Below are 54,771 nucleotides of genomic sequence, written 5' to 3'. Positions count from 1 at the left end.
AATGTAAAGAATTTTAGTTAAAAATCTACCACCAAGTAGTAGTATTTCAGGCAAAGAGAGATACCGTGGAGAGACCCCAGTGATGTCTTTCTGTCCTGAGGAATTATTCCTTGACAGAAGCAGGAATAGCTCATATGCTTCAGTCCAAAACACTGGGTTTTTTTCCTTCTAGCTGTATTGATTTTTATTTGGTTGGTTTGTTTCAGCAGTGATTGACATGATGATGTGTGCAAGGCAGTGGTCATGGCTGGGTTTTGGGAGACCGCTAATGCTGCCAGCTATGCAATATTAAAATGAGTCTAAAAAAATAAAAGTTTGATTAATTTTATCCTCAGGATGTAACTGTAATAACAGAACACCCCTGTAGCTGTGAACAGTTCAGATGCAGCCTCAAGACAAGAATTACAAATGGTAAGGCAATAGGGATAAGTAAAGAAATTATATTGTTAACTCAGAATTAACAGCAGCACTCTACCCCAAACAAAAGCCATTTTGAAGCCGAGCAAATTTACTCCAAATTTTTAAGGACTTCACCATGACCACAGGAATTAGTTTTCATCATGATCTAGCAAGACTAGGATAAGCACACACTTTCAGTTTAACCACATTTATTGAGGAAGTAGCACTTCTGTTTACATTAGTTTTAAGAACTTAAGTTATGTTCTTTAGAAACAGATTTATTTACATATTTATTGTTCCATCATCTGGTATACAACACCTGATGGTTTGTTTTTTGTTTTTTTTTTTTTTAACCAGCAGCAATTTAATAGGCTTCAAGTTTAATGAAAAGGCTTTTAGTTTTGGACATTTTATCTGATAAACAGACAAGAAAACAGTAATAACAGGACAAACAAAACATTTTATTGTGAGCTAAAGCTATGTGACTGCTCATCATGCTTTTTTACATTGCTTATTAGTAAAATGGTGTTTAACATTTCAGAAAACATTCTTAAAAGAACAATGAAACAAAAGTGCTTCTAAACAACAAAATACAAAAATTAGTCCCATCCCAGACTGGAGTTGTCCAATATATTTTATGGGGGTGGGGTATGGTGTTTTGTCTCCACCTTTGGTTTTGATCACTTTAATACAGATTTCTGAAAAATACTGACTAGCCCTTCACATGACTACAAATTGGAATCATGTGGCAAAAACAGTTTCTGTATTTCCAGTCCCTTTGAGAGGTGTGCGACTATTAGACAAAGTACTTTCTTCCCCACGTCTAATGGGAGGAAACCCTGCATAGCTGAGAGGCCACACCTCAGCATCTTCGACGACCACGCCTGTATTAACCAACTACAAAGAACGCTGACCTTTTATCCTCAAAGCCACTTCTCTGAAGAAAGGATTTTTAAAGAAGTGTATCTTATGAAGGCAAGGAAAGTCTTACAGCAAAGCAAGGCTCATCACCATAGAAGTCAAGCACTTTCAAATCAAAACATCAGAGTCTGAAGAATCTGCAGTGTTGAGCCAGTATACTGAAACCACCGGAAGAGTGAATACCTTGCCAATTATTGCTGAACTCAGGAGGTAGTTATTGGCAAGGTAAGACGTTTCCACTCTAAGACAGTTAATGATTTACATAAGAAGCAGGAAAAACAGAATACACATTTCCCTGTGTTTTAAAAGATGATTTTGTGTTTGCAGGAAGTGACAGCTTAACTTCCTCATCCTGTGGAATTACAATTACCATAATTAAAATAAAAGATACTGAAAATTATAACTAAAAGAGAAATTCTAAAAGAAAACAGCCGATCAATTGGTCATCTCTTAGGATGTCTGCAGATCATCCTAAGCATGAAAATTCACATAGATCAGTAAAACAACATTCTTCAACATTAAATAGCAGCTCAAGAGAAACTAATAATAAAACTGCCTCTGATTAGCACAATGACTGAGATAACTAGTTGCATTCACCACCTGCTTGCTACTCTTCATTCCATTTTTGATATCTGATAGAAACTCCAGCAACTTAAAGCATCACAAAAGCTCGAGGCCACCACAGAAAATGAATGAAAATCTGGTCAGGTACAGTAGCACTGGCCACCTCCCAAAGCTGCCACATGCAGAAGCATCACTAAAGCGCTGGAGAAGCTAGAGAAGCACATCCTAGGCACAACTATGCATCACCCATGTCTTGGGTAGGAAAGCACTGTGGAAATCTAGGGCACAAAGTCTCACCGTGGGTGATTAAGGAAACCCTAAGGAGAACGCTGCTTTCCAGTGGCAGAACAGATGTCCCAGTTCTATTTACCAGCATATCTGACTTCAGTATTTCCAGTACAAAGTACTTAAATTTCACAAGAGGGACCTAACGGCATTGCCAAGCAGTGCTAAACCCCACTTGTTTAGAATAGAAAAAATACTATTTATTCTACACCAGAAGGTAAAGTTAATTGAGTTATTTGTATAAAAACTGTCATTTTAAAAACATTTGAGAGAATGAACAGTAAAACCAGCAACAGCCTCTAATTAGTGCAGTGACAACATACCTTCTCAGTTTAGAGATCCCATTCTTACTATTTTTTAAGTGTTATTAACACCTTTGTTAGCTACATAAAGTTGCAGGGCCATATTCAACAGAACTGCATTAGTGACTGGCTTTGAGTCAGTAAGACGTCTCTGGGGCACAATGCCTACTTCTGATACACTGAACACTGTAAAATCTAAGAAACTAACAGGACAGAGAAACTTATTTGTGCATAAATATCCTAGTTTAAGGCTTATCTTTAATATTCTGTGTTGGTTTTGTCTTAGCATGTGCACAGAACCTGTACAGGTTTGCTGTACTCCACAGAAAAGTCAACATTAGTAAAGGGAGCATCATAACACACAACCAATTCTCTTTTTAAGGATAAAGAACATCTACATACTATTCTTCCAGTATGTTGAAAGACAAAAAGTGTGGCTCTCCTGCTTAATAAAAAGCAGGATCCTGCTTAATAAAAGCAGAAGGATATATGAAGAAGGTTGTTATAAAAACCACAAGGGATTTGAGTTGGTTTTATTTTCTCCCTCGAGTAACTGCTACATTTGAAAGTCAGTAAAACACACTTGCAGAGAGCCAGACAAGCTGCTTACTAAGCATGTCAAAAAAGTGGGTCAAGCCACTCATTCACTAGCAGTGGGCAGATTCACAGAAAAAAAAAGTGGGGGAAAACAAGAAAAGAAAAAAGAAGGGAAAAAACGGGTTCAGAGAGCTAATGGAATAGTAGTCTTTACAAAGGTTAAAAGCACCTGAGCTGCTATCCTGTTTATCCTGATTCAAGACATTGTATTTAAACACAATCTGATTTTATGGAAAATATAGTAGTAAAGTTCTGTGTGAGTACCACAGACTTGTGAAATATGGGTAAATTGGAGGTTTGCTTTTTTTTTGGGGGGGGGGGGCAAGATTTGGTGTTTTTTTCTCATTGTTGTGGTTGTTTTTCCCCACATCTGCTCTTATACACAGTTAATCCAACATACAGATGGAATCACTGTGGTGGGACTTAGTACATGTAAAAAGAGGAGTAAGATGCAAGATAATGCCTTAAGTGGAACAGAATTATTCTTAAAAGACAGTATTCAGAAAATAGCGTAAGACAAGATATTCAAAGGAGATTTATGACCCAAATGGTACCTGGCCACAGGCTGAGTCCAACAGCTGTGAGGCAAACTGATGTTGCAGAACAGAATTTTCTTTTTACTGTGTTCCAGCACTAATTTATATGGCTGTAGTTCATCCACTAAGCAGAAAACAATCAGGCTTAAGAGAAGACCAAAAAGCATCTGTACCAGTCACACAGATTCTTTTGACCTGAACTGGTTGAACAAACTAGTGTAAGGGCTGGTCCCTTTTCTTTTTATGTAGCAGCTGGTGATTCTGACTCTGCTGCATACTGGTGCTACTTTAGGAGATGGGGACTTCTATCCCAACATTTCAGGTACCTATCCCATGCCAATTGAGTATGCATTTGAAATAAATAACCAGCATATTCCTCAAAATTAAGTGGACAAAACCAAGAGTTTTATAACAATAATTTAGGAACATTTAAAACCAGAAGCATTATTTACAAAGTCCTCATTTGCAAAGGATCTCATGGAATCTTTACCAAAGCCTTATGAATAAAACCAAGGCCCTTTCTTAGTTGTAGCTATTTGGCAGATGCTCATACAACAGTAATAATCATGCTTAGCATTACCAAGAATATTAAAGATATGGATCAAGTCAGCCAGGAATCTCCAACAACAGAGATGGTCTACTGAAGGCAGAACTAAGGCAAAGCAAGACGTGAGATTAAACAATCTGAAATCTTTTAGCATTTCTCCAGAAAAGTGAATCAGGGGAACCAAAGTCATGTTTCATTTACGTAAGATGTACATTTGAGAGAGTCCTATCCTTAGAAGGCTAAAAGTGGTTTGGTTAGACTATTTCAAAAGGCAGAGTAGTGGAACACAATCTTCTCTTATTTGATTGCTTTTAATTTTAAGATCAGTTAAAAGCATCTCTGGTTGAAAAAAAAAAACCAAAACAAACCAAACCCAAACATATTGCATATGTGCATCTCAAATGTTTGACAGAGTTTCTGCTATTTAGTACTCAATACCACACAGTGAGCACAGTCCTCTCAGAGTATTACTATACCTGCAGCTTCATCTATCAGCTAGGGTTGTTGTTTCTTTCATATATACATATATTATTTATAGTCAACTTTCAGCTAAGTAGTTCCAAAAAATAAGTTAAATGAAAAATTAAAAACAAGTTTTCTGTTAAGACCAAAAGCAAACAACAGTTACAACTCATTTTCATTAAAATCGCAGTAAACAATACACATTTTTGCAGTATCACTAAGTTGGGAGAGGTGTAAAAAAAACCCCAAACCAACAACAACAAAAACAAAATAAAAAACCAACAACCCACAAACCTGCTTTAACAAGGAACTAGTGTTCTGCCTTGCAAACATCTGTGTTTAATCTGTGTAGAGTTTGTAAACAAGATGTTGGGCCTTTAGAAGTAAAGGCAAGAATGCTTTCCTTTATTATGGTATTTAAAGGCTATCATTTAAGAGGTTTTTTTTTAATAGCTTGTCATTTATATAATAAAAACAAGTATTTGTACAAAGATGCAGTTTCTTTTTAAAAAAGCAGATCAGTTGAGTGCTTCATACTTTAATATATAAACCAAAACATATGAAAGCTATAAAAACATTAATGTGTGCCATGTATTAAACATGTAGCCTTCTATTTTAATGCCTACATGTGAAGATTAAAAAAATTATCACAATGGAAATTTTACTTTCAGTTATCATAAACAGACCAAAATACAGAGTAGAAACACATAATTTCTGGGACTCAACAATTAGCATCACTTACTCTCTCAAACATCAGTTGGGCTCAAGTTGTACACTGTAAGCATAAGCTAACATTCTACCAATGAAAGCATTACAAAATGCATTAAGAGAAAATACTGCCAGTAAATGAATATCTCAATCTATCCTTTTATTAATTTTTCTTTTAAAAGGCAGTTTGAACTGGTTTTACAAGGTTGGGTTTTTTTGCTGCTCTGCTATCAAAGGTCTTCTTTAATCCTGTCCTGTGAACAATTCAGTCAAATTACAACAAAACAAAACAGACCAGCTACTTTTAACGTTTTAATAATCTTAATTCCCCAATGCTGTTCTTCCAGTCTGCACAGGGAAATAGTTTTATTTGGCACATTAAGGATAAAAAAGTCAAAAAAATGAACTAAGTTTACAAACCTCCAACTGAACATCATTGTTCCAAGTTCATTGTTCATCAATGTCAGGGCAAAATTAAAAACAAAAAAACCACACACAACATAGGGAAAGGTCCTCCAATGATCAATATCATCAGGGCCTCACAGCAGAAACAATATACATATATTAATGTTCAAACCAGAATTGGATTGCTAGGAATCTTATCTCAAGTCCTGTTGTGCTCTTACATACAGTGTGCAAATCCTCACTAAATGGCAAAGGAGGCTTTGATGAACACATTTCACACTGTATAACTTTCTTTTAATCTCAAGTTTTAATGCAGATACTTAAATATCTGTAAAGTCCTGTAAACTCTGGCTGCTTCCCAGTCGTCTGCACCAACTGCTCCCCAGGCAGCACTGTTTCAGTTCAAGTAGTGTCTCACACTGTGGTATCTCCAAAGTCCTTGTTCCAGCGAATGTATGCTTCCAGGGTCTGAGGGCTCAGACTGCGCTTGATCTTCTTCAAAGATTCTGTGAAATCTGACAGTTTGATATTTCTCATCTAAACAGAAAATGAAAGACATCAGGGTCACAGGTGGTTTATGTGCTTCAGTTTATTCAGGAAGTACTTGAGTATTCACTTTTAACAAAACACATTCTGCAAGTGCTGCAACTTGATACAAGAACAATTTTTTTTTACAGTGAGAGCAGTCATTCACCGCAACAATCCCTCAAGAATGCAGTAGCCTCTGTTCCTGGAGGTTTTGAAGATATGACTGGGCAGGGTGCTAAATAATCTCATCTAAGCTCTCTTTGCCACAAAATGGTGGACAAGGTGATCTTTCAAGGTCCCTTCCAAACCAGGGTATTCTATTGTTCTAGGACCTGATGCAAGAGTCTGGTAATTTAAGATGTACCATTTTTAATAAACTATCACTTGCTAATATAAGACCTGCTTTGTTACTTAATAGCTCATTAGACTGGGTCATTACTTCCTGATTCAGTAGGTGGTGTGAGCTGATGTATATGAGGACATCAAAAGAAAATAACACAGATGCTGTTATCCTCCTGCAACAAATCCTTCCAGCTTACAGCTTTACCAAACCTCAGGCTAAAGACAAAAAGCAACTGAGAATTTAAGTTTCGCTTCATTTCCCCCTGTAACTGTGGTTTGCACACACACCTGAACAGAAACTTTTGTAGACAGGACCAATTGCGCCTTTTTTTTTTTTTTAATTTTGACAGCTGCAGTTTGTGGTCAGGAGCTTAATATTTTTCTTTATCATGATCCGTGTGAATGAATGCAAGTATTACACAAACATGCACAAATCTGTTTTAGGTTCTCCCTAAGTTAACCTGCTATATGTAAAGATGGGGTGGAGAGGATAGAAGTAATTTCACTTAACACTTCTGGGAATGTTCTTGGGAAGTAACACTGTGAGAAAATAAAAGCCAGGCCTCTGACATCAGCAGCTAGGTAACAAATACTGCAGTTCAGTGTGAAGGAAAAGACAGGACTGTCAGCTGAAATAAAGAACAACAGACTTACTAACAGAAAAAGAAGTGCTCTGAAACCTGAAAACCAACAAAATACCCATTGAAAATTTTCTTTAATGAAGAAGTGATTAAAAAGGATAATACCCCCAAAAGTTATCCTATTTTATATGATACTACAGATAAAAAAAGGGACCTTAAAAGTTTCTAGTGCGAAAACATTCTATTCAAAAGGGAAAATACAGCTGCTAGAACAGCTTACCTCACTGGCAGACATGTTCTTCACCTGTTCTGGTTTTAATTCTGTAAAAAATAACGACAGAAGGGTGAATTTCTTAAGAAAACTTTCATCACTTTTGACAACTACAACATGTTAAAAGCACTTCTATTCTGGATAAAAAGCCCTGCAGCTAAAAATTATACCTTTCAGCATCAACACAGTCTCCTGTGCAGAAAGGTACATGGTGTTTTTGTCATCTCCTTCTTCCCCATTTATCAGCTCCTCAACCAGGCTGCTCCCACACTCAGTTACTGCAGATGCAGCACAGAGTGGCAGCAGAATTATTCCATCTTCCTAAAGTACAGAAAACAGCACACTAGCCAACAGAGCTACCTTCCCCCATATTACTTGTAGTATCCACAACCTCCCTACTGAATTTCAGGAGACAGAAGGTACAGTCAGCCAAGAATACTGAAATAAAATTAGGCAGGGCACATCAAAGTGCTTCTTGCCCTATGCTGCACTCACGGGATCTAAACATTCTTGTATCAATCACGTTTTTTTTTTTATTTTACTTGCAATGCTCTCATGGTATCAACATGTAACAGCAAACATTTTGGTACCAGGGTACAAGAAAAAGAATCTAGGCAGGATTGGCAAGGACAGTATCACAAAACATTTTCAAAAATATATTGTTTTATATGGAATACAGGACCAAGTTAAAGAAATGTGTTGCACAATGTCACACAGTGTTTTCTTGAAATGGACTTGTGTGTGAAGTGAGTTGTCAGCAAAGTAAAGCCTGCATACCTAAATGCATACATAATTAATTCCACCACTCTAAATAAATATATTCAAATTCTTAGGAGACCTGATGTCTCTTATGAGAGCCATTTAATGTAGTTCTGTTTCCCAGTTACTATACAGGATTGTGAAAGATGTGCTTTACAAATTCAGCAGCTGGAAGTGGTAAAAAACATTGCATTTTAACATCTACTTTCGAGAGCGATCGTAAACTGGCAAAAATGCATGCTACAGGATTGAAAAAAATAACACAAACACACCCACAAAACAAGAACAGACCTCTCCTCCCCATAAATAATTTAAGAGTTGCAACAATTTTTATTTACGCATAATAGGCTGGTGTTACAGAACACTTCTGCTCTGACTGCCTTTAGTACCTTTCTGTCAAGTAGGAAAATTCATCTACAAACAGAAAACTAACACCAAATCTTCACAATCTTTTCTACACAAAAATCCCACTACTGATCTCCACTAAACAAGATCAGTTCCCTTGGATGTGGCTACTGGACACATAACTAGCTACTTAAACAGCACAAAGAGGGGAGGTGTTGGAAAAAAGTATTCACATTAAAACTGGGTTTTTCCTAGTTGGACATGTCAGAGAAAGAACAAATGTAAGTAAAACTCTAGTTCATTCACACTTGTCATCTGGATCACAATTCAACATTAAGAGTTAAAGATGTAAAAAGCTATGCCATTCAAACTGCATCTAGAAAAACCCCAAAAAATTCCTTGTTTCAGTTTTCCTTCCCTTAGACTTGGAAGAGATTTGACCCATTTATAAAGACAAGTAATGCAATCAGCAGTTGTTATTCTAGTAATAATTTAGCTACAACTGAACTGACAATAGCCTCAGAAAGCCACTATTTAAAAACCCTACAATTCAGTGAGAAACACCTCATACTGCTTTTCTCCTATGACACAAAAATTTTCTCTTTCACATGGTGAGGATGCTGAAGGGTTTTGTGTAAGTAAATCTTACAAAGATGCTATTATGAGTAACAGACTAAAATCCAATGTAAAAAGTTACATTTCAGAGGTTTGAGAATTATAAAAACATAAGAAAATATATCTCCAATGTCAAAACATCAATAAAAATCTCTGCAGCTTACCTCGAATGGGGCCTAGGGCTGCATCCTTTGCTAATGCAGTTAGGTCACTTCCAGAGTACCCATCTGTCATTCTTTGTCAAAGTAGGGTCAAGGAGGAAAGAAAAAAAACAAAAAATCTGCTTCAAACCACATCAATTTAATTGCAGATAATCAAAATGTTACTTAATCAGGAGAAGTATTACTTTGATGTTATTTTGCAAGTTTAATAAATCAGAAGTGCATTCACTATAAATTATCTATATTTCACTGTAAGTGATCTTTCACAGATTAAATTTGAAGTACAGATATTTGAAAGTTCCAAATAACATTCTAGGAAAAAAAAAAAAGGTAGCAACTAGGATTTGTAGATGAAAACTGATCCCAAGCACATTTACGATTGCTGTTAGGACAATTCTGTACCTGTAGTTTATAACATTTGTCAATTACCATAAAACCCAAACCTCAACTGTCCTGCACTCTTTCAATCCAATCGGTAAAGTAAGAGAAACCAATACCACGTGTTTAATATGATACAAAGTGAACTGAAAGTAAGTTCTGCTACCCACTAGGGTTGGTTGGTTTGTTTGTTTTATAAATCTGGTAGATCATCCAAATCCTCAGAACTATGCATAGGAAGTTTAAAAAAAAAAAAAAAAGGAAAGAAAAAAAGTCAAACCCAGGCACCAAACTCTATGGAAGCTGTGCCAGAACTAGACTTAATATCCAGGTTAACCAATGAAATACTTTAGAGAATAAAGGCCTCCACTAAACCAGGAAGCCACTAACACAAAATGCCAACATAAGTGAAAATGAGTAGTACAGGTTACCTAAAGGAAAGTTTAAAAATGAAAACACTGTTCTTATAGAGCAGTAGCTAGCTGCAGCAACAAGAGCTTAGTCTTCTGGAGATCATAAAGTCTGTTACAGTTCAAAGAAGTTGCAGAGGAGCAAAGGAACACAGAATCACAATGGAGGTTAAATACTTCTCTCAAAACAAAGAAAGATGGAAAAAGAGGCAGGCAGGATGCTCAACTTTTATACTTTCTCTATTTTTTTTTAAAAAAAGGTATATTCAAGTTGCATTTGTAATTTGGTTCTCATATTTGCAGTTAGAAAACAGGACTGTTTTTCCTCCAGTTAGCTATTACTGCAGCCTACATGTGGCTTGAGCTAACAACTTCAAGCACAGAGGGATATATTCAGTTGGATTACACATCAACTTCTGCAACATTACTAAGAGGTTAAGAAATGCTACATCCAAGACTGTACTAACCTCTAGTGTACTACCACAAAGAGAAACAGACTGAAGTACATCCACCTGCCCATCTTTGCTATCTCATGGTCTGTTTTCACTCCTTCCTGCCCTACCTGATTTTTAGTCTAATCTCCTTCACACCCATTATTAAATTTAGGTGACTAACAGCAGTACTGTGTCAATCTCAATGTGTAAAAACATTGCTCTGCTATGTTGGTAATACATTCAACAAGCCTAGTGAGGCACCAGGACAGAACCTGCCTTTTATTTTAAATGAATGCCAAGTGCAAAACTGGTGCTATCTTTTTGCATCAGGGAGGAGAGCTGGACTCCTTGAGGGACGGGGTGGAAAGAAGCATTCTCCTCCCTCCTCCTCAAAGGAAAGAGCTGATGGGCATGTTTCAACAACAGAAACCTGACTGGGTGTATCCTATATATGTATATATAAACACTTTCACACAGCCTGACAGGGAACTATCTTCCCCCAAATGCATGCAATTCATATTGTCACTGTCAGATGATTTACATTAATTATATTTTGAATGAATTAAACAGTCTGAATGAATGCAGTAGAGGAACATATTTATTTAGTATGGTTACAAAATACTTACCTAGCTAGTTGAGCCAACTCTTTTTGGGTTAATGGACTTCCTTGCTTGCTTAGAAGATTTTTTAGCAAAATCAATCTTGTCTGAAAAGAAGATAAAATTATCAGATGTAAAACTCATTTTCACAGAACACTTAAAATTGTGTTGCAAGAACAGAACTACGCTTTTGTCAGTTTTGCTTTTGTGCTTCACCAGTTCAAACTTGCCCATAGTGCTTGTGCAATTAGACTGTACAATATCATCTCTTCAGGAGCAGAGATAAGGACTGGGTAAAAACAAGATCAAGAGCTTAATTACTAGTATAAAAAATAAATTATTGGAATCTTCATCAAAAGTCCTGATCTTGTGTTGAACTGAAAAACATTAGAAAAATTACTTCTATCTTTTTCAATAAAATACTCTCCTTCAGCCAAACAAACATGCTCTTGTAAGTCCTACTTCAGACTTGCCTATGGCTGCCAGTCTGTAAGCAACACCTCACAAAAAATACTGAGTAGCCACCAGATTTGCTACTAGTATGAGTTGGAAAATAAAGGCAAAAACTTAAAATAGTTCCCAGAATTAATGCACATTGTATATAGTCAAGGTGAGCCAGAAGTTAGTTCATGGAATTGTAATCATCCACAAGGGCAAGTTAAGAATTGTACTTACTTCTTCGTTTGGTAAAGACACATATACCCGTTTGGTGAATCGTCTGAAAAAACCCAAACATATAAACATTGTTCACACTATTCTATAACTATTTAGCACATACAAATCTAACATTTGGTTTAGTTAAGTGACAAAATTTCACTTCCATCATCAAATTCTAGGAAGCAGAACTGGAGATTTTGAAAAAAACCACCAACAACCAAACAAAAAATTATGTACAAGCCACTGATGCCACCTTACTCTTATCTGAATTTGTAAGACTCCCCCCAGAGGGGAAACACTCTAAAGGTAGAAATACCACTGACAACCAGCAATGAAATGAAGCATCTCTTAATTTTTGCACAAAAAAGTCTTCAGAATAATTTCTTCAGGCAGTGCTGACATATCTATTTTCCTCAATCAAGAATGAAAAGAGAATAAAGTATGAATACTTTTAACAAAAAAAAGTCCTAAGGCACATCTACAGCAAAATCTGTAATTGCATGGGATGTCAGAAGACAATATTCACAGAGAAGAAATACTAAATTTCTGGTCAATCTGCAATACTAAAATTAAATTTTCTCCTTTATTCTGCCATTTAAGATACAAATAGCAAAAAAGCAATATATTAAATTCAATAAATTTAAAAAACACTGACTTGAAATCAACAGGTACTACTGTTTCAGACAATTCCAAGACCATCATGATTGTGCAGATGCCTCAAAAAAAAAGAGTAAAGCTTTTCTTTGAGAGGTTAAATAATTTAGTCTTGCTGAACAGCTTTTACTTATTACAAAACTTCAAGACACTAGGCAAAACCTGTTCTTCATAATGAATATCATCTTACTGTATATTGAGAAAGAGACATTTTGATACCTGAGAACAGCATCATCAAGCTCCTGAGGCCTGTTGGTTGCTCCCATCACAAGTATTCTGTCCTCTCCAGAAGACTGCACCTATATAATGTAGGAAGGCAAGACAGCTTTCAGTTTACACAGTCTACATCCCAATTAAGCAGAAATACAACAAAACCAGTTAGAGACTTGCTGTGTATTCAGCACACTGATGAGATCTTAATATATGTGTGGTTTGGGAGTTTTTTCCATTGAGGTAGGTTTAAAATATTCCTCACATAAATGTAAAGTCAAACAGGAAAAAGTAAAAAAAAAAAAAAACCAAAAAAAGTGTTTCTGGAAAAAAACTGAGACTATAAAACTATAAAAGGCACTCATAAGTTTAGTCACCAGGAGAGAATTATGTTGCAAAAGCCAGAGACTTTCTGCTGTTCTGGGTTTTTAACATCAAACACTGTTGTGAAACTAAACTTTTAACTCAAGTATACCCAGAACCACAAAATCAGAGCAGAGATCCATCTAACACAGGCCTCACACAGTAATCAAAATAGACTATAAAATAATTGTAAAAGCACAAAACCACAGCAATTTCCTTCCTAATTCACTCATTTTATACCAAAGAATATGGAGACTTAGAGCTTCCAAGCTTCAGAGAAAACACTGGGCTATCTGAGACATTATTATTTGTGTTCAATTCTTCATAGATTTAGGCTCACTGCTACCATACCATGTTTAAAAGGTTCCTCGAAAATGCTGTATGACACAGCCATACCTTAAGTATTAAATCAGCAAACTTTGCATTATGCTTATTTTTCCCCTTTCATTTTAAGGGAAAACTCTGCATGTGTGTGTAATAATTTCCGCATATCACAGTTACATTGCATTATTTGTCCTGATTTATCCATTTTGGAGTTTTTCCCAACCTTGCTGTCTCTCTATGTTCTTATCTGCTCCTCCTGTACCTCATTACTGTTTCTTCACCACTGCAATATTCTGTTGTGCTAACAGAACAAAAACTAAAATTATTCAGTACAAGAACAGTGCTGTGACAGAAAAATAATCTGATACTCGTTTGTGCGTGTGTTCCACTATGAAATCCAGTTCCTCTTCCTGGGTACTGCATTCATGCCATTACAGTAATTTCACGACTATAAGGCGCACCCTTTTGACTAAAATTTTCACCCGAACCCGGAAGTGCGCCTTATAGTCTTGTGCGCCTTATATAATGGACAAAGTTGCGAAATTTGCCAACCCGGAAGTGCAAACCCTCAACAGTCCCGAGCCGAGCAGAGCCTGCCCAGCGGCAGCATCGGGGCAGCGCCGGTGCAGGGGGAAAGCTGGCGGCAGTGGCGCAGCCCGGGCAGTGGGGGGGAAAGCCGGCGGTATGGGAGTAGCAGCGGCGTGGCGTGAGCCCACTGGCATCGGGACAGCGGTGGCGCGAGGGAAAAGCAGGGGGGTGTGCGGGGCTCCCGGAGCTGCACGGGGTTGCCGGAGCGGCATGGGGAGGGAGGGAGCGGGTTGCCACAGAAACCGCGAGCCCCGGCCGCTCCGAGCCGCACCCGCTCCGCCTCGGCAGCCGGCGTGAGTGCTGGGCCCCACACACGGGGAGGGCGCTAGGGACTGTGTTTAAAGGTTACACCAATCTGTGAAAAATGTTTGCAAATTGAGCACCTGCCAGTAAACCCCATGATCGTGGGATTCCGTTACTAATTAGTTACTTTGTTGTGCGTGGCACGGATCTTCGCAGCAAATAAAAAGTGCGCCTTATAGTCCGGTGTGCCTTTATATAATGTACAAAGTTGCGAAATTTGTCGACTCCCGGAGGTGCACCTTATAGTCCGGTGCGCATTATGGTAGTGAAATTACTGTAAATACTTCTTACTGGATTCTGTATTCTCTAGCTCATGATGCCAAGAAAAAAAGTTATAGTTCAATAAAAGGTGTACTAACACAAAAATGAATCTTCCTGATGTGTCAGAGCTGTATATACATGAGATACATATATATTTTATATATATATATGTATGTATGTATCTAATCTGAAGTAGTCTGTTTGAAATCCTCATCCCTCAGGTTTCACCCCTTCACAGTCCGTTCTTGTGACACATATTCCTTTGAAACAAAAAATTATTTAAAAGCCATTTAATTTTGTTTTGCTTTGCCAGAATAAAGAGAAGTGACTCATCAAGCTATGTAATTGCAAACATGGATGCAACTGTGACCCTCAAATGTCCCTCTTGCCCTGTAAGAACAGTTGTCCTCACAGCTCCTTTATTAATGCCATCTGTTAACCTGTCCATAATCTTCCAACACATTATTACAGCTCATCTCCAGATCACCATTTTTGAGTTCAGAGTGCGTCTACCAGAATGCCACAGTAAGCAGGTAGAAAATTAAGAACCAAAAAAAGTTGTTTGCCAATTATGGTGAGGTGGGAGAGAGGCTGAGCTAAGCCCCAGCACCAAACCCTTTGTAATTCACCTATAGGTTGTACTGGCACCCAGAACATTAGCCAACTTAGCTAAATCAAACAATACCAAGACTAAATACTCACACCATCAAATTCTATTAAAAATTCTGTTTTTAGACGCCTGCTAGCATCATGTTCACCTTCTCGTCTTTCACACAAAAGGCTATCAACTTCATCTAAAAAACAAAGAAATACATCTTAATTAGGCATACACCAAAGTCTTTGCATTTGCCTAAGATCTTTTCCTAATATAGGATCCATTAAGAAAGACCAGACCTTTATTCTTTAGGAGACTGACAGATCTTAGGAAAGTTTAAAAACTTGCGTGATGTGTTGGCCTTTGAATAGGTAATGCCAAGCACACGAAAGGAAAAAAACCCAAATCTTTCTGATTATAAGCTCCTACTTAGGACAAGCAAAACACATTTTCATGTTTGAAGTTAAATCACCTTAACTCCATAAAGGCAGTACAGTATTTTTCCTTTTAAGAGTACCTCTTCCCACTATTACCACCAACTAAATAACATAACAGTAATCTGACATGCTTTATGTGAACTACTGATTGGCCAGCAGGTCATATCTGAGACAGTTGTCCTGAGATGCAGAATTATCCAAAAGAAATTTACCCAAGTATTCCCATAGTTAATTACTTACTAATCTTCGGTAAGTAAGATTATTTAAGAAAGTAAATAAAAGTTAACATCTAAGGTCTTACCAATAAAAATTATTGAAGGTTGAAGTTCTCTGGCTACTGCAAATAGAGCACGCACCAGTTTCTCTCCTTCACCCACCTAAAATAACAATAAACTGATTTTGTAGGGGATTAAAAATTTTTACTACAAGACAGCCAACAGAAGGACCTACAGAAAATCTTGCTTAACTAACCACACTCAGTCCATTTATACATATTCAGATTATCACTGGTTCCGTACATAAGGTATTGTTTACATCTTAAAAAAACTACTGCAACTTCTCTTATGATCACAACTGAGCTAACTGTCAAGAGATTTTGGTGCCTAAAATACCAGAGTGAAAGAGCTAGGATCCAACTAATTCACTTTTTAAAGATGAAAAATCCCACAACCACCCATCTGCATTAGTGCCAGTGCCATTGCTGAGCTGAAAAAACCTTTGACATGGATTTATCACAAGCACAAAACTTTTTTTAACTTCACAAGGCACTTTTTAAAAACTATGTTCATTATAGGCAAACAGTTCACCAAGTACTCATCAGAAGTGCCTAGCTTTCTTAAGCCCCAATTAAAGCACAGGTGTTTTTGAAGGAATGTAATTTACAGCCAGTACTTACATATTTTGAAGTCAGGCTCGCTGCGCTGATGTTAAAGAAAGTAGCATTTGATTCTGCAGCAACTGCTTTGGCCTAGGAAAGGGGGAATAAACAAAAGTATTTTTAAAAACTATCATGATGAAGACAGTTCTCTGTATCTGTAGTGACCACTTGTGTCTTGATGGACAGTTTTGAAAACCTCTCTTTCTTCAAAGGGAGCACCTTGTATGTAGTACAGAAAACTTCTGTCCAGGCCACTTACAAATGAGAATGGCTACACAGTCAAATCAATAGAGAAATTTCCAGACTCCCATAGACTTCTCTAATCCCATTAGCTCCATAGCCAAGGACAACTTGCTTTCAGAAGAATAAAAGTCTCCATTTCCTTTCAATTTATCATGAATAGACATCTAAGCCAGTTTTAACTGATTTAGGGAAGTAGTTTAAGTCATCAGTTACAGTGTTTTTTCCCCCCTCCTTTATCTGCAAAAGCTGTTTTTAGAGAAAACTAGGGCAAATGATCAGCTGGAATGCTCACACTACCCTCTTCTTTAACAGTTTCATTATATTCAAGAAATTATGATTCCCTGCTTATAGAGTCTAATTTTAGTGATTAGCAATTACGTTCCAGTATGTCAAACATAACAGATGAGCCTACATGAGCTGCTCTACATTCCCACTCCTGCACTTCAGAGCTGATCCAGCTCCAGTGTCAGCAGAGTGTGCAGCTGCAGCCACACCATGTGATCAGGACGATGTGCCCGGCTCAGCTGCATCAGGACACTCGATGCTCCCTGCCTGATGCACAGCCACAGAGCTCCAGTTCTCCGGATCTAGCACATCAGGCTGAGAAAAAAAGCTGTGGCTAGGCAGTTCCACAGCCCCTACACTCTTTGCACAGCAGTGTGCCAGTGAGACAATCCCTTCTTTTGCTACTGTGCTCCCTCCCCATCTCCAAAATGTACTTCTAGCATGTTTCAGTGGAGAGCAGATAATTTCTGATTAATCACTGCTATACAAACCAATTAACCTACTTCCTTTTGCTCTCTCTGAAAATGAAACTTGGATTTGCTGGTTTAAGTTTTAAAATATTACTTGTCATAAAGAAAATAATTAAAGAGAACAGTTTAGCAATTCCTTCAGTAAAATCCAAGCTTACAAACAATTTTGCATTTTTATATATAAAATGACACCATAATACATGTTTTGTAAGAATGTACAGTTTACTAGTCCAAGCCCCATCTGAAAGCCACCCCTTGTGGTTGCATTTTAAGCCCGACGACTCATGCATGAAGTAATTTTCTCACCAACATTGTCTTCCCATTTCCTGGTGGGCCAAATAGCAATAAACCACGTGCGGGAGCTCTCAGACCTGTAAATAACTGAAAAGGACATCATCATAAGTTATCATCAATAACGTGAATAAAATGTTGCTTTACCTTTGTAAGAGAATGGTTCAAGACTGAGGACACTGGCTAGCACTGATAGTAACAGTAGCAGTGAGTGCCACAACAGTACAGGCCTTGAGAGAACTGCACTCTGTTAGTAACTTGACCTAATGCACACCACTATTGTTTCCCACACAGCAGCTAAATTATGTTCTAATTGTTCTATGCCTGGATGCACTGTGAAAACAGTTTAAAACACTTTCCACAAGACAGACTAGCCTATCACGTTTAAAGCATCAATTCCAGTTAAAAAGGGAGCAATGCAGGTGTACAGTAGGAAAGCTAAAGTAGTCTTCTTACTAACTCCATATGGAAGATCTCCTTCATCTTTCCTTATTAAATGAAACTTGAGAAGACAAGCTTTCAATGAAATTACTTAAAATATTACTTAACAACCACCTACTCTCTCTATGCTAATGATAGTCAGCTCCTCTCTCTCACTTTGCACTAGATTAATCTTTCCTACTCTCTAAAACTGCCCCCACCATAAGTAGCATCACAGCAAGCAAGTCCACAAATTCTCACAGAACACATAACTTTTAGTTAATACTCTTGCCTGTTTTCTCTTGCACTTTGTCTCTACCCCTTCCCTCAAAAGTTTCAAAGTTTCTCTTTCAGTCTCACACTCACCCCTCCCTTACAGCTTCCAGCAATTCCAATAAAAAAGCAAAAGCAATAGGAGGGTATCTTATATACATCCCACACATAAACGTCACTGTCGGCAGGCACTTCTTTCCACAATATCCATGACAATAAATAGCTCCATTACCAGTGTTGTATTTTTGTCATGACTGACCAACACGTTTTCTCTATTGTTTCATCACCCACAGCATTTTGTTTGTGCATGACTCTGATCCCTAAAAGTAGTTACCCAGCTATTCACTGAGTGAACACTCCAGTGTTTCTGCTTTCCATGTTGCATACCACCATGTGCATTTTCTGCCTGACTTCTTTTGTTTGAACTAATTCTTGGAGAGTTCCACCCTTTTCACACAGCCCAGATCAAATCTGTAATTCTTCCTCACCTTGATCATCACCTACAGTTCAACTGCACTGACATTTATTACTGAGATACACAAAGCCTTTCAAAGGCTAATTATACTGAACATGGTCTGAACTAACTGCTACTATTTCATTAGCATCTTACCACTGAAATTGTTGCAGCCAATCTTTCCTGCTTACATACCTCAACTTTTACTCTCCTACAAAAATACCATTGGCTTGTTAAATATGCATTTGAGTTCAAATCCCATTAAAACTGAACTAGTGTAAATTTACTAAGTATCCCCCTATAATTGCCATGTCTACTACATTCATTTACAAGGAATAAAAACAACCCTCTCTACTTTCAAGGAAAGGTTAAAAACTCATGGGATTCTCTATCCTTTTTAAATCTCAACCTACACCAAGGTCAGGCCCATCGCTAGCTACAGTAGGATGAGACAATCTTACTGAAGATACCAGGTTACTGGAAAAGTTACTCCAAGCCTTCCATCTCCAAATCCTTCCCACCCAGCTCACAGTACTGGTGTCACTGAAAAACACACTTGACATACTATTGCACTGTAGTAACAGAGATGCTGTAATGGCATCTTCCTTCTGCATAACATCTGAGCACACATTTGTTACAAAGCTTTGTTCTCCTTACAGTTCCTATTTCTGTGATGCTATGGCAGGTTTAGCATTTCTTCCCTATGCTGTTTCAAAACCAGTAGCTGCATTAAGGGGAAAACCACAGAGCAATTCCAGTCACCTGTCCATGTAACAAATGAGACCCACAAACAAAAAGTACAAACAGCAATTTTTCTTCAATAATCACAGAATCATAAAATAGGGCTGGGTTGGAAGGGACTTTGAAGATCATCTACTTCCAACTTCCCTGTCATGGGCAGGGACATTTTCTACTATACCACACTGCTCAAAGCCCCTTCCAATCTGGCTTTGGAAAACTCCACGATGGGGTATCCATAACATTTCTGGGCGATCTGTTCTAGTGTCTCAGCATCCTCACTGTGAATAATCTCTTCCTAATAGCCAAATCTAAACCTACTCTCAGTTTGAAGCCATTTTCCCTTGTTCTGTCACCACCTGTCCTTGTAAACAGTTCCTCACCAGTTTTCTTCTAAGTTTCCTTCAGGTATTGAAATAATGTAATAAGGTCAGCCTGGACCCCTCTTTTCTCCAAGCTTAACAACCCAAATTCTAAGCCTTTCCTTACAGGAGAGGTGTTCCAGCCCTCTGATCATCTAGGTGTTCCTCCACTGGATCTGCTCCAATAGGTCCTTGCCCTCGCTATGCTGGGACCCCAGAACCGGACACAGCAGTCCAGGTGGGATTTCATGAGAGCACTGCAAGAAACCATTGCACACAATTTTCTCAAAAGTACTGCAGCTTTTAGTAAGTTCAGCTTCATAAAATGACCGATTTATTTTTTTCTTAAAAGTAGCTCAGAAAATTCAGGTAGTGTACAGACTAGGCCTGAATCTAGGTAGTCTCAGTAGCTGAGACACCATCTATGACAAATGAAAGCCTAAATTATCAACTTCCATCCAGCCAAGAAATCTGCCCTCAAATGTTACATATCTCAGTGTATTTATTTGTTCAGTACATTTCTTTGCATCCTCTACATTTGTGAACAAACTATTCAGTTTGTAACCAACATCCTCACAGAGAGGATTAGCCCAATAACAGTAACAATTTTCCCAATCCGAGAGTGTCATGACCTAATTTACCTATACAAATCTCTCCCATTTCACCCTTCCAGTTGTGGGTTTTGTCCTTTACACGGCCATAAAGGGTTGGACACACAGCTACAGCTATCTGGAACACTCAGCCTGACAAACAGTGAGAAATTTTGTTTGCTTTTGCTGTCTGTTTTATGGGGTTGCGGGGGTGTTGTGGTTTTGGTTTTGTTCATTATTTTGGGGGGTTTGCAGTTTACTGATTTGGTCTTGGGTTTTTGAGGAGTTTCCTTTTTTTTTCTTGTTCCAGTCACTTTCTGCAACATTGATTAATCAGAAGACAAGCAATGACATGGTAGTATTTTAACACATAAATCCTATATTCTTCTTTTCCAAGATGGCTAGGACCCCACAGCTACTCATAGCAATCATAATCAGGAAAAACAGGATTCAAGAATCATCATTTCATGTGTGAAGCACAGTACATTTCTTTGATCCTGTCACACATTGATAACAATACCCCGTTACTTACCTCAGGTCTAAGAGAAGGAAGGATAACAATTTCTTGCAAAGCTTGTTTAGCCAGCTCCTGTCCTGCGATATCATCAAACTTGACAGCTGGCCCACTAACAAAGAAATGGAATACTAATTAGTCTAACAATGAGATACTCTTTTTCAGCTGCAGCTGACTAATTTAATGCATTTGACTATTCATACAAAACCCTTTTGAGAAAATCTATAACTTACATTGTTCAGTATTTTAAAACATCCTTTTGCCAAAGTAACAACAAAACAACCCCATCCAAAAAATTCTCAAAAAAACCCAAAGTACAAATTTCATTCCAAGTGAACCAGGAACGTACTGAATGCAAAACTGATTTACTGGCTTGAAAAGCCTACTATTCTTCCTACTTACCTATCAACAACTTCATTTAGGATAAGATTAGCGAGATTGCTGTCCACATTTCTAAATATCTTTGTGTCTTTCTTTTTCCGAGGAGCAGTGGTAGGAGTAGAAGGCTTATTTGTTCTGCTATTTTTAGGAGCGGCCTGGAGAGGGGGGAAGGAAAAAAAAAAAAACCACCAAAAACTCCAGATTAATACTTTGGAAGTGTAGTGTTAAAGTTGATAAGAGCTACATTTCATTTGCTCAAGTAAAACAACATGTTAACAAACACGCAATATTCTAATGCTGTATTTTGCTACAAAATCATACTATCATATTATTCAGCTATAAGGAGAATATTTTAGACTCCAGTGGTAAAGGGTCTTTGGTTTGAGGTTTTCTGTTTGCTAATTCATTTAACTACAGTATTTTCCCCCAGCATACTCTGGAAATAAGCACCACAAACCAAGTTCTCAATATTTATAAGCAAGAATTCCTACTGTTGTCATATTTTGCAACAGGCCACTTAAAAGTCTTCATATTATATTATAGCAGCAATAATGTTATAACAGAACAGTTATGTTCAGCCCATTCCACTCTTTATTCTACTTTACTGGGTAATAAGATGGAAGAGAAAAAGATGGATCAACAGAAATGCTATATTTTTCTGTATTCTTACTATAGGACTCCGTGTTTCATTTGCAGCCTAACCATAATTTGCTTTTCAATGTGCTTGTAAAACAACCTGTGCATGCATACAAAGCTTTGGAAAAGAAGAACATGTAGGGGGGAAAAATGTTGCAGCTCTGGAGTAAGAGGTTTTTCCCTCTATCTTTTACATATTAGAAGTAACATTTTTTTTTTTCTAGGTAACTTTCACTCAGCTTCCCATGCAATTTCAAAAACAAGTAGTATTTATTACTATGATTATACTTAAAATTCTTTTGCCCATGCACCCACCTGATGCCCTCCAATTTCTAAAGTCCACTCTGCAGCATACCTCAAGAGGCCTGGCTAAAAATTGGGAGCTTCAGTTTGCTGCTACAATACTGCAATTAAGGCATTAAATCCAAAGCTTTTTCTGGAATTTACACTTGATTTTTCAAGTGCATACTTCCATATTTATCCTCACTGTACCTTGTGAGCTGAAGGTGTAGGGTTAGGTGCTGGTCTAGACACAGATGATGATACCCCACTGTAGCTGGGCGTTCTGTGGTGACCTGAAAGGCCTGTGGATCCGGTTTTTGCAACAGTCTTTGAACGAGGAAGGGAATTACTCGTGTGTGTTAAGGGGTCCTTCTTTTTTGGAACTGCTCCACTTTCTATAAAGAAAACCAGTGCCATAAGAACATTTGCAGCAGTTGTACTTTTACCAAACTGCAACTAGAAGACAGAATTGTTGAAACATATAATACCACATTATAGAAGAATAAGGCACATTTCTAAAGAGGTTTAGCTTTTTAAAGGGGATTTTGACTGCTGCTTTCACCTACAGTTAAAATTCTAATTTTTAGGAGCTCTCAAAAGGAACCCTAGCTAGCCATCCTAGAAAAGCCAGACATAACTTAGTCCTGTTATCAAGGAAAGAACACAATCTATTCCTTGTGATCCAAAGTCTTCTGGCTTGTGTTCTGCTGTCTTCTTTCTCAAGAACTCTTAAAAATAATTATTACAATAACCCCCAAATTTCAAGCCTTTGGATTCAGAGTATTGATTCTTTATGTGATGTTAGCAGGTTAATTATTTGGATGCCACCTAACATTATCTAGCACTTTCCACACAGAAGCTTCACTAATGCATTTTAATCTGGAAAAATTATAGTAGGAATTATACTTGCAAGTGACTGTCAGGTGTTTTTTCTTTCAACTTGCTTTCACTTTAGGAATCTTGAGGTGTAAGTAAATTCAGAATGGAAAACCCTGAAGCAGCTTACCTTCCTACATTAAAAATTAAGTCTTAAAATATATTTAAACATCACCAGACATTCCACTCATACTACTTATTCACTTTCATGATGAAGCTGGAATGTCTCAAATTAGGTGACAGATAAACTTGAAATATTGGCCACAGGTCATCAAACTACAAACAGCCATTTTGATCCAGAGTAAACAAAATAGCACTTGATGTCTATGTTCTCTGTATGGGATACACAATAAATTAAATTTCCTTGGCACAGAAATGGCAAGTATAAAACATCAAATCAGAGATTAAGAGGTAAGAAAGTGAAACAGTAAACAGGCAGGTTGGTCAGACTGGTTAAAGATTAGAGCATAGCTTTAGATTAGGGTATTTTTTGTGGTGGGAATTACACTACTGGAAACTGTCTAGTACACTACTGTTGTCTGCAATGGAAACTATACATACTGTCTTATTTTATAACCTTTTAAAAGGCTAAGGAGTCTTTTGATTACATAAGAGAAACAGGGCATCACAGTCAAGGAAGTTAAAAACAGACTTCAGCTACAAGTGTCTTCACTAGGATTGTAGAAATTTGTAAATCAGTTTGACCTGCTAGTCTTAAGGAACAGGCCAAAGAACTCTGATCTTTAAGGAAATTAGTGACTCTGAAGAATTTTTAACTTACAACACTGCAGTTCAATGAAAAACACTTTAATTAAAAAGCCTTGTAATTTTAAATGCTGTGTTTTAAAATCTCAAAGAATACTTCAGTCAAACAGTATCATGGAAGGATCAAATAATTACTTCTAGCCTCTTTAAACATACTACCAGCACCAAATCTCTACATACCCTGCAGGTATCCTTAAAAATTCAGTGAAAAAGTTTCTAAAGCCCTTCTTCAGTCACAAATTTACCCCTTTTTAGAGTTACAGAAACCCTGCAGAGGTCACAATTAACAATGCAGATATATCAAAATGCGAGAAACAAGGCAACTTAAAGAAAATAATTAAGTATATTTACCTGTAACATGTTTCTTCTTAAAAACAAACAAACCAAAAACAAAACAAGAAAAAACACCAAAACTGGTTACTGACTAAAACACACAGAGCTCCAGAGCCAGATACTTAGTCATTCCTGCACAGGAATTTCCATGTCAAAAACTCTTTAAAATTAGGCATACTTAGTAACTTTGAAGTTCAAAAAACAGAATACAAATCTATTAACACATCTAGCTACTCAGCACTTTGACTGGTCCGATTTAGTCAAAAGGTGACACTCAGTCTGGTTCAGAGTTTTTTTAGCCCGCCTCAACCTCATTTGCACAGCTGGCTTGAAGTCAACATTGGAAAGCTTCAAAAACCTAAATCAGTTTTTCTCCAAGTCCTTCACCCTAACATGTTGTTCAACTACCTCACTCTGCCAGAACTACTCCCACACACTGAGAACAATACACAGACAGTAAAATTTTGGGGTCATAAAATTACACAGGTACGGAGTATTTCAGGAAGCCAGAAACAGAAGGGAAGAAAGAAGGGAAAAGAGACAAGGTTTAATACAAATTATGATTTACTCTAACTGTACCTCCAGGACTCAAGATTGGTAAGTTTACACATTTTGTTGTCAGTCCTGATGGGCAGGACATAAAGAAGCACTGACGAACAGCTCCTGAACATAGTTGTTTGCTGAATGTCAATTCCAGAGGGAAGTTTCATTTTATATGCAAATTTTCATTGAATTAACAAAAACGTTATCAAATTGTTCAGAATTACAATTTATCTAAAGTTTATCTATTTCTAAAGCATGAGGTATTTAAGTGAACATCGTATGTGAGATGGCTCCTACTGTTCCATTATGCAAGGTACGTATTTTGGCATAACAAATGCAACTCCCCCAAACACATTTCTTACCCCCTTTTTTTTTAATTTACTGAAAAAACTGGAAATACATAGCAAATTACCTGAATGCCTTCATAATATCTCCAGTAGACTTTTGCCAAGTGTTTCACTGTTCTGTTTAAAACAATAAGGAAGTACCTAAAGCATGTTCTCTTCACAAAGAGACACCATGGCATTTTTTCAAGTGTATCTGAAACACTGGACAGTTCAACTGTCTGCTTCATATACACTTATAGGATAGTAATAGATGCTTAATCAGTTTGATTTTACTCTCTAATTCTGGACAGAATAATTTACTTTATAGCTCCAGGCTAACACCACTGGATTACACAGACATAATAGCTGTCTGGTCCTGAAAGCACCCCTGCAATTTTCATCTGCCATCCAAATACACACACAACATAAATTACAAACAAGCAAGTAGCAAAATTTTGTCTGGGGCTTTCTATTGGTTTAATTGTGACAAGCTGCACACACAGGTGCCCAATTTCAGACTCCCTTACAGAAAGAAATGTTAAAAGTTATTATATTATATAGATACTTATTATATTAAATTGGTTTTAAAGATAAAGTATAAATATTTTGGAACAAATCTAAGAGAAGCTTCATTATATTCAATGGAAATGCAAAAACAGAATATGCAGCTGTAGCTCATTTATTTAATATAACATCCTTCATATTTCTAAAAAGCAAATTAATTATATTTTCTTTTCTGTACTTAAACCAGATTAAAGCACATGTCAATAAACAAGCTTCTACTAGTCTGTAACTCCTTAAGCATCCAAAAGAAAGTTTAAATTCAAATTAACAGCAGCAATTCCAGAACTGCAGAACAATCTCCAGTCTTTAGTTGTGACATCTTAAAAATTATCAGAGAATATTCCTCAGAAATTCCCTACATCTGCCTATTGATAAGTAATATAAAGGTACTAAAAAAAAAAAAAAAATACTGTACAGGGTCTGTGGACACTAAGTTGAAAGAAAAATCCACCAGTCTAAAATTATCTGTAACTTTATGCATGTAGTTTCATTTTAAAAAAACCCCAAAACCCAAAAGCCTTTAAATTGCTGCTTTAAACTTACAGCAATTACAAGACTGATCATTATTCAGGATCAGTATTCACGATAGCCCCCAAAATCACAATTCTTCAAAAATTCAATTCAGATTTTTCAAATAGGTAGATCCAAGTAATAAAAGCTACTTAACAGAAAACTCCAGCAACTAAGAAGGACATGCTGTATGTTTTCAATGGTAACACAGCTACACAAACCCAGAATTACAGTTGTTCTCCTTTCTGAACTGAAAAACCAAAGATCTGCTTTTGTCAAATTATGCTATTAAAAACAATCTTGCTGCTACTTGTTCTTCTACTTGGGGAACTCCTTTGAAAACTTCAGTATTAAAAACAGAACTTTTGCACCATGACAAACATTGCTAGTCTTCTTCTAAAGACAGGTCAGCAACTCCTTCCATGTGAAAACTGAGATAAAATACTAGCTATCTGCACAGAATTCATGTTGAGGTAATAAAAACGTAATGCTTTCTCTGGCCATCCATCAGGCTGAGATTAACAGGTAAAATGGTATACACTGCAATTACTGTAATACTCTAAGTATTGCATGACTAGTAAATGAGTTCATAAAACAAACTCTGCCTTTGGCAAGACTGGCATAATCTCCTTCCCCAGTTTATTTAAAAAAGAAAAACAATAATCCACAATGCAAAGGAAAATAAGCACATTTGAGGGGAAAAATATATGCAAATTGTTTTACATCTAATTTAAGACTGCTATGAGAAGAATGATGAATATTAAATTAATATTATTTCCAAGTAAAGGTTTGAGTCAAGGTATTACTCTTCAAACAAGTTACTGCATAGCCCTCTGCAACTGAAGGGCTTGAAAAAACCTCAGTCTATATCTTGAAGATAAATTTTCAAAACAAATCTCTAGCTATTCATGTAAATTTGCAAACCACAAATGCTGAAGGGATAGGCAGTCATTTGTGTAAGAATCAAGTAAATTGGTCATGAAGGCTGACACAAATAGAATCTTGAGAAGAATCTCAAATCAGCAACACTTTGGGAATATAAAAAATGTGCATTCCCACAGCTGTGAGAATAGAATCTCACACAATTATGAAGCAAAAACATCTGTAAAGACCGGCCTTTAAAGGCAAATACAAGAAAGCAATGTAATTTTAGACCAAATGGGCAAAAAGACTCTTTGTTTATGTTAAAGCTAAGAATGATCATGTTTCATATTTCATACAATCCTGAACTTTTAAAAAGTCCAACCTGATTAGGCAACAGGTCAGTAATAATTTCCACAGACAGAAAAATAAAAAAGCTTATGCCAGAGCCCTGTGGCTCAATAGCTCTGAAGCACCTCTACCTTCTCAGACAACAGTCCTCTTATCTGAAGTAGCCTGCAAACTGATTTCATTGTTTTCTAAGAAACTGTGTCATCTACTTTGTGTTTTTAAATTATTAGGGCTGTCCATATGAAAATACTGTTTTACATGTATAAAGGAAGAACAACAGCAGGATGATTAGCAGATTGAAGCATAACCATCTTTTTACACTGCTTTTAAAGAAAAGCTGCGTTACTAGTAAGTTCTTACAAAAAGCACTCCCTTGCCATACACCTCAAAAAAGAAAAAGCAAGCACAAGAGCACAGCCACCAGCCAGTTAAGAAATCCAGATGCCTATTAATAGCCTGACTTTCATGGTACTGTATCAGGGATCCCACAACTGCAAAAGTTGAGTACTTCAGGTAATCCTTGAAATTCCACAAATTTACACCATGTTTATGGACAAAAAAAAGTTTATTTCTGCCATTTTAGCATGTTTGGTTCAGTCTTCGGAAAAATGATTAAAGCAACATTCTCTGACAAAGCGCAAGAGCTGCTATCATTCCCCTCTCATTTCAACTGCATATCACTTTCTTGATGTAAAAACCGCCTGGAATTTAAAGTTGCTTAATGCATAGTCACAATATCATAAATAATATCATAAAGGAAGAGTTAATTAATGTAGGCACATATATAACATATATCCAACACTGACACTTTCTAAAACAGGTTTAATGAAATTCCCTGAAGAATATTGCATGAGAAATATTTTCAAAATGTTGCCTTAGTAAATAGATTTGAACTCTAGGACAGTCATTGTGAGAGAAAACTGAATACTACAAAATAAAACAGTGTTGTCAAAGCCATGGAAAGGATGGAATGTATTTTACATAATGCCTTTAAAACCAGAAATATAAATTATTTTATTTTAAAGCTGGTGGGGCCAGAATATAGCATTGCATTATTTTGCCTTGTAATACATCAGGAACTGAGAGACATCCCCTCAATAGGTGCTGGTAAAACCAAACCCACCTGACTGGAGATGTCCATTGCGGCATGCCAGGTTAGTACTGTCATTATAGACCTCCATTTGCGGCTTGGAAATTTGCAAAACTGCCTGCAGCTTCTCTATGTAGTAGAACAGAGGGGGAGGGAGGAAAAAGGACAAAATAAACAAACAAAAACCAAAAATGAACCAAGAAAATTTATGTATGTTGAACATAGAAATGGCAAGTTTGGTTTTGTTATAGTTAAAGATAAAAGGAATATTTCTATTTATTCTACACATTCAGCAAATGTGTACGAAAATTCTGTTAGTATGAGCATGACTGAAAACAGCTTTGAAACTCACCCTTTATGGCTGAGTTAATTACAAGAATCTTTCCAGTCTAGTGATTGCAGTTACTTCTCAAAAACAATGTTCAGGATTAATTCAATTTAATTTAATAAATATTTATGTTGATAACACATTTCTGAAAGTCCTCCTCAAGGTGTTACTTTTGACAAGGTGCAAAGAGTCCTCACTTCTCCACACAATAAATGTTCCACTTAAGCAGTAGCAGCCAGTTAACATTTTACAGAAACCTTCAAACTTCAAGCAGAACACTATAGACACGTTACAGTGATATCTTCTAAATCTCTATTTAGATAATTAATTGCCTTGAAATTAACTCAAAGTTGCCAGGCAAATCACGCTCTTTAGGAAGATGAACTTCAGAAACACCTGAATACAAAATTTATAAAGCTAAAGATTAAGGAGAAAGATATTAACTCTGAGAAGTAACAAAAGATTGCCAAACCGTAAGTCAAAGAGGTGTAAGGCTGGAAACACAAAAGTTAAGGACTACTTGTTCTCTGCAGCCCAGCTACCACTCCTACTTTTCCCACTGCAGTTAAAAACTGTACTTCTGGGGCCCTTTACTGACTCTCCCACCTTTATTTCACACACACCCCTCTTATTTTAAAAACCAACCACGGTCTGTAAGGATGCAAGGCATACACTCTCAAGCTCTCTCATTCCCTGACCTTTTGTTTTTCCTCCTGCTCTCCCCTGCAAGATAACACTACCAAGAAGCTGAAAGAAGAGAGATGCCAAGTAGAGAAGCAATGTCCTCTGATAATATGAAAATACATATCACAAAAGCAGACAAATTCTACTGAAAATGTACACCATTAAGATCATAAATAACCTGGCTGGAGGAAGAAGTGCCATTCAGAGCCTGCAGACAGTACAACCAACAAGCATGAGTATTTCCTTCCTTAGGTTTCTTCACCTGTTACAGATCTTTCTCTAATCTTTCTGCTTTGTTTTCTTTTTCCTACTTAGCTTCCCTGAATAGCATCTTTACACCTCATAGTTAAAGTGATGGCTTAATAACATTTAGGTTGAACAAGATGTGGTTTAGAATGGAAACTTGGTAGTCACAGGCAAATATGAAAAGCTAAAGTTCAAGATTAGTATGTGTACACAAGGTTTACTTCATTCTAAATTGAAAGCTTTGAAGTGTCAGAGTAAAACAAAACAAAAAAAAATCAGCCACACAGGAACAGCCTAGAAGTTACCCTCATAAGCTTTCCTCTCCAGAAGGGTAACTAAAGTCCTTTTAGTATGACTGACTGCAGAGTGTACTGCTTTAGTGGACACAGGACTACCAAAGGAGACAGCAGCATTGTCTACTCCCTGCCCAGTGCATGCAACCCAGATGGAAAGAACACACAGAAAGTTTAGGAAACAAAGTCAGTATTAAGAGACTTTTAAGATATTAGATAATCAGCTGAGTTTTGGAGAACCTGAGTTTAACAAAGAAGACTTTCCAATATGCGACCATAATAACATCAATTGGCTTCTGCAGGAATTCAGGAAATGCTATTTGTTTCAATACTACAATCTGACATTGGGGTTCTACTATAATAATCAATGCTTAGCTAGTTTAACATATTCAGGAACTCCAAAACTCCAACCCAAAAACAGCCAAACAACATAATCCACCTGTTGTCCAGTTTCAATTCACAGTCCTCTCATCACATTACCTATTAACATCTCATTTTAGTATTTCATATAAAATTTCAAAAAGCAAATATATCACCTTTCTTTAGGGACATTATAGCTGTAGGATCCTCTGGAATATCAAAAATAAATTAAACTGAGTTTTTAAATATTATGCCAGGGAATTATAGGATACCATCATCTTCCATTTAAATGCTTTCTCCCTATTCTTCCAGACACTGACAGGAAGTTTACATATTCTCATTCATTATTTCACCTTGATGACACAACGCTGACCTAAACTCACCAAACAAACAACGCTGTCTTATTTAGGCAACACTAGAACTTGAATTTAAGGAAACTAATTTCTACTAAAAAAAATGCTACCTTGCAACATAAGCCTGAAGAAAAAAGCACCATCTCCTCCAAGAAAGTGAAATATTCCAAAATGTGTCCATTAAAGACCCTATCTACACAGGTAGAATAGAGGAATATTTATACCTTCCCAAAGAGGATATTGACAGCAGATACTTGAATTATGTATCACGTACACTTGTTAACCAAAATATTGAAGCTACACTAAATACACAGGAAGGCACTTGTCATGACAGCAATCTGTACCCCTACAGAAACCCTCTCTGAAATGAGAGAACACAGATAGGTAAAACACATAAATAGCATCAGAATTTAATAGTGTTGCACTGGCCATCTATCTTTAGGAATAACAAGCTGCCAAGTGAATTGTCTGCAGAAAACAAATACCCACCTGTCATTCTAAATACATCAAATGTAATGACTCTAACATGGGTGATCAGTCCTCCAAGAGAGGCCAGGTGTGTGAAGACCATCAAAGCAAGGTTTAACCACACAACTAACACACCCAAAGCCATGTCAAAAATGGGGGGCCACCACCACATCAAATGAAAGATTTTTCAAGTCCCCTGACAGCCAACACAACCCAATATGGTCAATGGACTGTCCAAGCAATCAAGACCCCTTGAGGTGACCCGAAACACACTAGCAGTCACTTCAGCTTTCAGGCTGTGCCACAGTACAGCTTAAACAGAGTAAGATACATCATTTAGATTCAGGATGAAAACAGGGCTCAAAGTAGAAAACTCAACATCCACTGTGGGTAGCTCCACCCTCTTCCAACATTAAAAAGCATCAGTTGTGTGATGACACGGTGGTAACACACTGGTGTAATCAGACATCACACTCTCACCAGTGGTGTCCAACACCCACACCAGTGGGGTCATGCAGCTTAAACTTCAACTGATGTACACTTAATAAAATAAAACAACAAGAAGACCAACAACACTGAGCACTTTCAAGGGACAGCTGTCATCAGTATGATTTAATTTTCACTATCTATGTACTACCAATGTAACCTGCTTGACTGGATGGCATTAGAGTCAGGCAGTCTGCAATCACATCTCTGTCTAGTAAGCAGGATGAGATATTTGGTATTATTGCCTGGTTTGTTTTATCCTTTCAGCCAATGCAATAAAGGACTTGCCTATTCTGACTTAAGAAAAGGAGAAATTCCACAAAGCTAGCAGATAACAGTCTTATGAGTTCAATTCACAGGAAAAATTACATCATTACACTGTAATAGCTTCAAGAGCCTCATGCTTAATTCAACTACAAGAGGATCTCTACATCACTCAAAAACTTCCAAATATCTGTTACTGTAAGTAACAGGCTAAAAGTGTGTTTAGAACGGCACATGGAATTAAACTCTAATTACTTTAAATTTCTCCAAAATTCATGTAAAATGACAGACAAAAATAATTTAAAAAGATGCTGTCAATACTTCAAAGTTGGTTAGATGGCATAAAAATACTACTCAAATAGCACCCTAATGATCAGACTTGTAGGGATTTAAAGCCACTGAAATATCTCTCCAAACCACATCTTTTGTCTTCCTAAAGGGTACATGACTTGCTCCTTTTATATCTAAATTTCACTCTTAGGTGCATTGTATGAAGCACATCATCAGTAAAAATTAACAAGAACCTAGGCAGAACAAAGTACTAAATTGATAATTAAAAAACAAAAAAACCAATATTATTTTACATCAACTAACATAATAAACACTATTCTATCTGTTTACCTTTCAATCCGCACTCTGAATGAAGCAAACAGATAGCATCTGATCACACATTCTGGTAGCAGAGATTAATATACTTCAACTTTGAGGTTTTTTGTGAATTTTACCCTTTGTTTCTTTTCAGACCACAGCAAGTAAGCAACTTACCAACACTTCAAGCACTACTAAAGTAATACAAGCAAGGATGAAGCACCACTCACAAAACACAAACACTATTACTTCAAGCTTTGAGGAACAGCAAATTTTTTCTAGAAATTCTAGTTACTTGCCATTAGGATGTGTGCAACAAGCCATACATTATCAAAGCTTGTTAGCATGTAATCACTTTCACTCTATTCCCTAGTTCATATTACCTCTAGAAGTCAGTCTGTAACCCTAGTAAGTAGAAAATATCTTTCCACCATATATTAAAACTGTAGTAAGAAACACACATATTAAAGTATAAAAGACAGATGGCTCTTTCACCTCCTGTACCCTTCAATTTTTTTCAAAACTTAAAGACATTAGGAACTCAAGGGAAACAAAAGGGTTCACTTCCTTGGAGCTGTCACAACTTCCCTGTCAGTCACCAGTTAGGACCACAGAAGCATGAAGTGTAAAAGGAGGAAAGAGCCCAAGTTTTCCCATCTGCTCTATATGCTCCTAGAATAATGAGTTAGTAGAACTCCACACAAGAGAGGGTAAGATTAAAGCTGAAATATGCAAGTTAAAATCAAGTACATCAGTTAGTGCACCCTTAAAGGGTAATTAAAAAAAAAAATTTAAAATTGACTGAACTAAAAGCATTTTCAAAGATTTAAATTTAGAGGAAGCACTACACAGAGTCATGTTGTTTGATGGGAGAATCTTTACTCTGTTAAGAGTTTATATACAACACTTAATTTTAATAAAACTTAAGCTATGCAATACTATGCTTGTAAAAAAGTGACCATACCTTCTAATTTTAAAATAGAACACTACTAGAAAAGAATCAAGAAAATTAGAATTTCACAACCTTATGGTCTACATGATGTTAAACAATCATCATCACTATTATTATTTACCAAGGAAAATTGTTAATATAAGTGTTAATATAAGTGACAGCAAAATCAACAGAATATTAAGTAGTTACACTTACAGGACGCACACTTGGCACTCATGATCAGCAATATATCATAAATTTCACTACAGTACTAATAGAAAAATCCTGAACAAGCTCCATCAGGAGTTAATCAAGACTTCCACATTTTATGAGTTAAGTGTGCTATGATATAAAGACTTCTCAGTTACTTTTATACCTGAAAGTGGGTCATGAAATTCCATTTTCAAAATCCATCAACAGCACTTACTCTCAACTAAAAATTAAAGAGACTCTACAAAGATAATTACTCCTTCACTTTAAAAATCAAAGTAATATTTTAGAAGAATGCATTAAATGAAGTTGTGCAAATAATTATAAACTTTCCAAAGTCATGAATTGTAACTGGTACCTAAAAGTTGCAACCGATCCTTGGCCATTGCCAAATTTGTCATCATTTTAGATTGGAGACGTCGAGCCCGTTCACACTGATCACCTTACAAAGAAAAATCCATGTTAAAACACAATTCAGTAAATTAACTTTAAGTGTCAAAATACTGACACCCAGCCTTCCCTCCTCCTCCCAGCCCTTATCTATCCCCTCCACTATGCAACTTCATTACAAAGCTAATGAAAAAAACCTCTAAAGCTTCCTATTTAATCAAGAATTTAAAGTTAGTTGACACTATCTGCTTTACCATAGAGTTTATAGACTGATGGGAACTCAAACACTGCTTTACATGCTGCCTAACACTTCATCCTGACCTAGTATGTCCCTTGTCTCTGCATTTCTCTGAACAGAAACCAAATAAAAGAAGATTTTTAAAAAGCTTGAAAAGTGACTGAGAGGCAAGTACAATTTGAAAGAACTAATTTTGGCAAAATTAAGACTTAAATTCAGTTGACTGTGTCCCTTTACATTTCAAAACACACAAAATTAGACATTAACACCACCATTTCCTAAGAAATATTGTCTGTTCAAGTCAAGCTTTTTTTTTAACTGGGCAATTTAGACAGGTTCTATCAAATGCCACTAGATTGCCCCCTAAGTAAGATAACATATACTTCTAAACACAGCTGAGGAACAAAGTGTAAGTCTGCAAAAACACTTACAGGTTTAGATTTAGGGCAGGTGATTTGGGTTGTTATTATTATAATTATTATTTTGAGGACAGAGACTCTCAGCAAGTCTTTCACTACACTTGTATTTCTGTGGTACATATCTGCTTCTACTCTAAAGGTTAAAATGTTTCCACAGAGAGAGATGGCTTTCTTCCCTTGTTGGAAATGTTCAGTTATTTTGGCCCAAGTTATTCAGAAACACAATGTCAGGCCATTCCAAATTGGGGGGGTTTCTTTTAACATTATACTGAAGGGAATATAAAATTCTGCCTAAGTGAGAACATGAACTGTCAACTTCAGCAAATCAAATCCAAACTCAGTATTTTGGCACTCCCGTTATATAAGAAATCATGTGTTTTGCTTAACAGTGTTCATGAACTCCTTATGATTTTTCAGAGTCTGAAAATATCTGGAGCAAGATTTGCAGGTGATATAGACCAGAATATTAAGATGGAACAGAGAAATGGACCAGTGTTCACCTACAGCTAAAACAGGAATAAGAAAGATCCTTATGAAATAATTCATACAGCAGGCTGCTCCTAGCCCCTACTATGTTTAGTAATATTAATTTCTCACTTCAAAGAAGCCATAAACCAAAATCAGTTCCACAAAACTCAAAACTGGCTTACCTTGACCAATTACTAAGACAGCTATTCCTTTTTCCAGTTCTTCAATTCCTTTCTTATACCATTCAACAGCTTGTTCCTTTTGTCCTGCTTAAAAAGGAAGTGAGCCCATTATTTTCTTGAACGAATTAAAGCTTAGGAATGGTTCTATATAATGCTGCATAAAACAAGTAAGAGAGAGGAAGAGATATTTTAACAAAATTCTGTGATTTAAGCAAACTCTTAAAGGGACACTGTCAACTTTATATCTATTTAAATATCAAATAGGCTTTTCTATTAGAAACAGGTACTACACCAGACTCAAATCACTTTTGCCTGTTTTAAGAATAATTCTTCATCTTTGAGAAATAAATCCCCCCTCCCCTGCCCAAAAAAGAAAGATAAAAAAGCTCACCCACACATATTCACTCCCAACAAAAATGCTGAAATTAACAGTTTCTACTTCTGGAACATCAACTAGAGATGTGCCTCTTACTCTTCCAGTGAGAGCCAATAATAATATTAATAATAGCCAAAATAGCACCAGAAGCACACAAACTCAAGAAGAAAAGTAACAAGTCTAGGACACTACATGAGAGAGATGAGAGACACTTCTCCTCTGGTTAACTCTTGTACAGTGCACCTCATTTGTCATGAGGGTATTTCTTTGTTTATGCTATTATCTAACTGCTGTATTACAGGTGTGTGCCAACTTTCATGTGAAGCACAAGCAGAGTTAGAGCACACCTCTGTACCAACCCCATTCTGAATGGATATTACAGCAAACACAGCCATGAACATGACCTAAGCTATGTGATACCATGACAGCAAGTCAACCACTTAAGACCTATTAATATCTACTTCATATCCCTTTCCATAAATACTCTGCATTAAAAATACATTTGCCTGCATATGGAAAAATACTTCTGCAACAAAATTGTATCACACTAAGCATGCATTTCCACAGATGAATATCACAGATTAGCTATTGGAATTTAAAACCTGATCAGCATTAACAAGCTACTAGCGGTAGAAAAAACCAAAAATGCCTACAACAAACCTTCAGATATCATTACCCTAGTTTCAGATGACATAATGTCTCAGAAAACCATTCCTAAGTGACAGTTAACAGCGGTTGTGTGTTTCTATATTCAAACCTTTTGATAACTTCAGCCCCAAACCTATTTTCTAGCAAATTTCAATTTCACTTCTCGAATCCTCTTCAGGGTTTTCCCTTGCTCCTCTTCAGATAAAAAAAAAAATCTCTTAATAGTAACATTTGGCAAGTTCCCCAGGGTAAGTAATTTCATGCTTTGCTCTTCTTACCACCACGTATCACAGAGCATCTGCCTATAGTCATGAACACCACCCACCTTGGGAGTCATTTCATTACTGCCCTTTCTTCACCAGCCTCATATATCCTGACTGTTAAGGACAAATCTAGACAAATTAAGTCACCCAAGGTAAGTGACTTCAATCCTCTCTTTAGATTTTTTCTTTAAGCTTCTTCTGCCCATCACCCACAGAAACAGCTTCAGCTGTAGTGCAAATCATAAATTTAATACTAATTATAGCTAAATAAAAATCCCGTTTGAGATTATTCCAGCCAACTTTGCTAACAAAGCCTGAATTGCTTTGTTATTCTTAGGGGCAGCTGTAAACATGCTAAGGTCATCATTAAAATCTCACTTCCAGCTTTTAACTGGAGGAAGTTTTAAAAGCACAATACCACACCAAGCTGTTTGCAAAGGTTGTACTCCAACTCCACACAGAATAGTTGATTAGTTCTCAGTGATTACGACATAAAAAATATAATAAATGTCACATTCTTTGGAAGTTGCTGATTTGCTATATTGCCTCTATTGACTATATAGTTGCTATTGGTTATATTTAGCAGAATGGAGTTCCTTTTCCTCAAACAGCCCCAATAGCAGTGTGGTTTGGATTTGTGACTAAAACAGCTGATAACACACAAATGTTTAGGGTATTGCTGAACAGCACAACTTCAAGGTTTTCTTTTTCCCATCTAGATCCCAGTGAGTAGGCTGAAGGTACACAGGAAGTTGGGAGAGGACAACTAGCAAGATGACTGACCCAAACTGGCCAACAGGATATTCTGCATCATACAATATAATGCTCAACAACAAAAACCTGGGTAGATTAATAACTGGATGGGGGCTCTCTTCCAAGCCAGTCATTGCTTGGAAGGATTTATCACTCTTTTTTTTCCCCCCTCACTTTTGATCCTCCTATGCTCTCCCCTGTTCCACTGTGAAGCAGTAAACAAGCAGCTGTGTGGATGCTTAATTGCTTGCAGGGGTCAACACACCACACTGGCCTTCTTAGGAAGAGATAATAAGCTTAATTGTGAAAATACCGAAACAACAATAATTGCCCTGCTGATTCAGAAGCATAAAAAATTACCAGAAGTGCTATCAAAATTATTAAAGTATGTATAGCTCCCACAACAGCAAAAATACCACGTAACTAACAGGCTATTAGACAATTACGAATTTCCAACCATTTCACACACTATATCTAACATACAGTTTTCTCTTTGAAGCTATAAAAAGCTTGTTTACAGATCAGAACATTTTCAAAGACAGGCAAGTATTCTGGTAAAATCAGATAAACAAATAACAAATCTGTGTATTGCAGGGAGTTCTTTCTCAGTGGAATTATAGTACAGTTGCAGGGCTGTAACAGTTGTGCAACTGCTCATATTAGCAGCAAAGATTATCTTAGTAAATATATGGCCTGTGCAGCTAATTCATGTATGATCACCCTAAAGGTATCTACAGAGCAAGTCCGTGATTAAAATTGGTACTTAGAGGCTTACCCTCCAACCACCAGCAGTTAAAGGTCACAACACTGGAACAGGTGCCTGATAAGGTACGACTTTGCTACTCCTCACAGAGCAATTATCAACACCACCGAAGCTTTCAGCTACCTCACCTTCTTTTATGCTTTTTTCCTATGACCCTCAGTGCTCTCTCACTGTACATCTCTGCTGAACTAACCTTGCTGCACATGGTGCAGATTTTTTTCCTCTCCCAGAGCACACCACTGCCACTCCCAAATCATCAAGGCAAAGAAGGACACATCCCACGCTTTTATGGTGCTCTCAGCATGCAGCTTCAATTGAAGGCCTACTCCTATACTTTTAATCTCCTCCTCTAGGACAGGAGTTTCATTAAATCTCAACTGAAAGTTTAGAATAAAGCATGATGACTTTTTCACAGAATTTTAAAAATCCCTATAGCATGCCCCCAAGGCCTACCTTTTGCATGCTGACAGAATCATGCTGCTGCATTTAGAATAAATGACTAAATATAATTCAGCATCAAGAATTTTGTTTGGTTGGGTTTTTTTAATGCTCTACAAAAAAATAGATTTAAAAATCCTCACTCCTCTGTTTTATTTCATTGAACCCTAAATATCCTCTTTAAGGTCTTCTCATCATACAGCAGTAGGCCTATAGATTTTTAAGAGCATGCATGTCAAAGAGTTTAAGAAAAACATTTTTTAAGAAACTGCCAAAATTCAAGTATATTTTTCCGTAAAAGTCACACCACTCAAATGATCATTCTGAGGGCCAAGTAGCCTGAAGCCTCGCTTCAGCACTCACATCATTTGGCAGCCAGTGCATTATAGGATGCACCCTTATTATTGTCCTTGGTGCTTTTGTTGTCCGGCTGGCCTGGTGAAGGCTAGATACAGTCACACACCCACCCGCAATTTTTAAATCGCCTCACCCAGACCTCAGCGGCAAAAACTCTTAAGTTTTTGGGGAGAAATACAAGCACTTGTCTTCCAAGGGGAACGAGGCCGAGCCGCAGCTTTGTGATCCGAGCCGCACCTGGAGGCTGCGGCAGGGACGGACCCGGCCGGGGACCAAAGCGCCGCCGCCACAGGCGGGCACAGCTCGGCTTACCCCGCACACACCGTCCGCAGCCCGCATTTCTCTGCTGAGCGGGTTTTGTTCGCTCTCAGCTGAAAGCGGTTCCACGGCACAGGGCCTTCCCGCACTCCCCCCGCACCCCGGGGCGGCCGCTCCCTCCCTACCTGTCTCGTCCTCGTCGATGCGCAGAGCCATGGAGATGCACTCGAAGGCCCGCTTGTGGCACGCCCGCACCGTCTCGGGCGCCCCGCCGGGCTCGGGCGCGTCGCTGGCCCCGGCCCTGCTGCCCTTGGCGGCCATGAGGGCGCCGCGGGAGAGGCGCTCGCAGAGCCAGGCGAAGAGCAGCCCGAGCTGGAAGGCGACGAAGCGGAGCAGGGCGAAGGCGGCGAAGAGCGGGTACGAGAAGTAGTACAGGTTCCGCTTGTGTGGGGACGCCGCCGCCGCCGCCCCCGCCGGCGGCACGGGGGGCGCCGGCCCGGGCGGTGAGGAGGGAGAGGCGCCGGCGGTCGGCGGCGCGGAACTGGAGCCGGCTGAGCCCTTCTTCTTCCCTCGGCCGCCCGGAGAATTCATTCACCGCCGTCGCCATAACCCGCTGCCAGGGACTGACAACAACCGGCCATGGCGATGGCGGCGGCGGCGACGCCCCTTTCGGCCGGCCCAGGGGGAGGGACGGAGGGCGGGCTGCGGGCGGCCCCGGCCGGCGCGGGGAGAGGCGGCACCGCCCCTGCCGCCATGGGAGGCGACGGCATGGCGCCCACAGCGCCCGGGGCCGGCCCTCGGAGCCGCTCGGTGCTGGGCCTGGAAAGCACGGAATCAGTGTGGTTGGGAAAGACCTCTGAGATCATCGAGTCTAGCCTTTGACCGATGTAAAGCAGGACCACAGCACTAAGTACCGCGTCCGGACCGTTCTTGAACATGATCAGTGATGGTGACTCTACCGCCTCCTCGGGCAGTTCATCCCAATATTTAACAACCCTTTCTGTGGAGAAATTCCTCCTAGTGTCCAACCTGGACTCCCGCTGGCACAGCCTGAGGCAATGTCCCCTCGTCCTTTCGCTGTTGCCCAGGAGAAGAGTGGAGAGTGCACTCCACACTGGAAGCAGCAGCCCGCAGCAGCCCGCTCCAGCCCTGGCCCGGCCGTTCAGTGTCGGCCCATGAACCGCACCGAGCGGCCGGGCGATGAATAATTTAATAGCTTACTTATTGTGACCGGGGCTGCGAGCCGCCCCGCAGGCACAACGCAGCGCAGGTTCCTGGCGCCGCTCCCGCCTGGAGTCACTGCTGGTGGCACACGGGCAGAGCCCGGGGAATTCCCTCGCACGGAGAGGCGTGGAGCAGCCTGGTCCCTGCTCCCTGCTCCCGCCGCCCTGGAGAGCGCTCCCGTGCTTTGTCTGCTCCGCAGCTCTGTAATGGGAATGACAGGCTGTCTCCTCACATGCAGAGAGCTAATGGAGTTCACTATACATTATAGATACATCGCTCTGGAGAAAAAAAAATATAAATCTTAACTCTACTCCACTCTCCTTACCAAAACTGAACACGCAGTTGTCCAAGCCCATGTCAATTATTTGCCCAGCCATAATATTTATTTATTTGTGTCTCTCGCAAAGGAACAGATCCTCCAGCTCCCTACTCCTTTAGTTATTTCAAATCTTAAAAATGCTTTGGTACCTTTGGTCTAGCAACCTAGGGGAGGCCTCCATACACCAGCACTTCTGTGCCTACCACTATATTCATCACTTTAGCAGACCTCTCCCTCTCCGCTTCAATTTTCCCCCGTTGTGGTTGCCATGTCTGTTGGATGATCTTTTTCAGCCTTGTTTTGCTTTGTTACACACTCTCTGTTCTACAAGTAAAATACTGAGTGATATTAGATTATGATAGAGCACCTCTCTATTGCACACAGAGGCTGAGACAGTCCCAAAACTGTAGACACGTAACTCAGTGCACAAGGAAGTGGAGCATGTTAATTAAAAGGATATGCCACACTAAAATCACTACTGTCAGCAATATTTTATTCATTCTTCCAAAATTACTATAAAACGACTGTTTTTTAAATTTTTTTCTTGTTTGTTCGTGCCTCAAAATTACTTCCAGTTTTCCCTGGTCATGTGTATTTATTTTCTTACATGACAGAGTGAAGTGGTTTTCCTTTAATGACAGAACAGTAAGTTTATTAACAAGGACAGATTGAGTGATGATAGAAGACAATGTATCTCAATCCTCACTAGTCAGTTCATTCAGTTATTTCTACTTCTTAAAAAATTTAGAATGGCACCTTTGTGAATCATATGACTGTATCATGACAATAAAAGAGTGCACCTTTTAGGGGCATAACAATGTTAAGCCAAAACGGCTTCAAAATAAGAAATCCGTGAGAAATTGTGAGAAAGTCTTAATGTTTTTAGTGAAAACCTAGAGAACCAGTTCACTATTGTGACTATTAAATATTTTAGTGCTCTGCAATTTGAATTTCCCTACGCTCTTGTATTAAGATCACCCTAGCAGCCATTGTACTTGCCAGTGAACCATTCTAATTAATCATCTCATAAAGATTAATGCTAGTTTGGAGAAAAAAAAAAGCACAAACCCTTAAACCACATCAGAGCAGTGAGTGGCTTTTTGTTGGTTAGTGAGATATCCTGGCTCAGCAAGGGGTGGAAGAAGTGAAGCCTCTTTCTCTAGATTGGGCAGCTGTTGACTCTACTCTGAAGACTGAGGACTTGTGAAATACAGGAGATACAATCTGGTGTCTCAGCAAAAGATTTGGTAATCTGAGCAGATCAGCATTATAGTCATAGGAATTAGAAAGGTGCAACTATCCTGACACCACAATTCACCATTGAACAAAAGTAAGTTGGAAAACCTTTTTCCCAACAGGACCTCTAAATGGAATTCTCTTAAATGTCTACTATAACATGATGAAAAATTCAGAGAGAGGCTCAAAACAGAGTGAAAAGCTTACACCTCTTCGCATTAATAATTGGTTTGTATTCTTGTTCTAAGTTTCAGTAACGAAATCTCAGTGTTTTCACCTCACCTCTTTAGCATTGGGCAAGTTTGGCAGCACTAGGTACTAAAATAGACACAAAGAGAGGACACAGTTCTGCTCTAATTCCAGGTTCTCCATTTGAGTATCAAATCTCTGATTGCACTAGTTTTTGAGCCTGCTGATCACTGTGGTAACATTGTCAGTGCTGCAAACATTATTTCAAATTCATTTATGTACACACACTTCATTATTACCGCAACCAGATGATTACCTCGGGGCAGAGTCTATTGAAAACACAGCATTTTCTGTAACTCTTCCATTTCACTAATCTTTTAGGAGCATTAACTAGATCATTCATATACATTGTCATCATTGGAGCAAGAAGATGGAAAAAGAAGTAGAGCTATTTTTGTAAAACAACAAAAGAAAGTATATTTTCTAAAAAAAGCTCAAAAAAACCCTCAATCAAACCAAGACACCCCAAAACCCCAAACCTACAGAAATGAAACTATTTTGTCAGTTCGAACCCAAAAATATTCTTAAGGCGTTTTAATTCACCAGCACAAACCACATTACCAAAGAATTCACAGAATCACTAGGGTTGGAAGAGACCTCTGGAGATGATCTAGTCCGGCCCCCTGGCCAAGGCAGGGTTACCAAAACCAGGCGACACAGGAATGCATCCAGGCAGGTTTTGAATTAGGTTGTCTCCTCTAGAGAAGGAAACTTCATGACCTCCCTGAGCAGCCTGTGCTCCAGTGCTCTGCCACCTTCAGTGTCAAATTTAATTCCTAATGAAAAGAAAACAAAGCAATCAGGCACAGATGCTCAAACAGCACTCTTCCATTTCCCAACAGCTCCAAGTCAGGACAGGATGACTGAAGCTGATCCCTGGTGAAAGGTGTGCAGCTGCGATTTTGTTAACAGAGAGACAATTTACGGCCAGCACACACCGGTGTGCAAACCACACTCTCTATGGCTCTAGAAGGTTATTTCACTAACAAAACCCCACTTTCAGACCCCAGTCAACTTCAGCCATGCTATTTTTCGCGAACACCACAGTGCTCTCCTCAGACACCAAGCCGTATTGATCACGAGCACAGATGTGCACCCCAAACCCCCAGGCTGACTCGGAAGCGAACACATCCCGCGAGTTTTATTCCGGGCAGGACACCTGCCCCGGCCGCGCTCCCGGCCCCGCGCCCCGCCCTCCCCGCGGCCGGCGCTGGGTGGGGCCCGCGCAGGCGCAGTGCGCCGGGGGCCGGCCGCGCGACCGTTCCACTGACGTCAAAACAGCTCGCGACGGCGGCCGCGGTTGCTGCGGAGCGGCTCCGGCTGTCCCGCCGATCCCGGTGTTCCTCCGAGCCCCGTGTCCTGCCCATCCCGGACCGACCGGCGGTGAGAGCCCTGCGGCGGGGCCGCCTCGCCCCCGCGGGGCGCTCGGGGCACGGCCGGGGGCGGCGGCCACACGTGGTTGTTGCGGGCCCCCAGCCCGGCCCTGCCTGAAGGGGCTCTCGGGGCGCTGCGGCGTGGGGTGGGCACGGGAGGGACGGACGGGGTGAGGGAAAGGGATGACTCTGGCTTCCCGGGGGGATGAGTGCTGTGTTTTTTAATCCCCGTACTGCTTTCTTCAGCGGACATAACGTGAAACTTAAAGGCACTTCTGGGTTCTCCGTGCGGGTGAAACCAGTTCAAGTTTGGCGCGGGGGGGAGCACGGAGCAGCTCTCTGCTTTCTTGTAACTGTGCCTTGGTAACCATTAGTAACCAAGTGATGCAGTATCATTTAACTCACATGGGCTCCAGTTCAGCCTGCTGATCGGTTTTTTTAATTGCTTTCCAAGATCTTCCCGTACGTCAATCAAATTTCACTTTTCGAAACATGGAGGGAGAACAGATTATGGAGGGACAGCCACAGGTATTACAAGAAATGCTTTATGTGCTTTGTTACACATGTAAAAGGAGCTTTTTAGCTTTGCTAACCGTGTGTTATTTTACAGGTTCCGGAAAATCCTCATTCTGAATATGGCCTCACTGAAAACGTAGAGGTAACACAGATTTTATCGCAGTGGAAGTCACATTTGTCATTAAGGGAAAAAAGTTGAATCCTGAGTCTAATTTCAGAAAATGTGATGCTATCAGTGGTGCTAAGCAATACCTGTCCCTAGCAAAAGTGGCTGTAAATATATTTTCTGTTGTGCTACTTCCACTGTACTAAATGGTACTGAAGTAAATAATGAGCCTTTTAATGAATTTTTTTTTTAAGTATCTTATTATCTGTTTTATTGCTGTCTGTGAGAGATATAGATATATATTATGGGACAAAAGAAGCATCCACATTAGGTTCAACGTGTGCTGGGTAGACTGGGGCTATCACCTCCTAACTCTATGGCATTTATTTACTCTTATTAAAAAGAAGCCTTCAGTTTCCCTTTGTTATAAGTTCCTATTCTGTGCTAAGCTTTTGCAGAAACTATTCTTAAGTCTTCTGAGACTCATCTCTCTCATAACTGCTTGTCTCTATCCCTCAGCTCCCTCTATGCCTCTCAGTTCCTGCAGAACCATAACACATTGGTCCTGTATCAGTAGATTCATGTCCATTGCATTGAATACACTTGGTTTACTGACAGTGGGAGGGTATCAGTTTTCAACTGCAGTTAATGGTGTAAGATGATTCAGTACTTTTTGATCAAAAAGTATCTGGAAGCATTTTGCATATGTTTTCTTTAAAGTATCCATTTATACTTGGGTAGAGCACAGTCACAAAAAACTTGACTTCAGCAGAGTCCCCTTTGTCAGGCTTCACCCGAATTCCTTATGCTTTTAGCATTTTTCTAGAAACACATGTCTACAGGAGCCATGTAACTGAGACTCATTAGTACTCATTCCTGTCTTAGTGATGTAGAATCCAAATCAGTGAATGCAAAAGCAGAAATAAAAATTACTGTGATTAGATGTCTTCTCTTGTAGAAAACTTACAACTTCTAAACAATGTTTCCCCAAAACATAGGAATTTAACACAAGGTTGCTCTGGATTAGGTTTTTGTGCAAGGAAAAATGTGCAGTTAAATATTCTTAAAAGATATAAAGAAATTATTGCAATCGAATTGCAAAGACAGGTACTTTGCACACACACTTCAAAGTAGGTGTGGCTGCTGTCACCAATGTTCATTCACTTTTTTTTTTTTTTTACTTCAGAGGATAGTAGAAAACGAGAAGCTAAATGCTGAGAAAACATCAAAGCAGAAGGTGGATCTTCAGGCATTACCCACACGAGCCTACTTGGATCAGACAGTTGTACCTATCTTGCTACAGGGACTTGCTGTTCTTGCAAAAGAAAGGTAAGATGCTTCCATGTTCCTCCTGTTCCTAGGAAAATGTAGGTCTCAAACTTGGGCAGCACAGCACCTTTCAGGCCTCGCACACCGAATATAGTTTTGCTCTTTGTAAGATTGTCGTTACAACAGGTTTATGAACCTATGAATTACTGTGATTGACCATCCAGGATGGGTTCCTTACTTAGGCACACGTGGCATGATAGGAGTTACTTGCTGAATTCATGATCTTCCAATGAGGTACGGTACTGCAGAAGTTTTAGAGGGAAAAATGGTGTAATTTCACCTTAGAGAAGCAAGGCAAGAGGATGTTCTAGTTCTGAGGGTTTTGGTAGTGTGAAATTATAAAGACTTCTCCTTGACACCTAAGAGAAGGGAAGACAAATCAGGCATGATGTGTCTTTGAGAGAGATTGAAATACTTGCTAAGGGTGAGGCTGACCCTGCACTGTCAACACAGTAAAAAGCAGACTGGTGGTTTATCCTCTGAATAAAGATTGTGCCTCTAAATAAAGAGGTGCCCCACCTGTCTTTACCAGTCAGTGTAGAAAGGTATCCTTCAATAACAGCAAACAGGTCTTCATCTTAACAAAACTAATTTCTAGTCTTTTGGTGTATCCTCACTAGTGGCAAATTGTACTGCATGTAACCATTTCTCAAACTGAAATAATACAATCGGAAGCTGGCACAGATGACCAAAATTGCATCATGGCACCTAGTCAGAAAAGTCATCAACAGTGTATGAACTTCAAAAGGAGTTGGGAGTTTAAACTGCAGTGTACAGACAGCTAATTAAGCACCTAGGGAGGTCCATCCTGAGGGATGTGCAGATCTTCAGCAGATGTCTATGAGAGTACTGCTGCAGACTCAATGTAAAACACAGCCCAAGGTTAATACCCTACCCTTACACTTTGGATACTTGTGTGACAGGCAAACTTTTCCCTTCCCGTGGCCTGGCCTTTTTTCTGCCTTCTTTATGGGTGCTCATCACAGGAGTGAAATTGGATCATTGATAGGAAGGGTTGGGGAACATACAGGTTAAAATGTGAATAATATGAACCTGCCAGGACAAACTGGCTGTTCACCTGAGCATAATAAACCCTCAGGAATGAGAAAGCTGAACTGTCAGCTCTGCTGTAGAATCTACTGCTTAAAATTGAACAGGAAAGTTACTAGTGGATGCTAAGTTCTTTTTCAAGGGAATATAGAATTGTTCAGGGAACAAGCCAGTACATCTGATGAACATGCCTGGAATTCAGTAGAAATTTCTATCCAGGATAGTAAGCATATGGATAAACTACATATTTGGGAGGAGGTCCACACAATTTTTGTCAGGTCTTTTAAATGTCTTTGAGTTTATTGAAGGAGCCAGCTAGCGTACATAAAGAGGAATGCAGATGATGCAGTCTGTTTAAATTTCAAAAAGTTGTTCACATAGTTATTCTCTAACAGCTTTTAAAGAGAGTTAATTGCTGTTGGTATTAAAGGAAATGCTTTTATATGAATGAGGGACTGATGGGAAGGAAGATAGGAGATAGAGGGTAGAAGTAAATGTGGAATTTTCATGGTGAAACAAGCTCAACACTACAATCATGGAAAAGATTACTTACAACAATTTGAAGAAGTGGCTGACAAAAGTTGTTAATGAGACTGAGTTTTACAGAATAGATTAGGGAGTTTTGTGTTTCAGTTTCTGTTTGTTTGTTAAGTTGATCAATTGTAAATAATTGCGCAGGAACTTCATAAAACTTTGAAGACTGCCATGAAAAATTTAAAGTGACAGAAAGTGACATTGAATCCAAATAAACATAAAATTGTGGACCTCTGAGGGTAGTGAAAAACACTACTGACAAAATGTTGGATTCTCAGCTAAAAACTACCCTTGTGGAAAAACATTGTTAAACTGTTAAATGTATATGTCAATGCACTGCTTTAATCAGAAATAAATTCTGAATGGTAGGACTTAGAAACTGAAGGGGTAAAACCAACTTAAAAATAAAGGGGTGAAAAGAATAATGTCACTATATGAATTTGTGATGTTCTTGTATTTTTAGTAGTATGTGTCATTCTCCTGTATTCTGGTAGAATGTGAAAAAGTGAGAGTGGCAAGGTGGTCAGCAATATGGAATGCTATCTGTATACAGAGTGATTGAACAGATAATATGTAGAAAAGAGGTTTCTGTGGATGAACATACAAGGAGCCTGTTAAATCACAAGAGCACAGAGATGACGGATTGCGATGGAGTGTTTATTATCTCTTCTGATACAGTAATCAAATTAAACAAAGCAAATTTATAACAAACAAAAGGGCTGATCCTTCACAGGTCACACAATTAAGCTTTTTTTTTGCTTTCAGTTGAGGACATTAGCATTTTATTTGTTCTCAAGAAGCAACTGGTCAAAACTGTAGAGGAATCCACCCAGGACTATTAAGGGTGCTAGCTCAGAAATTGGTACATGCTTGGAAGTCAAAAGGACAGTCCCAAGAAGTATCTCTGCATTTTTTTTGTTATTGTTGTTGTTTTTGTGCTCCTTATAGGCATATTTGCTCACTGCCAGACCTTTGGTTTGACCTACTGTGGAATAAGTATGTGATTTATTCTGTGGACAGAATCCAGATTAGCAGGATTCACATGGTATAGCTGGAGGAGTTCTTTAAAAAAACCCCTACAGACTAAGGCCAGTGATCAAAGTGTTTATTATTTACTACTTTCAAGTTACAGAACTTCTCAAACTTGAAGATTTGTGGTGTTTGTTTCAGCTGCCACAAACTGTGAAAAATACTAATACACTGAGATACACAATAACCACTTGAAAAAAAATTTAAGGAAAAAGCAGAGATTCAGTTTTACTTTAAATAGCATGAGTTAAAGAAATGCGCAAATGCATGTCATATCCAATGATGTATATACAGTATTTATGCTTACAGACTGTGGTTTTAGGCATGTAACTGTTCTAGCAATTTAGTAACGTGGAACCAGCAGTGACTAAGACACTTTTTAAAAAACTTTCTCGTTAGACAAACTGTGGGAAATTTACAGAGTCACTCTTGGTAGTTGGTCATCCCTAAATAGAAATATTTGGGAAGAGTTATTTTGCTTTTAAGGGAAGGTGATTGGTCCTTCAGCTACCTAATTTCATATAATAAAAAATAATTGCTTTTGATTTACTTTTTTTCTTTGCAGACCACCCAATCCCATTGAATTTCTAGCAGCATATCTTTTAAAAAACAAGTCACAATTTGAGGACCGAAATTAACTCCATAAAAATGAGGACAGTTTGGCTGCTAGACTGAAATGCTCATTTGCCGCAATTTGTTTTCTGCTGTAAAAATCCTTTGGCCATGTTGTTGTCTTTCTTAACTGCACAGTTTGCTTTATCTTTTGAGTTTATTTAATAAAGAACACTTTACATTTAATTGTTCTCTTGTTTTAAACTAGCTATTAAGAGACTTTCAGAATAAAGTACTGAAACTGCACTACTGCATGAAAGTCTGAATAATTCCATGGGGTTACATCCTCTGAACGTGTGACATAAAGGGGAACAATTTATTACAAGAATCACATGGCTGATAATTTATGTAACTTAACTGGGTTTTATATAGCCAGTGCAACATGCCTAAATAGAAAGCAAAGAAATGCAGAACAATTAAAATTTATTTATTAAGTACAGGAGAGAACTTGCTTCTGAACACCAGGAGCTGGGTTTAGTTATAATAAACAATGAAATCCAGCAGCTGAACAGATCACCTACAGACAGCATCCAGTGTCTCACATAGGTACATTAATGAGTTTTGCTCTTCAGGATTTGTCATTGATCTCCTATGACTGGATTCAGTGTACTGGGTTCAGCTGAAACACAAAATGAATTTGAAAATGATGTATAGTGTGGGTAGCTAGGCTGAGATGATAGTGCAGAAGGGAATCTTTCCCAATGACCTGTAGCTGTACTGATTACCAAGGAATGGAAACATCTGTGTCTGGCCAATAATTTTGGTGGATATAAAAGAGTGGGTTAGCTAGCTACTAGTTACATGTAGTTGGAGACCCAGAGTCTGCTGCAGTTTGGGATGGAGTCTGTTGGCTGTGCTGTGAGGAGGAAGGGATGTGGCTTTGCAAGGGATAGGCAAGGTAAGAAGATGCTGTTGAGGGACAGACAGGGTTAGGTGGTTGGGTAAGGGACAGGTTAGCCAGTCATGCAGAAGGAAACTTGCAGAGAGGAGAGAAGGAGTCAGTGTTGTGTGGAGATCAAGGAACTAGTACTATGTGAAGCTGCTTATAAGAAAAGGACTCAGAGTTACCTGAGAAGGCAGCATGTAGAGTTTGCCAGTTAAAGGGCTTGACATAGTAGCTGCAACAGTATAGGAGCTCCATAATCTAGTTCTCTATACTGCTACCCTTAGCTGAGTTATCCAAAAACTTGCAGGGACTGAGGTCTTTCTGTTAGTCTCAGTAGGAAGGTTCTCACTGTTTTACATATATCTTAGTATCTTAAACCAGAAACATTTAATAAGTATAGTCTATGAGCAGTAAGAGTGGGGAACAGAGATTGAAAAAAAGTCTGTGAACCCTGAATTAAGCCTAAAAGCTGTCTTTTGGGAAATATAACAAAATTTGGAAGGAGATTACTAATTCTATTGCATTGTGGTGAACACAGTCTCATCAAACAGTAACACTAGAAAGATACTGAAAGGATTTAACAACAGTGTTTTGACTTTCTGGAATGAGTAATACCATTTAAGTGAAGACAAGGAAATACCATAAGGACTTGGTACTGCTATTTTTATTGCTAAAATGGCATTCCAATATTTCATAAAAAACAACTTTGCAAGACTGTAAGAACTGTTAAATGCAAAAGGAATCTATGCTGCTTCCAGCTTCTACGCTGAGAATTTGTGCAAGCCTGAACAAAAATAAGCAGCTTCACTTTTAATTCTTTCCAGACAGAGCAATTTTTTTAGACTGTTCTACCTGAATTCAGAATACAATCAGATTTCTTACCTCACAGTAAAACTGTCAAGCAGCTACACAAAACATGAAACACTCTGGCTTTCTGCACAGCTCTTGCATCACCCTGGAATTTCAAAGCATCAGTCCCAGTGCTAAGGGAAGCTGTCCTTGCCAGCAGTGTGCCATCTACTCAGCTGCTGGTGTCACTGGTATGTGGTGTCATCTGCTATTATTTTCCCATCTAGGCTAAGGATTTAATTTGAGAAAATGAAAAAGTCATGTTCACATAGTGATGATGATGTTAGAAGATTGCTATTACTGCAGCTTGCTGGGCAGCCTCTTCTAAGAGATAAACAGAAATGTGACTAGCAGCAGTGAACCTACCAGCTCTAAGAATTAAATCCCTAGCTTAGATGGGAAAATAGTAGCAGATTAATTTCCTCTGTAACAGGAATAAGTAGCAAGTAGTACCTGTATTATCTAGTTCTCAGTTACAAAACTAATGATAAAGTTTAAATGTTAAAAGCATTTACTTGTTTTAAACTGTGCACTACAAAACAATGAAAACTTTGTGAAGAGACTTGACAGATGCTTGGTATCCCAATTTAATTTAGAAATACTTTTTCCACAGGAAATAACAGTTCTGAAAGCTTCAAGATAAATTGTATTTAATTTTGAAATACAAATACATTTAGAGTAAAAGCTTCAAGAAGTACTTGAAAATGGCAACTTTAGAGGTATGGCAGGCCACTACCAAGTAGGTGAAAGCCATTTTCTCTTTTTAAAATTTTTTTTTAGTGTTCACTACCCCAGTTAACTCAGTATATGCTGCAAATGGCAGTAAAATTGAGTAGAAAATAAAATGGAATACCTAGTTTACTTGACAATATGTCTTTCAAGATGACTATTTTAGATCTCCAATATCCAGAAGTTACTATTCAGAAGCTGTGAAAGAATTATATGTGAGTCATATGTAGTATTTTGAAGCATGCCTTTTTAAGTGCTTCCAGTGAGAACACTGTCCTTTACCTGGAAGGGAACCATGACACAAAAAAAGGATTTCCCACTAAAAGCAATTCTGATCAAAGGATTCTAAATCCTTCTTTTCTGAAGCCTGTTACCACCTAAAATTACAGTTTGACTTGCCAAATTATTTTTTTTTTTGCTCCTCTGATTTATCAAGGACTTTCTCCAAAATCAGTACATGTCTTTGAGCAATCAGTTTTATTTTCTGAGGTGCTGTCACCATTGTAAAAGCAATCTGATCAAAAGAACTTTCATCTCCCCATCAGACTTTCTAGAAATAAAAGACCTGCTTTCAAACAAATGAAAAATCAGAAAAATTCTGAAAGATACAAGCAGTTGAAACCTGTAGGTTGGAAAGGAAACATGAGAAAAATTCCTGTGCCTACCGCACTTCATAGAGTGGAGGTTTTGATACATTCTTATCATTGTACTAATTACATAACAAATTATTCTTAGCCAAGCCTTAGCTTGTGTTGCCTATTCCATTTCATAGTCAGGATTCATTTTAAGAGTGACTACATAGCCTAGATCACAGAAATACAGAATGCCAGCTGTTACAGGAAGAGGCATTTTACCATGATTAAAAGTCTATCAGCACCGTTTCTGCCAATGTTCCCATTCAAATACAGTTGTAAGCAAGGACTTCAAATGTAAATGTACCATGAATAATTATGGGCCAGTTTACATCAGTGCTGGTGCAACAGTGACTAGGAATGTGTCACATTCCTATTCCAAATGTGCTTTTAGCTCTCTTCTTGAAGTTTGCTTTGCAATTGTGTGTTACAGACTTGTTTTCCAAGAGGAGCCTAAATTGATAAAAGACTGCTGGGTTTTGATTTTTTTTGATTGAGAAGTATTTACAAGATGGATAATTACCCACTGATATTATCTCAGATGCTCTTATGTTACATAGGAAGTGGAGATATTTCCCTTGTAAGGACTGTGAAGCTGGGGGTGTCTGCTTTTAACAGTAGAAGGAAGGACTGGTAGGAACAGCAGGTTCCTCTGATGCAGAACAACAGCTTGTAAATAGAAAAACATAAAGTAACAGTGAACAGCTTCCCGAGAAGGGAGGGGACAGGAAGCGGGCATTGTAAAAAACACCATAGGAAAGAACCACGTGCAAGAGGACAATGAGAGCAAAAACCAAGAAAGCAACAGACCATGGCAGCTGGGCCAGCTGAAAACGTCCCATCCCAGCTGGTCACAGGGTGTTACTGAAGGAAAACCCTGCATGCTAAGGACACTTGCCAGTGCCTTCACGCTTTTCTTCCAGGTAAGGAACAAACTGCCAACAGACACACATGCACAGCAGAGATCTGTGGTTTAAGGGTGTGCAAACGTGGGGGATTGTCCATGCACTGTGTCAGCTCTCTCCTGCATATCGGAGAAAAATTACTGGAATAACAGCTGGGAACTGTTATGTGCTCTTGTTACTGTTCCCCATACAAACAGTGCTTGGAAGAAATATAAATGAATCAGGAGCATCTCCCAACCTAATCCATGCTTCACATCATTCCACTGAAAGCTGAGCCTTCTCTGTGGCTAGAATATTTCCATACTCCGTGTCCTGAGCACCAGGAAGCCCAGCACTGCCATCAGTGGGATCCCACCCTGTGGGAAGGGATGCACAAGGATCAAGTCTAACTCCTGGCACTGCACAGGCCACCCCATGACACACCATGTGCCTGAGAGCGTTTTCCAAGCGCTTCTTGAAGAGCTGCTTGCTTTTCTGTTTCTGCCTCTTCCATTTCCATGTGGTACTGAGGGAGCACATCACTGGCCCTTACACAAACAGTCCATGATCAGGAGAGGATAGTTACCAACAAGAACCCACAAATCAGTAAACACTGCTCATGGTATTACAACCACTTGTGATAGGGTACAAATTAATATCCTACTGTCAGCCTTAGCAGTGGAAATGGCAGGAGTTCCTTTGGTAGTGTTATGGCTGGGAAGCTGCGTCAGAAGCAAAAAGGGGAGGATGTTCTCCAGCTTCCATGGGCTCTGGATTGACAGTGCTAATTGACAACAGAGAAGGGCAGAGATTCACCTGTCACAGTGTTTGTGGCATATACCACAGTTTAAGGATTAGCAAAAAGAAAGCCTGTGCTTTCTGTGACCTGCTAACACTGAGCTGTAATGTTTCTCTTCATCACCATGGATGCTATGTTCACGTTACACCCAGTAAAAACTTCATCCTAACCTGCGCCTAGTCTAAGAGAGAGAAAACTACACACAAGGAAAGAGAGGTTAATGAAAGCAAAGGAGAAGGAAGCTTAAAAAAGCACAAGGAGCAAAGGAACCCAGCCTGTTATATAGCAACAAGAAGAAATACAGTAAATTCACGAATACAAGCCGCACTGACTATAAGCCGCATCTCTGGGTGTTGGCAAATATTTTGGTTTTTGTCCATAGATAAGCCGCACCCGAATATAAGCCGCTCTGTCGTTCGCAGCGAGGACCCGCGTGCAATTAGTAACAGAACCGCGGGAGGGCGGGGTTTACTGGCTGAGCTAAGGCTGTGCAGGCTCGGCCCGCTAGGGGCCGCTGACGGGGCCAGGTGGGCCAGCACGGTGCTGCAGCTCGGGGCCGGCCACCGCTGCCACTGGGCTCGGTCACCCCGGGTCGGCGCTGCCCTGCGGTGGCAGGCAGGGACGGAGCTTCCCCTGCTCCTACGGCAGCGGCGGCGGGCGGGGAGGGAGCTTTCCCGCGCCCGTGGCGCCGGCGGCGGGCAGGGACGGAGTTTCCCCGCTCCTGCCGCGGCGTCGGCGGGCGGGGACAAAGCACCCCGTCGGCTCCCCGAGCCGCGGCAATGGCTGCGCGGGGCTCCCGTCGGCTCCCCGGGCCGCAGCAATGGCGGCGGGCGCTTCCCCCCCCCTCCCTGGGCCGCAGCAATGGCGGCGCGCGCTTCCCCCCCCCTCCCTGGGCCGCAGCAATGGCGGCGCCGGCTTCCCCCCGTCTCTCCCCTGGGCTGTGGCAGAGGAGGAAAGAGAGCTCTCCCGCCTCTCTCCCCGCCCCCCGTGCTGCCTACAGGGAGCCAGGCTCCACCCGCGGTGCAACAAAGTAGCGATTTGTAACAATCGCAAAATGCCGACTTTGCAGCTGCTC

General features: G+C 39.1%; 2 protein-coding genes across 7 annotated transcripts; one reads left to right on the top strand and one right to left on the bottom strand.

Moving 5' to 3' along the window:
- Positions 1-839: 839 nt before the first annotated feature.
- SPAST (spastin) lies at positions 840-40,008 on the bottom strand. 5 transcript variants are annotated; one of them, XM_033054882.2, is made up of 17 exons: positions 39,526-40,008; positions 35,485-35,571; positions 34,146-34,229; positions 28,610-28,705; positions 22,568-22,752; positions 21,461-21,594; positions 21,077-21,170; positions 17,723-17,797; positions 16,437-16,508; positions 15,843-15,918; positions 15,212-15,303; positions 12,680-12,759; positions 11,825-11,867; positions 11,177-11,256; positions 9,332-9,402; positions 7,458-7,498; positions 840-6,263 (listed from the first exon to the last, which is right to left on the bottom strand). In XM_033054882.2, the coding sequence occupies exons 1-17, from the start codon at positions 39,929-39,931 to the stop codon at positions 6,141-6,143; spliced, it is 1,839 nt and encodes a 612-aa protein (XP_032910773.1). In that variant the 5' UTR covers positions 39,932-40,008; the 3' UTR covers positions 840-6,140. The 5 variants fall into 5 exon arrangements, with proteins under 5 accessions (XP_032910773.1, XP_032910774.1, XP_032910775.1 ...); XM_033054883.2 differs by having other exon boundaries at positions 35,485-35,568; XM_033054884.1 differs by lacking the exon at positions 28,610-28,705.
- A 3,603-nt stretch (positions 40,009-43,611) lies between these two features.
- On the top strand, positions 43,612-49,103 carry DPY30 (dpy-30 histone methyltransferase complex regulatory subunit). 2 transcript variants are annotated; one of them, XM_033056094.2, is made up of 5 exons: positions 43,612-43,751; positions 44,196-44,269; positions 44,352-44,399; positions 45,550-45,692; positions 48,871-49,103. In XM_033056094.2, exons 2-5 carry the CDS (start codon positions 44,234-44,236, stop codon positions 48,941-48,943), a joined length of 300 nt encoding a protein of 99 aa, XP_032911985.1. In that variant the 5' UTR covers positions 43,612-43,751; positions 44,196-44,233; the 3' UTR covers positions 48,944-49,103. The 2 variants fall into 2 exon arrangements, with proteins under 2 accessions (XP_032911985.1, XP_032911984.1); XM_033056093.2 differs by having other exon boundaries at positions 48,225-48,906.
- The last annotated feature ends 5,668 nt before the right edge of the window (positions 49,104-54,771 follow it).

The sequence above is a fragment of the Catharus ustulatus genome, chromosome 3 (genome assembly GCF_009819885.2).
Source record: "Catharus ustulatus isolate bCatUst1 chromosome 3, bCatUst1.pri.v2, whole genome shotgun sequence".
NCBI lineage: Eukaryota > Metazoa > Chordata > Aves > Passeriformes > Turdidae > Catharus > Catharus ustulatus.
The sequence above is the reverse complement of the archived record's forward strand: the minus strand, read 5'-3'. Positions and strand labels throughout refer to the sequence as shown.

Coding starts and splice junctions, on each gene's coding strand:
- DPY30 (XM_033056093.2), top strand. CDS start 44,234: ATGGAGGGAGAACAGATTATGGAGGGACAGCCACAG. Junction 44,270..44,351: donor TTATGGAGGGACAGCCACAG/GTATTACAAGAA, acceptor GTTATTTTACAG/GTTCCGGAAAATCCTCATTC. Junction 45,693..48,224: donor GCTGTTCTTGCAAAAGAAAG/GTAAGATGCTTC, acceptor TGCTCCTTATAG/GCATATTTGCTCACTGCCAG.
- SPAST (XM_033054882.2), bottom strand. CDS start 39,931: ATGAATTCTCCGGGCGGCCGAGGGAAGAAGAAGGGCTCAGCCGGCTCC. Junction 12,760..15,211: donor TTTTAATAGAATTTGATGGT/GTGAGTATTTAG, acceptor TACATTATATAG/GTGCAGTCTTCTGGAGAGGA. Junction 11,257..11,824: donor TGTCTTTACCAAACGAAGAA/GTAAGTACAATT, acceptor TCTTCTTTTCAG/ACAAGATTGATTTTGCTAAA.